The 70789-nt window shown below is 47.6% G+C and overlaps 2 protein-coding genes and 1 long non-coding RNA gene across 5 annotated transcripts; 1 reads left to right on the top strand and 2 right to left on the bottom strand.

The window, feature by feature from the left end:
• Positions 1 to 8987: 8987 nt before the first annotated feature.
• Positions 8988 to 10439, bottom strand: LOC148823299 (uncharacterized). Its single transcript, XR_016093715.1, has 2 exons — positions 10377 to 10439; positions 8988 to 9301 (listed from the first exon to the last, which is right to left on the bottom strand). It is a non-coding gene; the product is annotated as an uncharacterized LOC148823299 (long non-coding RNA).
• A 27792-nt stretch (positions 10440 to 38231) lies between these two features.
• On the top strand, positions 38232 to 41969 carry znf648 (zinc finger protein 648). Its single transcript, XM_088927977.1, has 2 exons — positions 38232 to 38399; positions 40352 to 41969. Exon 2 carries the CDS (start codon positions 40432 to 40434, stop codon positions 41683 to 41685), a length of 1254 nt encoding a protein of 417 aa, XP_088784103.1. The 5' UTR covers positions 38232 to 38399; positions 40352 to 40431; the 3' UTR covers positions 41686 to 41969.
• Positions 41970 to 43369: 1400 nt separating this feature from the next.
• On the bottom strand, positions 43370 to 67941 carry sec16b (SEC16 homolog B, endoplasmic reticulum export factor). 3 transcript variants are annotated; one of them, XM_088926727.1, is made up of 25 exons: positions 67780 to 67941; positions 65062 to 65472; positions 63913 to 64016; positions 62713 to 62833; positions 62021 to 62126; positions 60736 to 60880; positions 59595 to 59746; positions 57486 to 57547; positions 56664 to 56802; positions 55947 to 56186; positions 55616 to 55713; positions 54662 to 54743; positions 54109 to 54226; positions 53364 to 53475; positions 52308 to 52413; positions 51711 to 51848; positions 50709 to 50822; positions 49709 to 49793; positions 49058 to 49342; positions 48404 to 48432; positions 47854 to 47946; positions 47078 to 47182; positions 46713 to 46812; positions 46093 to 46160; positions 43370 to 45772 (listed from the first exon to the last, which is right to left on the bottom strand). In XM_088926727.1, exons 2-25 carry the CDS (start codon positions 65397 to 65399, stop codon positions 45764 to 45766), a joined length of 2949 nt encoding a protein of 982 aa, XP_088782853.1. In that variant the 5' UTR covers positions 65400 to 65472; positions 67780 to 67941; the 3' UTR covers positions 43370 to 45763. The 3 variants fall into 3 exon arrangements, with proteins under 3 accessions (XP_088782853.1, XP_088782851.1, XP_088782852.1); XM_088926725.1 differs by lacking the exon at positions 67780 to 67941 and adding an exon at positions 66753 to 66852; XM_088926726.1 differs by lacking the exon at positions 67780 to 67941 and adding an exon at positions 66703 to 66751.
• Between the last annotated feature and the right edge of the window lie 2848 nt (positions 67942 to 70789).

Here is a 70789-nt window from a genome sequence, read left to right as displayed (position 1 = left end):
CAGTTACCAAATTATCTGATGCATTTTAATTCTGTACACATTCATTATTCAACTTGCCTTTACTGTGCAGCATCGTAGTTCAGAATGGAGTTGCCATAACTCAATCCTGATGTCCAAAGTTTGTTGTCCCTACCACAACTCAGAAAGTGGGAATTTCCTGTCGACGCGGATGGTGGATTTGTGAAATTTGGTAAACGAAGCGCTATATTCTACAGGTGGGCTTTATTTCACCAAGGCTTTCAATAGAAAACATGTGGCTGGCTTCTGCTGAGCCTGTTTTCTCATGCATACAGAGTTGCAGGTCAAATATAATTGAACTACATTACAAGGACCTTCTAGAGATGCAAAAACCACTTCGGGTGGGAAATAAAGACGGTGTTTGTCTGCTTGTCAGCTCTGCCTTGCAGAAGGGTGATGTGTATAAGAACCCAACAGTCCCACCAGGAAGGGCAGCCCCTGGTGTGCGGCGTGACTCGATTCGTATTCGTCTTCAGGACAGCCCGCGTTGACGCCAGCAAGCTGGATGGAGCTGGTGGGCCGACCAGAGAACGAGGAGACGGAAGGACAGTGGGAGAGCCGCTTCCCAGCTCCCTCATCCTGCAGGAAGAACAAACATAAAAGGTTCCTGAAAGGGAGTAGCATTGAGTCGGCAGCGTTTTGGCTGGATTCGGCTCTCCCAGCTCTTTCAAAGCTGGCGGAAGAAAAACAAGCAGAGCCTGGGCAGATTTGTTAAGAAGTCATGTCTTTCAAACCTTGATCGTCAACGAGAGGCGTGCGGCTTTCTCCTTTTCTGCTCAACGGGCAGGGACAGCGTGGGCCTTCCCAGAACTTTTCGCTTCCTCTGTTTGCTTTTGCACATTTTGCACATTAGACAAGTGGGGGAGACCGCAGTGCGGTCCTGCCATTCGCAGACTGGACCTGCTCCCCACCCTGCACGCCGCTTCCCTGCCCTCTCCTCTCCCTCCCTGAATCCGGTGTCCCGCGGTGCTTTTGACGCCTGGTCGGTGAAAGCCACTCGGGACAGTGCGGCCCGGAGGGCTTGAACTGCAGCCCATTTTGGCATGAATGAGAAACAATGGAGCCTTAAGAGCTGTGCGGGGCACTGCACCCTTCGACACACATTTTAATGAGAACATCCCTGCAGCTGATGCTTTTCACATGCGGTTCGGTGGCAGGGCGGGAGGATTCAGTAAGGCCGTCATTTTTACAATATAAACTGTCAAGGAAGACGTCAACCCGATGAAGTGGCATGTATGGATAAGACTGGAAGATAATTATTTTCTGATTTTTTAATGTCGTTTTTCGACTTTCAGTAAGTCTTGTGTTTCACTCAGCCTCTCCGCTCTGGTACAGACTGTCCCTCTGCGTTTGGCCGTGATCTGCACTCCTGTGTTTGTTGTTGAGTCGCAGTTTTTGACGGAGTAAAACTGCATTTGTGATCAGATGAGAGTGGAAAGAGGGGAAAACAATGTATTTCTCCCTGCTGCCTGTTGTAATCAGTGCTCTGTGAAAATATGGCCCGAAGTTGTGAGGGCTTTCATTTCAACGTGTCTGATTGAGATTGTGAGGCTCCACACACGCCCCCCCCCCCCCGCTTGCGTCAATGAGAGAGGGAAGAGGAACTGGCCCTCTGCGGGCTGAGTTTCTCATGTAAAGCGATTTGCTTTTCAAGGCAGACTAGTGCAGTTTCTAAGTTTAGATTTCTCTTTTAGGTGTGATTCACAGCTGGAAAATTAACAGACAAGTAAGTTATTTTCCCCGAAGAAAATATTAGCATTAAATGCTGCAAACACACCAAATAATGCAAAAACCTAGGCCACAGTAGGTGTGTCAATCCCCTTTCTTGATTTCTTGCTCCAAATGTATGCCTTTCCTTGCCAGCAGGTACTCCCTGTACATAAGTACGTATAATTACATTGCATGTCACAGAACTAAACTGCTGTTTGCGCAAAGGACCAGAATGTACTCTAGACAGGTTTTGGAGGGACATAGCTAACAAGGTGAACTGAGCACACCAGGTGTTTACACCCCCTCCAGGCCTGGGGCAGCAGACAGTGTCTGTTCTCAGCCAAGTGGAGGGAACGGTGGGCTATTTGCAACTCGTCAATCGCACCCTGTGGCCAAGCCGAGCCTTTTAATCCCCCTTACAATCCCTTATTGTTTTTGCTGTTTAAATTGTCCCCCAAACCCAATCAGTCTGAACTTTTCATCTTGATGTGACAGTGAAACACAGACTGGAGGACACATTTGGAAACTGTGTGTCAGTGCATTTAAAACCAAGGAAAGGCAGCGGTTCTTTACGCAAAGACAAGTGGGAGTGTGGAACAAGCAGCTATGTTGTGGAAGCTGATACCCTCGTTTCTTTCAAGAAGTGGCTGGAGGAGGTCATTGGATCAATTGACTACCAAGTATCAAGTGGGCTAGATGGTGCCGAATAGCTGTCTCTTGTCTTTAACCTTCCTAGTGATACCCCTGTCACAAACCTGTGTTCTTCATGAACCGTATCGGTGTACTTTCGTTTCTGGCTGTCTTCTAGCTCTGTTCTTTAACCTGCATGTGCATAATGAGACTGGGTCACGTGACCGTATTGTGTCCCGTGGGCTGTGTCTCAGTAAAACAGAACTTTGATCCTTAAAATAGAAATTAAAGAAAGGGAATAATGATATGGAGGCGATTTCCGATAAAGAATGCAAGCAGAAGCAAAAATCAAAATACAATATTCACATTATTTTTGCAATTTTATTAATATTTCTTTTTTTTTGTATTATTTTTAGATTTTATTCATATGTATTTCTGACTGGTAACTCTTCCCATGTAGGCTGTGTCTACTGCAAAGCAAGTAGGTTTCCTGTTAACGTGATCCACACACGGGATCAACAAGTAACAATGTGTTCCAATGGGAATGCTCATCTGCACCCTGGAGTGTATTCGTTGCATTTCGCGAAGCTGAACTGAGGTCTTCGTACAGAACATTTCAGTTCCTAGATTGTAGTCTGCTCTCAAAGACTAGCTACTTTGATAGCCAGGAATTACTCCCTCTTTGAGACGCGGAAAGGAATATGTCTTTAGCCACAGGCCAGTACTTCAGGACTCTTCTCATGAGAAAGTAATGAGAGGAAGTTCTGGTTTCTAAAGACCTTCATCGGGAAGTAATATTTCTTGCTAGTCCTGCGCTACCAGGGTGAGGACACTGCTTTGTTGACCTCGGATGACTCTGAGTCACCTCCACGCTATGGGAACTCAGTCTTCAAAAACCCACTCGCATACCTTTGGCACTGAAATTCCCTGCCTTGAGAAAAAAAATGAGGACCTGCATCCTGGGTGTGGCAGATTTAACGTAAATAGTTATTTTTAAAGACACTGTTCACCCTATAAATAAACTACAGATGAAAGATGGCAAAAATGGAGAATTGAATATTTGAATGTGTGTGTGTCACACTAATTACATGTGTCTTTAGTGATACATAAATGGTCATCTGTTTATATTCCTTAATGCACATTACTACATAATTGTGAATTGCATATATTAATGTAATATATTTATATTCATGTCATATACAATAGAATGTAGATGAAAGATTTAGGGGCCTCTTGACCCAACTAGCTAGAATGAAGAAACACTCAGACACACAGACAGGCAAGCAAATAGCCAAACCAGTGAGGGAAATACAGTAGGTGACTCTGAACGCACCCATCTGCTGAGCTCTGTCACAGTTCAAAGGTTTGTTCATTTCAGACTCTTGCTGAGTTGTATTTAATGCTCTGATAGATGACATCTGCAGTTGTTCCACGGAAAGGGGGAATTCCCTGCATAAGGAAAAAGACGAGAAAGCAGGAGGAAAACCACAGCGGGCATGAAGCAAGGAGAGCGACGTATTTAAAAGACGCAACACCAGTGTGAAAGTCTTACAAAAGGCCAACGTCCATCAGTGAGCTGACTTCAGGGCTTTCACACAGCGAGTGCTGTACTGTACGTGATCACCTGACGGCTGGAGAAAGAGAAACCAGTATTTCACGCGCTTCGTGAAACCTGTGTAGATCTGCGCCTGACGAACTGTGCTTTGGCTCACTGGGACCTCACTTGCCAGTCAGAAAGCAGGGATGGATTTTGGGAAGAATGACAACAAGTCAGTCTCACACAGCTGTTCCTGATCACCACCATGACGAAATCAGCCCTCTATATATATCGAACTCGCACACCTCCCTTCTCATTCGCGGCGTGTTTGCAGCAGGAGCGCCGCGGCCGTGACCTTTGAGAAGCAGCCCACAGGGCTGTAAGAAGGGACTCGGCCCCGAGCTGGAGTGCAACGACTCCCTCACCTGGTCTCTGCACGCACGGCTTAGTGCTTTTCATAAACCCGGCCGTTATTATTCAACCTCCTTATCCTCCCGCTGGCTCGGTGGAATATTTCCATTGTGAACAACAATACCAGGCGCTCGAGGGGCTCGGCACTGCTTTAAAAGGAGCGTGTGCTCGGTGGAGCCAACCTCTGGAATTTTGGCACAGGCCCGATGTGCCACAAAACAGAATTCCAGGCAGCGCTTTCTACGTATGATATCACACACTCTTCTTATGTAAAATGTTTTCTTAAGTGTTTCCCAGTCGTCTTTGCAGTTTTGTGTATTTTTTTAGGAGGCCAGAAAGCAACAAACACATCTATGTCCAGCTGCTTTCATGGAAGAGGCCTTGGAAGAGTTCAGAGCTCGGTCAGAGCTGAATTTTTGTGTTGAAATAACTCAGTAATTACAACAGTTACAGTTATAATGCTTAATGGGAGGAACTGTAAAAAAAATACAGAACTTGATGTGATAGGGGGTAACCACACGTCCATTTTCAAACGGCTTCTTCCGGGGGAGCCAGTGCCTACCGCAGCAAGCAACGGGCACGAGGCAGGGTACACCCTGGGCAGGACGCTAGTCCGTCGCAGGGCACACACAGACACAAACGCCCACGCTCTTCCCAGAAGCCCACTGACCTGGCAAAACAGCTAACCTCCTCCCCCTGTGCTTCTCACAGGGACTAACATGTTACTCCAATATCCCACTACATCTCTCCCACCTTTTGTAATCACATGACCGTCCTACGGTTCTTAAATCGCTCCGTTAGAAGAGAGGCTTGCTTTTTATATAAAAGCCGCACGCCTATGACACTGAGCGGGGGAATTGTCTTGCAGGCATCGGTCGGCCTGGCGGCCATGTCAAGCACAATCGGAATTCCTGACAGGCCACGCCGAAGCGCATGTGCGTTGAGATGCGTCCGCGTTCACACAGTTTCCCAGGGGGGACGGTGAATTGCATACGAGACCTGACGTAGAATAGGAAATAATCACTTACACTTATAGAGCGCTTTTCTGGACACTCCACTCAAAGCGCTTTACAGGCAATGGGGACTCTCCTCCACCACTACCAGTGTGCAGCCCCACCTGGATGATGCGACATCAGCCAGAGTGCGCACGGTACGGGAATAGGGACATTTTCTTAGGCTATACTATTTGAGAATATTGAGAGACTTTATAAAACGGTCTTTGTGCATCTGTCTTCTTATCTGTTCTTATTTTAGGCCTGTAATGTGCTTTTTATATTTGTATAACTTATATTCCTGTAACGTCTGTGGAGATAATACAGGAAAGGAACTTTATGAAAAGCAATTAGTAGCTCCGAGTTATGAAAGGATTAGTTCCTTACCCGGGCGGTATTCGGTGAACCAAGCCCACTACTCGCACGGCAGCAGTATCGAAGTAGCCTGTTCGTACATCCTCGGAGGAGGAGTCTAAACTTGCATGACGATATCAAAACCACACATTTAATGGGATGTCCGTGGAATGACTTCGCAGTTTTCAGTGAGTTTTGGCCTCATCCACGTCTGCTGTTTAGCGCTGCCGTGGTTGGAAGCCAGTAGTTTTTTGTCAAACGGTGAATGTTTCCAGTTCCGTAGATCACTACAACCTGTGGGTTTAGCTGAAAGATTGTGGGCTCAAATCGTGGGTGAGACACTGATGTCCTCCATTCACACGGATTGCTCCAATATTGAACCCAACCGAATATCAGATCAATGTAAATTGCTTTGGAAAGATAGATAGATAATACTTTATTCATCCCGTAGGGAAATTGATGAAAGCATTAAATAACAAGAAGGATTGAATTATTCTGACAGTTACATTGAAGGCGCATGTTATATTAAAACTGTTATGGTAGTTTCCACTCTCTAATGTAATCAGTAAATAAGAGCGACTACCTGTATTGGTTAAAACCCCTTTAAGGGATCTCAGTAGTAGTGTACAGGGTTTTTTGACATTCTCAATTTTGGTGCATCGTCACACGTTTTCCCAGCCTACACGACACACTTATTTTTCTTGAAATCTCTGTTTAAAGGTAGAGATTTTTATCTACATTAAAACGTTTGGCTATATCCAACGGAACATGGGGTGTTTTCTACATCTCTCTGAAGTAAGCCGAAAACAGACTGGCATTTCCCCGGACTGTGTAACTCTCGGGCATGCTCGTATTCTAGGAAAGACCGGACTCTTTACTGTGGGCAGTGAGTTTGTGTGTTATCACGGTTTTATCTTTGTACGCAACTACTTCACAGATTTTAATAAGACGATATCAAAGGAAGTCAAGTAAGTGCGCAGCTGGTATATTTTAATCAGTTTCTATTTAAAAAGAACAACTTTTTTTTTTAGAAGAAACCCCACTGTCTGACGTCAATTCTGAGGTGAAGCCGGCGGGATTAATGAGTCTCCCAGACGGACGATAATCTCCCTCACAGATGTTTGACTCCTTTTCCATTTTTCAAGCGTAATCATTCCGATAGGTCTGTTTGTGAAAGAGTTCAGAACAGTTTGATATCAGTCGAAAGTACGTGCCTTAAAGAACAGTCATGATTAAGCGGCCAGAGAGCAGCGAGATTTAAGAATTATCAGCCAAATGTCACATGGTAATTCTTGGGACCAGAACCAGTTCAGTCCCGGGGACAGTCCTCTGTGTTCCTGTGACCCTGCCTTCATGTTGACTCGAACATGCAACATTTACCGAACGAAAACGGTGCTAAAAGCCTACCCTTAGCAATGAGATACAATTATACTTTCAGCCTGCTGGAAGAACAAGTTTCGAAGCTGGAAAACATTACATCGCGGGAAATAATGGACCTTCGTGTGTTAATATGTGCCTGGTGTGAGAGTCGATTAGTGCTGCTAGCTTTCAGATCCCTAATTGTATTCTGGATCCCGGGCACATTCTGTGTGGAGTTTGCATGTCGTCTAAAGGGGGGGAGGGTCTCCAGTCCTGGTTTCATTCTACCTCCTAAAAACAAGCCCGTCGGGCTAAGAGACACACATCCAGCGTGTGTCCTACACTTCCAGGATGGGCTCCTGGCTGCTGTGACTCTCACCGTGAAAAAGCAGCTCTTTCATAAGGGCTGAACGTGAACTGTTGACGTCAGAGGTTTGTCACACTCTTGGTATGTGACACCTGTCCGGACATTTTTAACAAACGGAAATGTAGGATTCATGGAGATCGGTAATTTTTTTTGAAGTCATGCTGTTAGAGTCGTACGCAGAGCGCCGTCCCGGGACCCTGTCTGCTCGGGCAAAATTAAAAAAACTATCTTTCTGATGTACCCTGTGCTCTGCAGACACACATACCCTGGGAGCAGCAGGTGTTTGTTCGCCTGAGTGTGTAAATGTTTTCTTCGGGTGCCGACCGAGTCTCTGCGCGCCTGGCCCGCTTGTCTAGCTCGCTTGTGAGCGGGATGGCGCAGGCAGCGCCAGGGACCAGCAGGTATCAGCTGTTCCCTGACAGGGGAATTGCGTGCCCGCCGGTGAAAAGTCCGATGTTGCCTCCCGGCTGCGCTCGGCTCGGTCAAGAGTGTGAATTACCGAAAGAAACACCGCGTGAGGGAGATTTTTTTTTTTGCTTTGACCATTTTAAAAGATTGCGATAAGTCAATTGCACGCGGTCCACTCAACGGGGAATTGAATTTGAAAAACATTTGAAGCTGGAGGAGAATTGTCTAACTTCAATGACACAGATCAGGCGGTGGCAGGGCTAACTCAGGGGAAGGCGAGGTCATCTTCGTCTTCACTCCAGACAGAGAGCCGTGCAGGACGGCGTGTCGTCGCTGTCTTTAATGTATTTTTAAACATGGCAGTTTATATACTGAAACTGAGAAGGCGAGCCGAATGATTTGCTTTTTAAATTTTTTTAAAAAAGGCATTTTTTTATTTTGGAAAATAAATTTGCTTCGCGTTGTAAGAAGAAAGGACTGACAGGTTTTCACGCCTGGGAACTGAGGGGCTGAGGAGTCCTGAGGAGAATTGCTAGCAGGAGTGTGCTTGAGTCGCTCAACCCCAGTGAGTACCATTGTCAGGGCACATCTCCAGGTGTGCTGGGAACTCCCTGGCCACCGCCCATCAGAATCCAGCACGGATAGTGTTCCAGTCCAGCTTAACAACAGCTACACAATTAAACCCTTGATTCACTTAATAGGATTTATTGGAAATGTTGAGCTGTTCTTGGCTCTTGGCCATGTTGGAAAAAGTTGTCTTTTTTAACTATCGCACCTCCCGAGTAAAATAAAGTCTCAAACGTCGGACATGAAAACAAAACAAAAAAAACCTGCAAATTTTTCCAATCAGGCAGCTCGTTGGTTCAATTTAGTCCTCAATTGAGTAATTAGGTTCAGCTGGAATCGAAAGCAGGAGGATTGTGAGCCTCTAGGACCAGGACTAGGGAACTCTGGTCTTGTTTGGAGATAATCTTAGTGTGGGAGCACTGAAGGTTTCCGTTTCCTCTACTGGCGCTGTTTGCACTCATCAGTTACCAGAAATTGCATGATTGCCAATGGAAACTTTTACAAATATACTGTATACATAAACAGTACTCACACGTCTGTTTATCCCAGCTTGATATCATTTGAGCTCCTATCACAGCTGTTTTGGTGAACGTATTTGGTCTGGGGCAAAGAGAATGGAAGAAATTAAAAGCACAGGGATAACTCCAAACAGCCCGTTTCAAGCGGGCTCTGACTTTATTGAAACAGTGTGCCCTTGTTTGTGAACAGCAGCACTGTCCTGAAACAGCAACAGCACCAGCTCTGTCCGTCAGTATCGGTTACCGTTGTCCAGGGCACTTGGCCTCGTTTCCTCCTTGCTCTTGGGCTGCTCGCCCTCGGTGCTCCCTTTGCACAGCCTGTCTTTGTGTCTCCTTGCCTCCCCAGAGAACATGGCTTTCAGGTGATGGCACTCAGTCTCACAGGTGTCTTACTGTGGGAAGAGCTGAGACACCAGGGACTCCATTGTAGCTGCAAGCAAATCAGGACAGAGATAAGGACAGAATTCAATAGGCAGGTGACCCATTTTAAGGTTTCAGAATTCCGGCACGAGAGAATAAACCTCACTTATTCCTTCTCATGGTGTCTGACACAAAACCTGTCTGGACAGGAATGGTACTATACCTGGCCTCTTTTTTGTTGTTGGTCTGGGAGAAAGGTGGCCTGCAACCAAAAAACAGAGCACCCCTTTTTAAAATAGGGTGCCCTGTTTGACTCAGGCCCAGAAAGCTGCGATGGGAAATTAAATTAAAGGATCTGAAATGCATGAGGAGTGCTTGGTTATGCTAAGTGAACTTTAGCAGGGCATGTCTAATATAGTTCAGATGTCTGCAGCGACTAATGGTTTAATCAGAAAACTGTTTTAGTAGAAACAGAACTCTTTACTTTCTTCATCTGAGGCAGACCCACATCATCCTTCTCCTGTTAACCTTGCAGGAACTCTAGTCTGAGAGCAGTGCTGTTTCAGAAGTGCTTACTAAAGCTTCAAAACAAGAATCCCTAGTTCTCCTGTCAGTGACTTGACAGTATCGCAGATCACAGATGTTAGAGAACACCTGCTTGTAATACATTTTGTACGAGCTGGAATGAAGTATTCTTGTTAAAATTCATCACGCTTAAATTGACATTATGGGAACAGGATTCTAACATGATAAGGGCTCTCTCAAAAAAATCCTTATTTAGAATCGGCCGGATGTAGAGTAAGGGATCAATTAAATATATGTAGTCTTAGACATCTTAGACACAATCAAGAGTTATATAGATGTGATATCAGTATCAGCAATTTCCTCAAAGCCTCTATTAGGGTTTTATACTATTGGAACACTCAACGCTGCTACAAGTACAGCTGGGTTTGGGTGAAGAGAAACCAAGCTTACCAGTTGTCAGTCATTAATTCAAATTGTCTGGTATTTAAAAAAAAGTCTGATCACAACAACTTGAGGTAAACGATACCTGCTGTGAGCTTGAAACACAGTGTCTACTATTTCAGTGGAAGATTGCTGTTGAATTGTGTTTTACCTTTAAGAAGGCCCGGGGTGCACCCTACCTTGTGTCTGTCGCTTGCTGGGATAAGCTCCGGCTCTCCTGCAACCCAGTGCTGGATTAAGCAGTCAGAAAAAGCATGCATGGGCACACAAGGAAAAACACTGAGTGAAAAAAGTAGACCAATGGAAAATACCTGAGATCCCTGCAAACCAGTGCGTACAGAATTGATGCACATACAGATTATATAAAGCAACTCTACACGGATGCTTTAGAACTATTGGAAATGGTTCATTTTTAAACTGCACTTTCAAATCTTCAGGTAGGATTTATTATTAGTAAAAAAGAATTAGCCCGGTTCCCGCCCGTGACTGATTAGTGCATGCACAGTCCTGGGTCTGTACCAGTCCCTTCACGTGCTGTAATTGCCCGTAATTCAGTTGCGCAAACATCTCTGCAGGCGTGGAGCGTCGGTCGGAAAGCACATCTAGAGAAAACTGAAATGCCCTTGAGGCGCAATACTGTAGGTGAGTCATACCGAAGGAACGAAAAACAACGTAATAATAGCAGGAGGTTAATGATCTCGGAAACAGGCCCTGCTTCGTCCTGTCTTTTTCATATTTTGAGGCGGTCAATTGTGAAGGGCGATCTCGACAGCTGAGTGCCCTCTCTGTTTCATTGTCTGTTCGTGGTTAAAAGCCTTGAAGCTGCCTGAAGACCACTGTTTTCCTGCTGCTTAAGGTGATCGCGGGGAATTCCTGGGCACAGCATGCTGTAAAAGAAGGAAGAAAGAGGTGTTAAGTGCAAGGCGCTGAGCTTGTGCAGCCATGCTTGGGAATAGTTTATATGTATGTTATTATATATTTCGTCACATATTTTTCCCCCAGGTGTGACAGTTCATTGTCTCCCCCTTCACTGACCTGGGTTTTTAATGAACAGCTGTACCTGCGTACTTGTGCTCTGCACTCCTCTTCATGCGATAACCAGCCACTTCCAAAGAATTCACAGAGCGTCTTTTTCCAGAGGGACATTGGCACAGTCAGATAGCTCATTCAAGTCAAGAAGGCGCCTGATTCACATTGCGGAGTTCATTATTCACAGAGCTGCTTTTTGAGTGAGCGACAACGGTTTTCAGTACCGTCCTTCCTTTCCCTGTGCTGTAAACACAATAAAAACCATACTCATGTTGTGAAACTGCATTTTTGAGCACAGAAGCTACTAACTAACACACAGGCTTGACGAGCCAAAGAGCTGCTTCTCATTCGTAACATTTATTATGTTCTTATGTTGTAGAATAGCCATGATCTGTAATTATTAGAGGATACTTCCTCAGTGTGTAGCGGTCATGTGTAGCAGACGTGAGTGTTCTCTAAGGGTTTAATCGCTGTGGTTGGCCCACCTCAAGGTTTGGACTTTGCATTTGAATTCAGATGACAGCATGGCTGAGCCTGTGGTAGAAGGGGAAGAGGCCACAGTAAACTAGCTCATTCACAACACAGTCACTTGGCATTCCATTAGGTGGGATCTCCCTGGCAAAAGGACTTCTAGCACCAGCCACACATGGGCGTGGCCGGGCCAGGAGAAACCAGGGGTGGGACTGGGGACTGGAATGGACACACCCAGGAGTCATTGCCACTGCTTCGACTCCTATAGAGATATCACCACCATTCTCAGTGTCCAGGTAACGGCCGTTGTCAAATGTGCTGATAACAGATTTCGGCAGCCAGCAGGAGAGAAATGAAGGCAGAGATGCACTGTCTCAGCAAGACATATTCCAGGATTAAACTAACATTTTTCCCCCCAATAAGTAACCTCATCCTAGAATTCCTGCACCTTCCAGAATCTGAACCACTAACAGTAATAATAATAATAATAATAATAATAATAATAATAATAATAATATAGATGATAATATTTGGGGAAATGTCCTTAAATGTCTTGCTAACTGTTACTTATTCGTCAGTCACACCAATCAAGCTCTCTGGATTTAAATTTGAGGTAGGCTGGAATGCCCTTCCTCAAATCTCAGGCTGAGACATACAGTGCAATGAGCAAAGCCAATAGAAATGGAAGTAGGCCAATAGAAAGGAAGGAGCAGATTTCCTCTCTTGAGTAAGTGTAGGCCAGCCCATTCTCCCGGAAAACCGGAGTGATGCAAACAGTCCTGATATCTGATGGTTTGATTTGTCTTTACATGAACTGGCCTCAAAGTGGCCTCAAACAAGCTTGCTCTGTTGGTATTGTTTACAAGAAAGAATTTTCGGTTATGACTGTGTATCTCAGTTGTGATTGTGAGGTTATGTTACTCTGTTATAGTGCTAGAAGAACTTTTCAGAATTGTGTACCCTGCTCTCTACACCCAGCCAGTGCTTTTAACCAGAGAGGTAGTGTTATGCGCTTTGATACTCTATGTGTCATATATTAAAATAACTCAACCATTTCCTTGAAAAAGGGTGTGTATTTTGTTAATCCTCTCAGAAGCACAGTCCAGTTTCAAGACTCCTATAAGCCTCTTACTTCCCACACAATGCTCACATCGAAGGCTCAGCCACAAAGTCAGCGATCAACAATTTTGTACTTGTTTGTGTATAGGGTGGTGGTGACTGTAAATTCTGTTGATTCATAAAACCTAGCAACATAATAGAGGTTACAAACCAGAGGAGGTCATTCTATAATTTGGATGCTGTTAGCTAAGTTTTTTAAGAATCTTATGCAGCTATTTCTTGGAAGAAGCTGGGGTTTTGACTTCAACAACATGAGTAGTTAGTTCCAAACTCCCACCACCTATTGTGTTTTGTGGGTCTCCGGTACTCAGTTTTAAATTTACTATCACATATATTCCACTTGTGTCCTCTGGTTTCTGTTTAAAACGGATTCTGAAGAAGCCCACTGGGTTAACTGTCAGTGACTTTGAGGGTTTTGAGTGCTTGAATCAGGTCTTCTCATGGTCTTCTAGGGCATTGTGCTAGTTTTAACACAACATCTCTTGAATTGAACTCTGTACCTTTAAGTAATATATCATATCCTTCTCTTTTTAATTGCCTCTCCTCATTGTTAATAAAATGAAAAGGAGCACACCACAAGTCTTTTTTATAGGTAGCATTGTCATGCTCAGTGATTCCTGTGTTATGTTTATAGCTTATTGTGTTACCTGTGTTTGTCGACATTTAGGTGTGAAGTCAGTCCCCAAACAAACTACGCTGGGTAAGTTATACGTGTCTCTGTGATAGTGGCATGTTTTTAAAGGTTGACGGTAATGTCATTTTCCGAAAAGAAAGAACTACCAAGACTTAAAACAATGTCTCTGTACTCATGGTGAGCTTGAGCCAGTTTACCATATGGCTTCTCCAGCTACTGAGAGTATTAATGTCACGCTCCCCTCTTTATACTGAGGAGTTTTGTTTTGGACTACAAACTCGACAACCCGGACAATTAAACGACCACAGGGAAAGAATGTCACAAATCAGATGCCTGCAGATCAGCACTCACGTTCGGTGACCTTCGCATCTTTGTGTTACTTATTTTTGCGAGGGATTAAATCACTTTAAGAGCACCATTCCCACAGCAGCACAGTGACGTGAACAAGGTCTTACAGTGTCGTATCAAAAGGCTTTACGGGCTGGTGTGTGAAATTATTCCTTATTGCACAAATGAAAGCTCAGCTAAGCTTCTCTGTCTCTACGGTGTGAGATCCCAAGATTAATAGAGTGAGCTCCGCTCCGGGACAAGCGTTCGCTTGCGTGAGACAGAGATCAGCGTGGCGTCCTTTGCGGCAAGTCTGTTGGTCCGTGACTGGGGGGGTCCTTTCATTTCACCGATGGTTTCTCGGTGGTTTGAAACAGCCGACATGCCCAGCTCTCCCTCTTCATTGCAAACTGGGGCTCGTCCATCACGACACACTCGTTCGCCCTCTGATCCATCCCATCAGCTCAGAGTTCCAGAAGAGTCAGAGGTCACCAGCCTCTGCCCCTGTGAGTTTTGAGCTCCTACAGAACAGGGAGATCAGTGGCTTTACTTTCTATTGCAGGAACTGGGGCTCCTGTCCCCAGAGTGATAAGAGCAAGAGGAGTTGAGACGGCTGTTCAAGCTGTTTGTGAGACAGTCTTTCTTCTGTTGGAGAGCACTGTAGTGTTCAATACACGGTTGTAATGGGTGAAGACTGGTGTTACTGTATTGTGGCTTTGGTTTCGGGTCTACTCTGGTTTATAAAATGGGATGGCTACAAAATACACTTTGGAAAACTGTTTTGTTTTTGCTTTCTTTGACAACCTTCAGCCTGAACCCTCTGCACTTCAAAACTCAGAATTTAAAGTAGTCTGTACTTTCTGTTTTTAATATTTTGTTCCTCCAGTCTTCCTGCAGTCTCTGTTGCGTGAGATTCTCTGATGTTTTCTTCTTGGATTTGCATTTGACTTGCTGACTGCTGCTCAGCAAGAATTGAATTACCGATTTCATCATAAGAACCATACGTAGATAAAACAGAGCTGCCACTCGCAGGCCATCTATCTCATAAAGGGATTCAATATTCCTGCCGGAGGTTGTGTATGCACATGTACCTGAAAGTAAGAATCAGTCAGAAATGATATTTTAAATGCATGAGGGCATTGAAACCATAAAAATGCAAAGGCCTGCTGGAAATTCTTTTGTGAGCCAAGAAGAACAGAACATGCACCCTGTTCTCGCAGTCACAAGATACATTAGGTATTTAATGTGGAAACAATGAGCTTGCTCTGTTGGTATTGTTTATCTGTTGTCAATGGGACCATTCTTCCTTATCTCACAAGAGACCAAACGGCACCCAGTTCATTCACTTTTGTGGCGAAAGGATCCTCACTTTCAATGAAGGACCACTTCTTCTGTGTTGATGATTTAAAACCTCAGCTCAGAGACACGCTCAGCCCCCCCCCCCCCGCCATCTCGTGAATATTGATCTATCTCATCAATGCCACGAGTCATCCGACAGACTGGTCAAGAAGAGTTCCCCCCTAAACTAAAGAGTCAGATAACCTCCATGGCTTTCAAGCTGATACACAAGGTGAAAGAGAGTTTCTTCCTGAGTTGGTACTGCACACTGGTGCTGGTGGAGGGGATACCCCATTACCTGTAAAGCGCTTTGAGTGGAGTGTCCAGAAAAGCGCTATATAAGTGTAAGCAATTATTATTATAATTATTACTCGAAACAAGGACATAGGCGTGATATTTGAGTGGGCAGGCAGCAAGGCTAGTGCCAGATAGAGACTTTCACAGCATCTGTCGTCTCAAAACTCTGGAGCCTAGGAAAGTACAAGTGAACGGTTTGCACTTGATTTTACATGATTTCAGATGCACTGGATTTGAAACCATGTTCATTCTGTGTCAAAACTGCCAAACCGATCGTTGTTATGACGTGCGTGAAGATCAGCCGCAGCCACATTTCAACTGGACCTTAAAACAAAATATTTTTTTAAATATTTCAAATCTGATTATTATTGAAGTGAGCCAGAAGAAAAATCAAAAGAGTTCAGACAAAAGACTTAGTGGAATCCGATACCTGATACCCAGTGATGACACATGAGGTCTACATGCGAAGGGCTTTTTTAAATTGCATTTCACTGGGAAATAACTACATCCAAGAATTAAGTGTAGTGAAAATGTATAGTAAATTTTGGCCAGCCTCCTTCAGTCAGGTTGTGCAAGAATACAGATCTATAGCAGAGCTGGAGAAACAGCTGCATCTTTAGGAATATGTGTATAAAAATAATCATTCAAATTTTAAGACATGTGATGTGGCAATGTACTGTGCTGATTGTGTGGTGCAGAGGTACGCTCTGTGCTAACAGAAAAAGAAATCCAGTGAACACGTCTCTCTGCACATGGCACTGAACACTGGGGAGAATGTTTTGTGGAGTAACAAGGAGGGTATCCTTGCTAGAGCAAGTTCAGACAGGGACATGTCTGCAGCTACTATTTTATGAGTTATGAACGCTAATTTCCTCAACACAAAGCTTTTTATTTTACTGTGACCCAGAATCAGGCTCTGGGAGTGCCTTTTGTGTTATTAATGAGAGCTGCTCTCTTGCAGCATGAGTTAGGAGGCCGGGACAGTTGTCTTGACCAGTGTGTTTGCAGGACAGCAGGAGTCCTCCTCCTCCTCCTCCTCCAAATTAGAGGCTGGGGGGGCAGGCGGAGAGTGGAGAGGAGAAGAGTTGGGATTCTAGATGTAAAGGAAGGTGCGCTCATTGTTCAGCATTGGCGTCACCACAACCTAGGCTCATGCCTTTGTGTAAACGCTGTGGGGTTTTGCTTTGGAACGGGTTAAAATTCAGCCTTTCTTCAGGTTTCGTCGTCTCTCTTCCCCTCCCCGCGGGCAAGCCGGTCTTCCGTCTGAGCGCCAATCTCCACCCTCCCCCGTTCCCAGATGCAGAGCTCCCGCGGAGGGGGCAGCAGCCGGAGTCGGGGGGCCGCTGTTCTCTGCGGAGAGATCCCAAGCTCCTCTCCCGCTGCTGCGCGGGGGCTTCCAGTCACGGCACACATTATATAACGAGGAGAGCCCCGCTCCGGCACTCCCTTCGGATCGGCAGAGCGAAGCATGAGGACTGCCTCATCTCTCTGCCTTCGGAAGGGGGAGATGCACAAACGCACAGAGCCGCCAGTGCCTTGTCAGTTCCTCACATGCCCAAGGCCTTTCCACACTGCCTTTTTCCCCTTTCCGCCTTCTGAACGTGTTTCCAACAGTAGGCAAAGAGCTGCCTTTGAGGTTTACCTCTCTAGCAGAAGGCATTTCTCCTCCTGAGCCAAAATGGAATGGAAGCACACAAGCTGCGTGTCAAATCCCATGTTTCCCACTCCGGCACCTGGGAGCAGACAAAAATGCACAAAGCTCTAAGTTGGGTGCTTGCGATTTTGGGGTCACAAACCAAGCTTCCCATCAGAAAGTGGGTTCTGTCTCGGGGTACCCCTGCGGCAAAACTGGGTGCGTGTTGTGTGTCAAAGATGCACAGCTTAACAGCAAAGATCTGATAAATCAGCAAAGGAAAAAAAAACCACAACAGCAGGTCTTTAGAACTGGCCAGATCTGGACTAAACCAACCCTGCGTCTTTCTTCCTCTCTCCTTAACTCCTCCCTTCGCAAACAGCTCTGTTAGATAACTGCCCTTCTTCCTCCAGGTCCTTTATTCAGTTTTGAATTCAGCCTTTTGTGTAGAGACGGTCCCCTTTTCCTCCCTAGCGCTCTCCAAAGTTACGGACTGGTAACGAATGGGCCTCACTTATTTCTCTTTTTTTCTTATTATCCAACGACCAAGGTGGTGAAACCTCTTTTTCTTGTCATGCATTAAAAAATGTTTTTTTTTCTTCTTGGTCCTTATGCAATCGGACACCCGGGGCTTTGGAGCAGCGACAGCCTGCAGATTCTACACACAGCACAGTGCCGCTGCGTGGATCCTGATTGGTTCCCAGCCTGCCACGGTTGTCAAGTACTTTGGACGCTGATACTTCAGAGAGAAAACAGAGAACAGCTAGCACAGTGCTCACTTTGTTCCTCTGGCGTCAGACGAGCAGGCACTACACACTTCTGCGACAGAAATTCCACTGCCTGCTCCCCAGCTCACATTCGGAAATCATAAACAATTTCTAAATTTGCTTTTCTCGGGCAAGCAGGGATGGTCTGTCAAACCCTGATGAGCTAAAATAATACCCTGAGATTTTTTATATACCCTGCAGGATGAGTGCGGTTATCACCTTTTTAATTAAAGGAGTGATTGTACACGTACTGTATAGCGCCTCTCTTTTCAGAGAATCTCTTTTCAAAGCTGGCCTCCCTCTTGGTGTGTCCGTTTCAAGCAGTTTTGCCTTGCTCACTGCATCAACTAAACCACCGCCGATAGTGCCGTGAGCATGAATGCCATAAAAAAAACTTTCACGCCTGCAGAGAAGTGATGCAGAAATCGCAGTTACTTCAGTTTTTCCGCCTTTTAATATTTTCATGATTACACTTTTTCCCACATCAAGATGCTGGGCCTGGCTGGTACTGGGGTGGGAGACCTCTGAGGAGGACCAGGTGGCTGCTGGAAGTTGTGCTGGTGGACCAGTAGGTGGCGCGCTTCCTCCTGGACAAACCCTTCCCAACCGGCGCTCCAGTGCGCAGACTGTGGGTGCTGTGCTGGAGGAGGTGCTGTGCTTTGGATGAGATGTTAAACTGGGGTTCGGACTGCCTGTTTATCAAAGATTCATTGGCTGCACGCGAGAGTAGGGGTGTACTAACTCTGGTGTCCTGGCTCAGCTCCATAATGGGATTGGACAGTCTGGCCTGCCCCAAGTCCCCTCTTACTTCAGCTGGTGCATCAGTGTCTCTCTCCTCCCCCTGGCCTTCTGGGCAGTGGGGCTGCTGGTGCAGAATGGCCGCTGTGTGTCTCCCAGGTGTGGCTGCACTCCAGTGAAAGGTGAATGGGGGCCTCGTCTATATGCAAAGCAATGCAGGGCCCTTTGGGATGAAAGATCATTTTTAAATGTAAAGAATTTTTAAGGTTGAAATGAAATGTTACGTAGTCCATGAGGCAAAATCACATTTGTGATTGCAGGGTATGTTTTTTCTTTTGCCACATTTGCAGAAGGATAGATTACGAAAGAATCTGAAATGGGGCACAGCCTGAATAATTTTTGTTCATGATATACAGTGTACACAGCTGGTCGGGAACTGGTGGTCGTGGTCTCGCGGTGTCATCTTCAGAAACTGACAGCGTCACATTGTGATTCATTCTTGAATTTTCAACCATGCAGGGTGGGGTTTGAAATTGGGGTTTAGAAACACCTGCAGGACCTTGGATTCTGTCCAGGCGGTTTGTAGAGACCAAGGAAACTCTCACACAGAGGGCCTGCTCAGTCACGGCTTACAGTGGATCTGCTGACCTGCAATCCTGCGTGTAATCCACAATAATTATTCAGGGTATTTGTCTATGAAAATATAATTGGGAGCTCATTTTTGAGAAGGGTTTCTTGAAACGAGGTCCTCCAATCTGAAACTCTTAAAGATCCCCTGTACAGTAGAAAGAGCAGAATCGATGACAATCTGACAGGGCCTGATTAACAAGTGCTGACGGTGAACATTGTTTACATTGTTGGGAAAATTGTTACGATATCTCTACCAGCTTAGCTGGACATTTTAAACTGGTTAGTTAATGCCGAGTCAGCGTGTCTCAAAACCACATGGTTGTAACTTCACTCGTGCTAAATAATGAAAGAGAACTTCAAGGGAAAATGGAAAAATCAGAATGGTTGTCAAAGTTATTGAATCAAATGATAAGGGGTAAGAAGTTAATTTCACGTTGAAAAGCAGAATGGAAAAACAACAGTTCAGGTTTTAAGTCTTCTTCAGCTGTGACACCTCAGACCCCGAGCCAAAATGTCGTGTTTTTTCCTTTCTTTGCAGAGTGGAATGAAACCCTACTTTTTGCAGCCAAAGCACTCTGACGCTGCTCCCTGCTCACACATATCCGGATGACGTTGAGTTACAAGTTCGCGTGACCTTGACCAGAAAGGAGTTTTCCAGTTTAATATGGTCATAAATTTTGGATGTAAGTGGTGCAGTGTGACACAGGATGCATGAGCCACCAGCTCTTACTGGCGCAATCAATGTTGATACTATACACAAAGGCAGGAGCAAGTGAGACCGGGGGAGATGAAAGGGGAGTGCTATAAAACTCACAAAGTGCTGAACATTTCAATACTCCTGGGCACAACGGGCCTAAACTCCCCTCTGAGGAAGCAGGCTAGGTGTAACCAGGAAATGACTGCTTCCTTCACTCTTCGTCCAAGACGGTCAGCATTGTATCCCCTCGCTCAGGGGAGCTGAAGCTGTGTGCAGTGGAAACAGGTTGGCACGGGAACCTGTTCGTGTAAGTTCTCACTTTCATAGAGACGCTGGCCTTTCACCATGACTTGAAAAACAACACCCCAACAGCAAAAGCTGGTGTCACTGAACCCTAATGTGAGAATACAGCCTAGCTGCCAACTCTGGTGATCAACACCTTGCAAAGTCGATCTTTCACAATAATGAACTTTCTGATTCAGCCAGATCCATTTGGTTTTAAGTTACAGGCACTTCGAGCTGGGGAATCTCGCTGAGCCAGATCTTTTAAAAAAAAAACGAACAAGTAATCGACGAAGAAATGTTACCCACACAGGAAGCTTTAACTTCCTTTTCCAGGGCTATGGGCATCTTTACACTGGCTTTGAATTCGGTTCTTCATCTTGCTGTCTTGCTGTGCCCAAACAGAGAACCCTCCTTCTTTGCAGATGCCTGTGTTCATGTCCTACAGCAGCACACGTCTGTTTGCCCACACGTCTGCTTCACGGAGCAGGGATGGACAGGGAATAGCAGGAGGCATGTGGCTGTGTGTCACAATATGACAACACCTCCATCCCAGCAGCTGCTCCTCCTACTCCATTTGTCAACAAAATGACTTTTGTTGCCGAGACGAAGGAGCACGTTAATGCAAGAATTGTTTGTGATGTTCTACAAGATTTAGGCGCCAGGTGGATTCGTTTAATTGCTAAACGAGGACTGGAGGCCTGATTCTGTGGTGGCCCTGCGCTTTCAAAGCCACAGCCCGGGTGGGTCTGAGCCCTACGTCGCTGTCGTTGTGGGCCAGAGGAAATGAGACTGGGAGAAACATGCCACCTGCTTGTCGCACTGTACACTGCAAAGTCCCGTAGCATGTTTTCTACAGGGGGCTTGTTGATGATTGATGTGCTTCCAGAAGGGTATCTGGAGCAGCAAGTGCTAACCACTTACTGGTGCAGATGACCACAATCACATCAGGCATTTACAATTAAGAGAAGTAGGTCAGTCAGATATCCCAGGCATCAGGCTCTGAGGAATAGCATGGCAGCCTTGGCTGGAATATAAAAAAGCTGTACTTTTTAATTTAAGATGAAGACTGCGCATGGGAGACAGAGGAGACATGCTCTCAGCTCAACCACTTGTCCTGACCTGAAACAGTGCCTCATCAGCACTCAGTGACTTTTGAACTAGCTGGCATACAGCAGCAGAGCAGTGCATGTACAGGAAGAGTGGAGCTGTGTTTTCATAGCCCTCAATATAGCTCTCTAAGCTCATGTGGTGCTTGTCTTTTGGAGTGTGTGATACTTCCTGAGTCATGTGGGGGGGGATGCAGGCTGTTGCCTGACTCTGCATTGAGCACAATTTGCTGTGTTTGCATTTTTCTACGCTGTGTGTCATTTTAGACTGACACACTGTCGTGGACATGTGCTTTACTACCCCGATGAGTCAACAGGTTCTGAATCTTTACCAATAGTATAACCGGAGGCTGGCTAACTGATAGGGATTCTCTGCGTCCAGTTTTACCATGCATGCTCTAGTATTCAGAGTGCTTTTTCAATCGCTTCCCAAAAGTGAATGTATGGAACCTGCAAGAGCTGTAAAAAAAACTGTATTAAAACCTTCTTCCAGGTTTGAAGACATAGTAGATGTTGATTGCTTGGTTATGTTTTTTTCATAATTCATGCCAAGAGAAATTTTTGCCATTAAGGAATGTGTTTGATTTTATTAGTCTGTTTAGTGCCCTGACTTTGCCAGAGTCTAATGAATCCACCTCATTTTTGCATCTTCTTGTTTTGCACAAAAGAAAAAAAACAGTTGAGTTGCTCCCTCCTGGTTAAATGCAGACTGAAAAGCGCTTAGTTCAATAAATTCAAGAGATTATTACTCTAGAAGCACAAATCTGCTGGATGAGCAATTGTTTTTGAGGAGAGTTGTTAGTAGTTAAGTACTCCGTTCAGACCTGACGAGAACTGGGCCCAACATGCCTCAACAGGCACAAGAAAGTAACGGCCATTTCCTTAAACTGACTATTGACTGGTTTTGTTAAATGTTCGTTTTGTTCCTGAACACAATGGCACTAGTATTGTTTTACACTAATGTGGATTTAAAGTTTCACAACTCTTACTTTTGTCCAGTAAGCAGATTGCACATGGATTAAACCCAGTAAATGTGAGAAAAAGATTGCAAGGCCTGCATTTTCTAAATGAAACAAACCAGCGAGGGGCCTTTCAGGAAGAAAAGCACTAGCTGCGAACTTCCCAGAAATGTAATATGGGGTATTGTGAGTAAAATACAGAAAGGCTTTCTTTAATGAATTTGTGAAGTTGCAGACCAGACTAATACCTTCTGGTGAGAGAAGTGTTCTTAACAGCATTACACAATTCTCAGTAGAGACACACTAAACCCAAAAAGCTGGCATCCTGGGACAAGAGAGTTATCGAATAAAACTTTAAGCACAATGGACCTTAAAAATGAAAGGGCATCAGGGTAATTGAGAACTAGAGTGTAATTATTACAGAACATCAAGACAAACGCTCCTACTGAAAATGCACTCCAGGCCTGACGGACAAAGAGACCTTGAATACAGGACAGAGTGTTAGTCAGGAGTCTCCCATGTAAATCCTAGAGGTCAGCGCATCACTTTAGCAAAATGCAAATCACAGATTTGTGCGTAGCTCTGCCTAGCTCTTGCTCTTCTGTTCCTCTCCAGTCTGTCAACATCCATCTGAGTCTTTAATGCCTCTCCAAAAACCACACGGTGAATGGACACAAAGCAGGGAAGGGCAATGGACGTCAAAAAGTGAGGCGATTGTTCCTGGAGGTCAGCTTTTGTCTTTTAGGATGCATTTCCATTTAGTCAAGAGGAGCTTCTCTGGATGGGAACATCATATGGCACTGCCAGCTCTAATTCCAGAGAAGACAGAGCCCCTCTGCCACTTAGATTCTCAGAGGGGCTCTTGTGAGCAGCAGCAGGTCTAACAGTGGTGGGACAGCTTCTGAGTGAGCAGCAGTGGCCATTTTTCGTGCGGTACAACAAATCCGAGAAAGACTACCGTGGGATAATATTGGTAGCAGCCTCGGTCGTTTTCCGGGTCGCTGGTGAAAAAGGAAGACGGTCAGTGAGGGCACCTGGCCACCGGGAATCGACCGTGTGAGGCTCTTGCCACTGCTGTCATGTGGAGACCCCTTGCCACGCTATCAGAAAGGGGGATCTCTCACAGCCTCCTAAAGCAAGACTGTGATCTGGATTCGTTCATCAGAGCGTCTCCTCACTTCTCTGCTGGGAATCTCCCAGGCCTTGATATAACAGGGGAGAAGGGAGAAGAGGACTTGCAGACGAGTAGAGGTCAATGGGTGCATAGACCTGCAGCTGTCTGCACTCCCCCCGGCTGCACACTGGCAGAAGCCAAAGGGGACTAAGTGTTGAGTTGGAATAGAGGTGGCCCGACCCCAGCGTCTACTCCAGTGTGCGGCTATTCCTACTGGATCTCTCTCCCGCCCGGCCAGCCTGGCTCTGCCCACTGTCTTCTGTCTGCTCTTCACACCAGCCGAGCCTCTGCTGCCCCACTGAAACAGCTACAGAGCCATCGCCGTAGGAGAGTGGCTGCCATTGCTTGTGTATTTACAGCCTCTCGAGCAGAACACAACGAGCAGAACATTGTCCTCTCAGCTTGTTCTCTTAGCCACAGCCGTTACAGAAACACATTGGTCCGGCTCACTTTTAACACAGGTTTCTTCTGGCTTCACAGGCAAGCTCCAGCACACCAGGTCTGCCTCTCTGCCTCTCTGTCTGGAGACAGGCTGGGAAAAAGACTCGGAGGTCCTGCGGTGGGCAGGCAGATCCCCTCTCTGTACCCCTCTGGGCCGCCAACACCCCCCCCCCCCCCACCAGCCAAGGTCCCCCCAAACAAACAACCAGCCGACACAAACAGCACTGAGCAGGCGGAGCAGGACATGGGGGCAGCAACGAGGGACAGACCACGTAGCTATTAGGCCTCAATAAAACGCCGAGAAAACAGCCTAATGATGGGAAAATTCACACAGCCGTTGCTGTTGCTCTCAGTAACGCCCACCAGTCGCCTGCCTTTTCTTCCCCAGCCGTGCCTCTCCGGGAGTCTTCCATTAGACTGAGGCACATGTCGGATCTGTTGGGCTTGAACACAACCAGGAGGCTTCCAGGATTCCTCTGCTCTGAGATCTGAAGTGCTGTACACCCTAACCTGCATCTGCCCACATAACGGCACCAGCAGAGCGGGGACATCTATCCAGTCCACCGTTACACACTGCACCATGGGTTGTATATATTAAAAAAAAACAACAACTTTACAAGGTGCATGCCTGTCGTGTGACCTGCAACTCCAGGCGATGGTGACGGGTTTGAGGACGGTTCTTCTGTGAACTTCCAACACCCCGAAACTTTCCGCTGGGCTGAGCCTGCTCACCTGGTTGCCATCCCCTCCTCACTGATGTGTTCTTGCTGCGAAAAGGAAGAGTTTTTTTCTGTCTGCTAGAGTTATGTAACACTGCTCTCAAGAAAGTTTAAATGCTGGAGAAAAGTTTGACAGAGATGGTAACCCACAACTGGGGCGGGGGTGGGGAGGGTGCAGTGGCAACTAATGTGACTCAATGAATGGCCGAGAATCCATACAGCATTGTCCTGAAGTGTCCCAGGGATTGCTTTAATTGCTGAGATTTGTACTTCTCTGTTCTTTGCCTGCGTGTACTGGATTTCTGTATTTGCTGAAAGGCAACTTTTCTGCCTACTTGTTGTAAGATAAGTGCCACTGGGAACAACAAATTTACTTGGAACAGTTTGTCAGACTCAGTCTGCAAACAGACTAGAGATCTAGAGCTATTTGCTTTATCTTTTATCAGCACAGCTGACAGGAGATTGAAGGAGGGAGTGTTCTTGGAGAACAAACATATAAAACAGTTGGGCTCTTTACAAAGAGGACAGTCCGAAACGTTCCAGAAGCAAAGAGGGGGTTCGCTTACACTGTCAAATCAAGGAAATCTGCATGCACACCTTGCTCTCAGATTGAGGGTGAGGATGGATGTGCTGCCAGTCAGCTTGTTTGTGACGGTCCAGTTCCCGCTCAGCTGAACCGAAGTGTTCTGTAATGTCACAACACGAGATCGACATGGCGTAATCACATCACCCTGTCCGCTCCAGAGACCTGCTCCAGCTGTACTGGACAATGCAAATGTTGTCCCCCCTGGCCCCTCAGATATAAAGAGGGATTATTCCCCTTCTTGGCAAAGGGACAAATCGCAGAAGTGGACATACAGGGATTCTGTTTATCCTAACCTTGTTAGTGAAGCCCCCTTCCCAGCCTCTGCCTTTCTGTTTTTGAAATACTGTGGGAAAGTCATTAAAATGTAAAGTTTTCCCTTTTCTTTCTATTTAACGGAGTATTTGGATTGGAAGAGTGTACGGTTTCATGATGAACGATCAAAGGCGAGGGAAACCACAGGAGCAACACATTACTAAACATTCTCCCAGCTGTAGACGTGCATACTGATACTCGTTTGTCTTCAGCTCCTGCAGTACACAGTGGCAAATACACAGTATATTACATTTCAACAGGTGTGACCTCACTCAACACTTCTATTTAAACCCCCGAACAAATCTTTCGAAAGAGTTAAATTTGACTCAGCCTTGCAATGATCGGTCTGGATCCTTTAAGTTCTATCCTAGTAGTAAATACATCAGGTTACTTTCTGAGCGTTATTTGTCTGTACCGTAATTGCGGCGATTACTCAATAGGACACCTGTCTCCTCGAATCGATGGCTCTTCTCCCAGAAAAACATTTCACGCAGCGAGAGTGACTCAGGAACTATATCGGAAGACGAACTTCTCAGGAAATTGGTCTTCAAAGTGAGGAGAGAAAAACCCAGGAGCAGTTCATTCTGCCTCCGATGGGAAGCAAAGCTCACTGCCTACAAACACTGCTCGGGATATAAAATGTTTTATACGCATTCTGTCTTGTACATGCTGAACACTTATTAAAGTAAGTGATGTGTGTTTGTGGAAATAAAACTCCCTGACAGAAGGAATGCAGAAATTTCATTAGGCTTCCCAGTGTCTTACAACACAAAGCACTCAACCCCCTCCCTCCTCTTTTCCAATGCAGCACAGTGCTCGACGCTTGCTTGCTCATTTTTAACCGAACACATTCAGTGAATGGCAAGGGGGTTCATATCTACAGCTGCCTCTAGAAATCGGCAGTGCTGAGCAGTCTGGGCTGCTCCTCTCCCCCGGCCTCCGCCTGCTGGCTGAGCTCCTCTCCCCCGACCGCCTGCTGGCTGAGCTCCTCTCCCCCGACCTCCGCCTGCTGGCTGGGCTCCTCTCCCCTGACCTCCGCCTGCTGGCTGGGCTCTGCCCGACACGCGGGTGGCAGTACAGTACAGGCTTGTCTCCAGCGCCGCTCGGGGGCTGGGGCAGCTCAAAGGACAGTGGTGCACATTGCAACCTGCTACTCAATAAATACTCATTCAAGTGCGTATGTAGAGCTGAAGTATGTGTACTTACTGTACAAGCGCTCGTTCCTCCTTAAGACATCACTGACGTAAACTACAACAATAAAAAACAAGGTATAATAAGATGTGGTACTCTGAAAACACGGTACCACGTCTAATGATATCATAGCACGCTCTGCTTTGATTTGCTGCTTTTTTCAGTTATTTTTTTTAATTTTTTCCCATTTTATCAGAGTCTCCCATTGCAAGTGCTGTCGGCTCAGCACGAAGGAGCGACAGCAGACCCGGAAATGTGACCAGAGGGCTCGTCTCTCCGCCCGGGTCATGAAACAGATCTGTTTCAGGTGTCTGGGCTGCCCCCCCGGCTCAGGGGTGCTGCGTGTGTGGCCGTGTAGCCCTGCGGCTCCCAGCCGGCTCCGCTGGATCTAGACCGGAATACACGAAACAGCTGGGAATCCTAGCGTTCTCTCCATCCATCATCAGGAAGTCACCTATTCCTAGGAAGGCAGGTCGGATCCGAGCCCGGAAACAGAGGGCCCGGCTGTAGGGGCAAGCCTGTCTCTGGACGCGAGAGGAAACTGGGGAGCGCCCAGAACTGGGGTGAGCGTGCAAAATCCAGACAGAAGGAGCAACAAGCCCAGAACCTAGAAAATGATGGACCTCCAAAATTGTACCAGGGCTCATCTTTTCATATTTCTGATCATGTGTCCAGAGAGCTAAGAACGTGCCGTTGCATTTCTGCTTCTCCTGTGCTGCAGCCCGCATTCTGAATTGGGGGGAGGGGGAAGATTTGTTTTTTGCAAGCCAGTGAGAACATATAAAACCGATTCTGTGAACAAATAAAATCACACTTCACAGCTGCGGACAGCACAGAGTTGCCCTGTTAGAACCAGAGCTTTTTTTTTTAATTTCACAAAAGAGAGACATTTTTGGCATCGCGTGGGAGTCCGGTGCTCAAGACCAGACCCCTGATCCCTTTGATTATGAATTCAAAGTCATCTGAATCACAGCTATGAACTGAGCCGTAATCTGCCCCTGCCGTGGACAGGACCTGCTGCCATTCTGAGGCGCTGAAAGGAATGTTGCAGCTCGTTACGCCTTGCTGGGCATCAGTGAGTCAATGTGACCACGATATTCAAGTACAGTACAAGAGCACAGCTGAAAGGGATTAAATCAAGACTTGTCGAGCTTGAGGTTTTGCAAGTCATGTAAGGAGGTGAGATGCAATATGATATTCGGTACACAGTGTGTTTGCTCAGTGTTGTGAATGTGCTCTGCTGTGCATGCATTTATTTTTTGTTTTCTCACTGAAGCAGTTCTGCAGCCCAAGTCTCCCCCTGCTGACAGAAAACAAGTACTGCACTTTGTTTACCATCCTGTCCAATCCACCGGCAAGACAATGACGACGGTGATTTGTACAGTACATTCAGTATCTGATCAAATATCACACTGTGTCAATAAGGCCTCCTGCACGCACCACATGGAAAGTGAAATGTTCCTGAAAAGGAAAATTCTGACTCTCCAAGTTGCAAACAGGTCTCACACACTCACACAAGCAACATAACCACAGCCAGGTGGAAAAGTACCACACACTTGCTCACCTCCAATGCACTGCACAAGTGATGTAGGACATGAAATGTATTTTCTTCTTTGCTTTAACTGAAGATACATTCAGAATTCGGCCTAAAGGTTATTTATTGGGATGAAGATCAAATACGTAATCAGGAATAGCATAAACCAAGATGGTTTGTTTTTAAAGAATCAGATTCTCAGAATCTGAAACAGAATCACAATCTCCTTTATTGTCCACCTATGGTGGAATTTTATTTGGCTTTCCCGAGACAACAATAATAACTGTATATACCGAGTACATTTTACAAAATACAATCAATGCAGTGTAAATACCAATAACATACAATAATGCACAAAAAACATTAGGCTCAAGTGTGACATATAAGCAGATATATTAATACAGTGCTCCGAATAATACAGGGCTGGTACATCAGAGTTTAAGAGAGTAATGGCACTTCTAAAAAACGTCTTAAAAGGCATGAGCTAAAATCATATAGAGGGAACACATGACAGCATTACAGATCTGGGATAGACTGCAATCTGTTACCATTTTGCAGAAAAATAGGTTGTGCGTGCCTTCTTCCTTTCCAAAATCAGGGACGATGTTCTATATGACCTGGTAAGTTTCATACAGATTTGTCATCTCCTCCTCAACAGTTATTTGGAAGTCAATAGCATACAGTGGCTGTGCCCGTGTCCTTGCCTGTGTACTGTATACAGTTTCTGTAGCCAAGAGACATTCCCCAAAATGGCCATCACTACTGATCGAAAATGTAAGCGAAATATTTTCAGTGTTTAGCTTCACTGCTCTGGAAAAGCACATCGGTAAGTTTTTTGGAATAAAAAAACACTTCAGTCATTGAATCATTGAATGCCAAGATAAATACTGTAGCTTTCCAGGCAAAAATAATTATTTTTGTAATATCCTTGAAAAACAATCTCTATATGAGTGTTGGTGCACAATTTAACCATCTGTATTTAACACACTTGAGCTTGCTCTGGAAGAAAGATAATGGCAATTGTTTTGTTTTCACTTTTCCAAAGAACTGGGTACAACACTGATGTTGATGCATTTTCTCAATAATGATCGTCATGCATTTTTGCTCCCAAACTCTGAAGGCATTTATACAGAGATAAAAGCAGGACTGCCCAGCAAAGGCAGCAATTCAGCAAGTGTTCAGCTCAGAAAGAGAGAAGCTGTACAGTTGTAAGAAGAAACCTTTGTCGTGATCAATTGGTATTCCAAGACCAGTTTTGAGAATTAGAGTTTTTTTGTAAGGCATTAATCTCCAAATCTAAAACTCCCACTTACTCTGAAAGCTGAGTGCTTTTGTTCTGCAGCTCCCACTGAACCTCAGTCACTGGACCCCTTGGCATTGCTTTACATAGACTTTACATAGACTTTGCAATGACTTTACACAGACTTTATAATGATTTTACATATCTCCGCCATTACCTGACTGGCTAGTGTCTTTTGCATCGAGTGTAAGAAAACAACATTAATAAACTAGTCAGTTTCCCTATAATCAAGCACAGAGGATATTTCTCTGAAATTGAGCCCAGCTGTATTTGCAATCAGTATGCAGAAACTGCATAACATCCATTAGCTTTTATTTTGTAGCACAACGGCCAGAGAGATCTGTGCACCATCTGTTGCTCAAAGCATGAAGAACAAAACAGAATCAGATCCCTCGTTGTTTTAATCACAACGTCCACGAGCTGCGGGACATCCTTCCTAAATGAACTCCGGGTGTTTTTGTTGGTTGCTTTCCCGAGTTCATCGCAGGGGGGTTGCTCCCATCTGATGCATCTCCTCGCGGGAGTATCTCAGGAATGGGCTGCAGTATTGAGAAGGGAGTACCGCACCGACTGGCGAAAGTGCTGAGGAAGTCCTTCAGCCAGGTAAGGCATGTTTCCATGCTCACTCATTCCATTGCTCAAAGACATGCCTGTTAATACACTCTCAATTTGCACAAAGGGCTAACGAAGGGGAAAAGACACATATTTCATCTGCGTCTAATGTTTCTACAAGTGGGCATCTGATTCTGTCCTTCCACTTCTCTCCATACGGTCCACGTGGCCCTGCACAGATACTGTACCGTTCACCCTCAGGGATTTTCACTGATACAAATGATCGCAAGTCCAGAAATGATCCAGTTGGCAATGGATCCTCTGAGAAAATGCTGCCTTCAGCTGCCACAAAGGCTACAAGACGGGTGCTCTGTCGACAAGCTCACGTGCTGGAGCCGGGCACGATCAACAGGGATCGCCTGGCAACCGTGACAGCCCCGCGGGATTCAGGAAGAGCGATAAACCAACCCCGCTTCAATCATCATTCATCTCTTCCTGCATCAGGATTAAAAATGAGGTTTGATTTCCTCCCTCTTACTCTGCCACAGTAAATACCTCATATACCGTGTGTCCTCCGTAAACACAAAGACTTTGTTTAATATGACCTTCATCGGCATAAAAAAGCTCTTAAACAGGTAAAAACAAGAAGGTTAGTGACGCATGACCGCTGTTGACTCTTCATCTTGTCAGCCTGCTGTCCCAATCTTTCTGGGCGATTATTGTCCTCTTCGCTGGTGACTCCAGCTGTTCCCAGGGGCCAGGAGTTCCTACAGCCCTGACAGAAGACTGACCAAGACCAGGAGGGGCAGGAAAACAGCACCAGATCTCAACTGTTTAAGACAGAGCCGATACACCAGAGCTCACAGGGCAGATCCGCAGGACAGGGATTCCCAATCCTGATCCCGGAGACTTGCACACTCCTGGTTTTCACTCCAGCCAAGCTTAATTGCTTAATAGAACCCATAATTGAACTAATAGGTTGCTTGATTAGAACATGTGCACATTTTTATTTCTGCTCAGACATTTGGGAATTAATTTCAATTAGGAAATGCAGCAGTTAAAAGGCAAACCCCAACATGTTTGAGAGTTGTAAAGAATCAAACAATTCAGATTAATCCTATTATTAAGTCTATTAAGGGATCTCTTGTGAGCACTTGACTACAACATAAACCAGCTGGTGTGTTTGCCTCCAACAAAGAGTGTCTGGAATGTGTTTGTACCCTTGTCCTGATCTGAACAATTCTACAACTTTATCCCTGAGTTGTCTTCAAATCTATACTACCTGACTGAGGGACCTTACAGAGACAGGTGTATTTATCCTAAAGTCATGGGAAGGACTATTACTGCATGCAGACAGGCACCATTCAGCTAATTGTGTGACAGGGCATGGTCATTTTGTGCACCTGATGTAATTTAGGTTTGCCCTAGTTTAGGGAGTGAGTGCTGGTGCAATCAATATTTTTTCTTCTTTGTTGTCTACTGACGTTTAACATATTTTATCGATAAAAATAACAAAATGCACCCTTAATATAAAGCATACATAAAATAATTCAATTTGTTATATGTCAGGATTCCTTCCAATGGAATAAAGCATAGGGCCACTAATCAGGGAATCAGAGCTCACCAACTCCTTATTTTTTAATTCACTACATAGTACTATTTTTTTAGTGCACTCACTCTGTAATCAGTGACTGAGCTGGTCAGCCTCTGTCTTCTGAAGGCAGGGGTGTGCGAGGTGTCTAGTCACTTCAGACAGCAGACACTGCTGGCATGCAGGGAGAAAGGTCATGTTTACCCTCGTTGCCCTCACGGTGGATCATGGGACAGACTCCTGCTCTGCTCTTTCTTGAGTTTATCAGTTTTATCACAAGCCAGTTTGACCCTTGCCCTCAGAGAACTGGTGCCATGTTCAAACAAGGTAGCAAATAACCATATTAGTAACTTTCCAGATATAAAACAATAAATATGATTATAGATGTTATAAAGCAGATAAGAGAAAGAGATGTCTAGCATCAGGATATCTTCGAATGATAGCGAATAACAGACCTGTTCCTGTACTATCCTAACCCAGTTTCACTTTTTAACTGATAACTTTTTTTAATGACAGAACATTGCTGCCACTGGTGGCTGTAAAATGGTTTATTCTTTGTTGGAAACTCTTTGCGGTCAGCACACTGGTGCGGTTCTTGGAGCAGTGGTCAGTCCCTGATCAGTCCCTTGCTCTTCACCAGGCAGCATTTCACCCCTGAACTGGGGGAATTACAGCCCAGGTTTAGAATTCCTGTTCCTCGAAACACACAGCCCACATTTAAAAGATGTATTATGGCCTTGGTTTGAGTAAATATAATAGAACAAGTGTGTGTGATGCAGATTTGAGGATCTGGTGATTATTTGTTGGGGGGGGGGGTGGTATTTTTGGCAATCGATGCGTCCAGCAAATCCCTTAATGCACATAGCTGCTGCTGTCCAAAAATGCGGTGTAACAATGAATGAAAGATTAAGTTTCATAACCACAGATCTAATCTCTGAAATTCCCTGTCTCTAAATGATGAAAATAAGCCTCTTGTCCGCTTCCTTTAAACTTCTCCTTTGGCTCACTGTTAGAACATTGCCTCTCTTGGAACATTCCTGAATTCCACTTAGGCAAACACAATCCTTTTCATAAAATGTGCTTAATTTCTAGAATAATTACGGTATGATTGCTTTTTCTGTGCTACAGCTCTGAACACAACTTAAGCACTAACACTCTACACTTGGGTTTCGATGACAGCTTGTTCGAAAACTAGAATTAATAATACAAAGATTCCTATTAGTTCAGGTGGGGAGCTGCGTCAGCATGCGCAGGCTGCAAAGGAACAAGGAACAGGTTTATTCCGTGTTGAAGAGAAGAAAGAAAACACAACGTTTCGGCTGTGGAGCCTTCTTCGGGTGTAAGAAGGATGTTCTTTCTTATGTAATATATTTTTTTAAATGTTTGTATTTTTGGAGAACAGGTGCGGCGTGGTTTAATCGTACTGTTAGTCACTGTACTAGGTTTCAGAGCAAATATGTCTTACCTGTCTGTAACAGAGCAGCTGGATCTGGGGTGTAATGCTAGTTGCAGCCACTACAGGGCGGCATACGAGTCGGCCGCTAGAGTGGACCTGAATTCCTCACGAAGTCGGAAAGAGGAATCGGCTTCAGCTGTCTGCAGGCTGATTTCTGCATATATGCGCTCAACACCCCCTCTAGAGGGGGTTTGTCTTGCTTCTGGGAGGAGTGGTATTCTGGTAAGTTTTGAAGTGAGGTGGTGTGATTAATAAAAACAATTTAAAAAAAGGTTCGGTCTCGGGGTGAGCTGTAGAAATAGGCGACAGAGTAAAGAGAGCTACCGATAAACACCGGTTCGCTGCTGCTGGAAACGGGCTCAGAACCGGTTAGAGACGAGCAGGGAAAGTCGGGAGTAGGTGGTTACGGTTCATACTGGGGTGCAGTAAGTGTCCGGCCTCGGCCCGGTTCCCCCACTTCCCCTCAGAAAACGGGGTGCATGTGCGTGCTTCCGCCCCGAGCTCGCCACCAGGCGAAGGGGACCCGCCGCACTCTCCCACCAAAGGCCTCTTGGTAACGGGGTCCGGGCCGGCGGACAGGGCTTCGAGAGAGGTCATGCAGTAATATCCGAGACACAAGCGTGGTCTGTGTGCTGCTGCTCCCCGCCCCAGCCTCCCAGAGTCCTCCTCTTCACACCTTATGAAACGGGAGTGTTTTTTTTTTGCCTTTTGTAAGCCCTATTAAGCTTAAGGCGCAGTGGGTTGTGCCAGACTATGTGGGTTATATTAGACTGAATACATTGGCAGCCAGAGTGCGTCCGGGGCCCTAACTTTTGTTTTTGCAGCGATGGGAGGACGACGGCCGGAGACGGAGACATGCTGTGTAGCAGCGAGATCGGAGGGGGATGTCCTTTTCGAGCAGGAAACCGGATCGCACGCAAAGAGACTTGTAGGTGATGTCGATGAGTGGGGGCAATTCTGTGATTTTTGGAGTGTGGTATTGATTCTCAGATCTAGTTCATTACCATTCATTACCAAAAAATGTTATGTGGCCCCAATGACCTCTTATTTGCAAGCGTTGTGGTGTAAACATAGTATTTCCTTACTTAGTAACAAAAGACATTGACTTCAGAAGGGGCTGATGGGTCATTTGTGTAAAACTACTTAAGATAACTAGTCTAGCTAAGACTTTGAAGCTACAGATAAGAGGATATACATTTGACCCAATACTTTCTCACAGACCCAGAATAGCTTCCATTGCACAAAGGGAGATAACCAGTCTAGCTCCTTTTCCAATACACACTGTGGATGCTGAGTCCCGTTTCCCAATCAAGAGTGCTGTTTCGTGTGATGAGACAGTTTCTGACTTTTGATGAAGTGCCCCAGGAGCAAATCTCTGATTGGAAGAGAGCCCCTTCAGGTGTTAATTCTTCTCTCATCCAATTGAACAACAAAGAAACAGATGCAAACGCACTGCATTCTGATCTGTCTCATTGCCAGAACCACAAGGTCTGATCGTTTTTGATATAGTTTTTTTTAAACCTAAAACAAATGATTTTGGAGTGGTAAAGATCAGCATTTTCCTTTTCCCTGCTGCTGGATGCGTCTGGGGGTTGGGTTGATTCGGAAGAGGCTTATATTATCAGTCCTCTGGTCGAAGCCTTTGCCCCCTCTGTCTGTCTTTCAGCTGTTCCTACGAGCCTCATGCGCGCGCACAGCCTGTTCCCCCGCACAGCCTCCCGCCAGACAGGGTGCGAGGCTGCCATTTAGCGATGATGTGCAGGTCTGTCTCGCGATGTGGCCTTCAGACGCATCAGGGCCAGGTTTAGATGGTATGCTCTCGGGGGGCTGTCTGTGCAGTTGCAGTTACAGTGAAGGTCAGCCTGGTGATGGTGAGGAATGGACAGGTGTGAAGTATCCACTTGCGCAGACAGAAAGCACATCCAAACCTTCAAGCCAAGCGATGGTGGGTATGAAATGGAATATGCTTGCGTAGCCCTTTCCAGAGTGACACGGCAGGATACTCTGTACAAGTTTGAAGGCAGTCATTGTGAAGGCATTGCAAGAGCAGGAGCTACAGCAGAGTTCCTTTCCAATACACCCCTTGGAGGGTGACGCGGGGCAGCACTGCATCTGAATGTCGATCGCATTGCAAAATGTACCAGTGGCTGGGTGTGTGTGATTCACCACTCTGAAAAGGTGAAACGCCCCAAACTCTGTAGGGTAGTCATTTCTAACTAAACATGTACAATTGGTACTGTTAATTTTGATTAGGACCTACAAGAATAATCTATTCTGTTATCTGGGGGGAAAAAAATTTCACTAGCCTCGGTTTGTCACATTCTAGACATCTGACTCCAAGTAACAAGAAGGCACCACAGTCGAAACGTTGTTTCGTTTCTTCTCTTTTCAGCGTGGAATACATTTTTAATTTGTTCCTTGGCAATTACAGTTATTTCCCCATATACCTGTTAAGTGGGTTCTGTAGTATGGGAGAATTAGGTAGGCCCGATGGAAGAATGATGTTTTGTCTCCACCTAGCGGTGACGGAGGAAATTGTTCTCTAGGCGTGCGGCCAAGCAGACGCAACCCGGACTCCGGCCGGAACCTTCCTACTGCAAAGGAGTAGGCAGAAACTAGATTAGATTGAGTCAGGAGTGCTACATAGGCAGGGGATAGAGGGACTTTCCACTTTATTAATGTTAATCAATATTTTTATACCATTATATTAGCAGTTAATAATTTTCTTAAACTTGAATACTGATAGTTAAATGATCATTTAGACCTATAATGTAATAGTACATTTACTATAAATATATATTCAAGTGTATGAATTTTAGCATAACATGCTCCTCTTTAAACGCACAAAGAAATGCGTGTTTTAATCACGCTATTTCTACAGACCTGCTCCTTGCCAAAAAACACTTAAGCTTGTAAGAAAGGTATAAACGTACATTTTAAACATGCTGATCTCATCTCCTCCACCTCCAGCGACAGATGGTTGAGAAAAATGGTGACCCTTGCCCCCCATTCCCCCAGGGCCCTTTAGGTCCTGAGAAGGGGACCTACAGTACCTACCATTGGATGCAAAAGAAATGATTTTCTGTGGTTCTAGTCTGTATGTTCGCGTGGAGCTCCGGTTCGCTGGGTTAACCAGCGTCTCTAAACCGGCATTGGAGAAAGAACCCATCTTTTTAGCATTGGGCGACTTTAGGATTAAAAATGCACAAAATCACCTGAGTTCAATAAGGTACGATACATTGAGTGGCGGTAATAACTTAGAAAAAGGACACAAGCGTCTACCAGCTGGGCCAAATCAATCTGACAGTCTGCAGTTTCATTCGTGCGGAGTGTCGGTTAATAAGCGCTGCTCTGATTTGGTATCGTTCCTATAAAAGCTGATCCCGCACCACAGAGGCTGAAGAAGTATGCAGACAGAGCCACCTAGTGTAGCGGAATTGTGCTTTTGAGCTGCTAAAAGTTCTGGGCGAGAACTGGAGTTCCCCTCTTTTGAGTATTTTGGTGTGTGTGTGTGTGTCTTTGAGTCGCGTTTCTAATTAAGATTATTTCTGTAATGTAACATTCACCGTCACAAGTTATCGTGGTATCGTGAGCCTACACAGGATCGGCTATACTAACGTTCTGTTGCTTTCGGTCCGTAATGCTATTTTAGCAGGTGTCGCTTGAAGAAGGCTCCACAGCCGAAACTGCGTCTCTTTTCTTTTCCTTTCAACGTGGAATAAAACTTCACCTCTTCCTTCGCAGCCTGCGCACGCCGATGCAGCTCCTTGCTCTGGCTTCTCTTAAGGACCGACAGGTGTCGCTGTCCGCTTGGAGCTCCAGTGCTTCCCTCTGGCGAGCGCAGTCTGTCTACAGACAGGTGAGGACGCGCACAGGTGAGAACCACCACAGCAGCACGTCTGTCCCTGCCACTGGTACAGCACCTGCGCTGCCCACGTCTTATTTAGGCTTTACGGTTACGTTTTGAGCGACCGCAGGATCCTAATCACGTAAATAAGATATTAAGATAATGGATTAATACATTAAGATGTGCACCTTAACTACGAACAAATTCGCTGCGGTCTTATCGGTAAAAGTAGACTGGCAGGCGCACTGACATGTTATTGACGAGGATGGAAAATTGTCGTCCACAGAGTCGAGCAGCTCCAGGACCGACTGGTCTGTTCACGGCGATTAGCGCGACAGAGGCTCTGCACAAGCCCTGAGCTCCTCTCTAAAGAGCACCTGGAGGGTCCAGAGGGCGCCGATGGCGCGGAGGCGCTGGTTTCTTGATAAGTGAGGCATATGGGCTCTTCCGTTACTGCACGCTGAGTTTCACTTGGCGCGGCATCCAGCGGGTTAAACCTCCTCATCCCCGGTGCCAGATCACCCCTGTCGCTCATGTGGCGATCTAGCACATTGTAAAAGTTCGAGCACGTGTACTCGAATGAGTCAGGGATCATCAATTATTAAGAATGACGCTGAAATCAGTTAATCCATATAAATGTACACATTTCTCATTTCTCTAAGAACTATGCATGCACAGAGTGATGATTCTCGTGGTGCTCAGTACGTATTGCATGTCTTCACTGGTTGTGATCTTTCTCCAGTGGGCTGTACCGTATATTCACCTTTCAGTTCCGCAGTGCTAAATATTTTAAAGGCGTGAGCGCGATATTTTGAAAATACATTCATGTATTACTTTAGGACCGACGAGAATGGGTGTTCATCGCATTTTTCATTTGACTGATTTCAAAGTCAGCGTTCCTAGAGGAAATATAACGGCGTTTACATATGGTGTTATCTTAAGAGGTTTTGTGTCCGTCGAAGTTTTTCCTTGCAAAATGAGAACGGAAGACATGACATGAGATGAAGATGAATAAATCGGCGTCCTTCCTCCTGTCCTATGAGCCTCTGTTCGGGTTGTAGAGACAACGCAAACGACTTCTGAAAGGAAGTGAGGCGTCGCATTGTGGTGGCGGGTTATTTTAAATTCATCTCGGTCAAAGCTACCGACAGAGATTTAAAAATGTTTTGTTTCCCCCCCCCCCATCGCGGCACCGCGAATAACGCGATGTGCCGTCGGATTCCAGGGCCTGCGCCGCGGGGAGGGGTCGTCTCGGGTTCGGACATCCGATCCCCTGCGTTCGCGGAGCGTCAGGACGTGTCCAGTGGCCGGATCGTGTGCCCGGGGTGGAGAGTCTTTGACAGCTCTGCCCCGCTCGTCCCTCTCGCAGCGAGCAGCGAGCCCAGTACAGCTCAGCCCGTCACACACGGGCCACCTAGCGCGCAAATACGCCGAGCGAACGTGAAGGCGGCTGAAGACGGAGCGGGCCGGTAGGTTGGCTGTCAAAATGTGACTTGATCGACGCAAAAACAGCAGCTATAGAGCACGCTATCTTAAAATGTCAAACAAGGAAGCGGTTATTGTAAAGGGGAGGTCAAGTCTTTTAGCGCGTAAGACAAGCAAGCGAGCTACTAATATCTTTTTTTTTTAATCAATTAAAGCAGGCCACGCAGCGGAGGGCAGGGGGGCCAGTTAAATTGCTGCTCTATAGACAGTAGTAGCACTCGAGAGAAACTGCAGCCTGCATCACCTGTGGAAAAACACGCAGGGCGTTTGGTCAAACGTGCGAGAACTGGCTGTAGTTACAAAGGTGCCAAAGCGATTAACCTACAGTGTGTATATATAAAGGTACATCTGGAAAAAGCACAGGTAAGCATCAGTAAACTAAAAACGGAAGCTGTAGTCGGGGATTTAAACAGGTAAGACATCCCAGGTCACTTAAACGTTTTTGTTTTGTTTTCTCGATGATCTATTTTCTTCAGTTATTGTATTTTGCTAATGGCGTCGATGAAGGGCTTCAGGAAAGACGAAGTTAAAGGATAAATATACAGGTTTATTCCGTGCTGAAAAGAGAAGAAAGGAAACAACGTTTCCGCTGTGGAGCCTTCTTCGGGTGTCAAGAAGAAGGCTCCACAGCCGAAACGTTGTTTCTTTTCTCCTCTTTTCAGCACGGAATAAACCTGTTACCTGTTCCTTTGCAGCCTACGCCTGCTGACGCAGCTCCCTGCTTGCAGTTCATGATGCTTGCTTGCTTTGTGCGGACGAGCCAGCTCGTACCCTCTCCCTGACTGAGAGCTGGTGTCCGCGTGGGGACCAAGGCTTCCTGGCGAGAAGCCGTGTAGGTAGAAACGACAGCTTTGCAGACGCTCGTTCACCTCAGTCATGTGGCACCCATGCTGCTGCTGGCGATGTTGAGGGTGGTTTTCCAACCCTATAAATCCTGGTCTACACGACTAAAGCCGCTGTTATGCATATAAAATACAACGGTAATGTGAAACGTAATTCAAACCTGCTGATACTTAAGTAACTTTATTAAGAAGTGCTTTAAATGAGTTGACACAGGAAACGTTAGTTAGGGAGTGCATAGTGATAAAGGATCTCATCTTTAAACGATGTTTTGCTGGGGGTAATTTAACTGCGTTTTAAAATACATTCCGACGCCTGGCGTTTTTGGAGACCCGTCAGCAGGCACGGCGAACAGGTGAGGTGTGCTCGGAGTCATCCGATCTGGGTGCAAACAGCCCAGCTTGTCGCTGTTGGCCGTTCAAACGCTATAAACGGAAAGCCTGCGGGTTCTCCGAAACTGACCCGACAATTTCATCCACAGGGTGTGAAAAAGTTTTCATTTTAATAGGCGCAGTGGAAGCATTTGTTCTTTTTTTGCGTAAGAGTACGATTTGTTGCCTCGATTGCAACGCGTTTACCTGTAGTTTACGCAAGAAAGCTGCGATTCGAAGAACATTGACGCTCGAGTACAGGAGGGTAGGTAAGGAATTGGTTAATATACTGAGGTCTTGTGTACAATTACTGTTAGTTCTGGAACTAGCTATAATAATTCAAAAACGGGTTTGGAAAAGCTGCCACTGGCGGCGATGTGTTAGGAATGTAATTATTGTAAAAGTTTATTTGGCTTGAAGGTTTCTCTGGAGGTGTGGTGATGTTTGCAATAAAATAGTCATAACTGTGGGAATATAAACAAAATGTGTTCTAAATTTTGTATACGTTTTGGGTGAATGAGTATTGCATTTAATGGTGCCCTATAAAACAATTAAGTATTTTTTTTATGGTTCTCGCTCTTAATAGCTGCCTTTCTGTTTGAAACGCCAGTATAATTATTTTTTGTAAATTCAGGATAACGCGTAATCAAACATTCGGGTGAAGGAAGGTGCCTGCTTGTTTGTGAAACACGGCATTCGATTTGATGTGTGTTTGAAATGTGCAGGTGTGCTGAAGAAGTGGACAGGCTGCCCAGAGGAGCCCTTTCCTGATTCAGCGGCGTCCAGGAGCTCCTGGAGAAGGAACATGGCCCATCGGACTCAAGGGAGGTGTTTTGGCCTCCGAGGTGACTTGAAGTTTTCCGTCGATTCGGCGTCGGCCTGCAGCCTGCAGGAGGATGACGAGGGCCCCGAGGAAGGTCTCGACCTGCCAGGTGAGACTATCACCTTCATCAATGCCGACGGGGTGGCGGGTGACTACAGTCTTCCCTCGGACCCCGACTCCAGCAGCCCACCGTCCGCGGGGCTCGGCACACGCCTGCAGGGCAGCCTGCACCTCCCGGACACCGAGGACGGGCCGAGCCGGAGCCTGTCTGAGAGGTTCAGCGAGCTCTCGGCCCGGAGCGCCGAGCAGGGTGAGGCCGCCGGGCCCCGCCCGAGCCCCTCGGAGGAGGAGGAGGAGGAGGGTGCGGAAGAAGGAGAGGCCAGCGGCACGGGCCGGGACGGTGCTGCCCTGTCCGGCCGGGAGGGGTCATTCCCCAAGCCGGGCCCCCTGGGCCGGAGGAGGGACGCGGGAGAGCGGCCCCACGCGTGCCCGCAGTGCGGCCGGGCCTTCAAGAAGTCCGGCAACCTGCTGAGCCACATGGAGACGCACCGCGGGCTGAAGCCGCACGCCTGCGAGCTGTGCAGCAAGGCCTACTCGCACCAGGGCACCCTGCAGCAGCACCGGCGCCTGCACACGGGCGAGCGGCCCTACAAGTGCCCCCAGTGCGACAAGGCCTACACCTGGTCCTCCGACTTCCGCAAGCACACGCGCACGCACACGGGCGAGAAGCCCTACGCCTGCGCGGCCTGCGGCAAGGCCTTCGTGCGCTCCTCCGACCTGCGCAAGCACGAGCGCAACATGCACCACAACAACAAGCCCTTCCCCTGCCCGGAGTGCGGCCAGACCTTCAACCGGCCGCTGTCGCTGCTGCGCCACCAGCGCGCCCACATGGGCGAGCGGCCCTTCCGCTGCCCGGACTGCGGCAAGGCCTTCGCCGTGCCCAGCCGCATGGTGGAGCACCAGCGCACGCACCGCGGCGAGCGGCCCTTCACCTGCCCCGTCTGCTCCAAGTCCTTCACCAAGTCCTCCAACCTGCTGGAGCACCAGACGCTGCACTCGGGGCAGCGGCCGCACGCCTGCGCGGACTGCGGCGCGGCCTTCGCCCAGGCGTCCCGGCTGGCGCGCCACCGCCGCACCCACGGCGCCGAGCGCCCCTCCGCCCGCTCCCCAGCGCTCCGAGGCCCCCGGCAGGCGCAGGCCGTGCCCCTGGGGACGGGAGAGCCGCCAGCGCCGTGACCCTCCGAACACCTGTGGCACAAGTGGTGCCCGCGCGTCTCTCCGAGAACCGCCGCTTCCCCCCCCCGAGTGCAGCTGGGCCCGCGGACTTGCGCTGGGGTCCGGTGGCCGGCAACGAGCATTCTGGTCCAGCCAGCTAGAACCGAAGAGATCAACTGCCTCTCCGGACGCTCCTCGCGGAAATGCCTGCCGGTTTCTCCGGGATGAGGCCTGCTCCTGGAAGACGGCAGGTTTCCGAACAGAAACACAGCCTCGGAAGTGGGGAAAATAAATCTGAACTTGGAACCTGCAGGAAGTTTCCGTGGCTGTTTGTGTGCTGTTACATCTGTCGCAGGCGGCAGTGCGTTGTCATCATTGCCTGGTGGGCGTAGTCTAATCTCTTTACACCTTTTTTGCATTCAGAAAGAACTAAAAAAAATTAGTTCTCAAGCACCCACTGAGATTTCACATTCAAGCTCCAAGAGTTAGTGGCCAATACGAATACAGTTAAAGTTGTGGAGACTGCATCAGAAAGTGGGATCCCTGCCGTGTTTTTGGCGATTATCGCATCTTTTGTAACCTGTAGCCATCACAGCCTGCGCTAAAACATTTTATACAGAGTGAGGGTCAGCACAAACAGGTAGGTGACACTTGCTGCATTTTAAACCTCAGCTGGGTCTGCTTTACACTCACTTGCCATCCTTTATAAAAGTACACGGTGTCCAGCCAGTTAAAGGCCAGCACTCAATTTCAATTTGCAAGAGTACGAACACAGTAACAGAATCAATGCAAGCTTACAGGAGCGCACTGTGCTGCCCTGCCTCTCTTTTTCATTCCCCAACTTGTCAATTCCCTGAGCTTGTGACTCGAATCCAACACCCCTTACGAGCGTCAACTGTTCAGATGGGCATCTGCATTTGGAATCCGTTTACTTGGTTATGCATTGGTACTAATGTGTTTATCTTGCCATAGATCTGTGACCTGGTATCCCGAACCCTTAACGGAAGGATTCAGTTATGAGAGCTTTCTGCCGTGTCCTGTAACGAAGAGTGAGAGAGAAGCAGAGCATGACTGAAACTGAGGGAGCTCAGGGCGAGTGCCAGTGTGGATTCATTGCAGTGAGTTGCTAAAACTGCAGCGGTACCATTGTTTCCATCTGCAGGAAGGTTCTCCAGGTTGAAGTCATGCGAAGGAGTTTGGTTTTTCTTCCACGATTGGAGAATCGTACATAGTTTACTTAGGGACTCGCTGCAGATGGTGGTACTAGATGCCCTTCTTTGTGACTTGGTTGGCCATTTCTGAAACAGAGGGGTGTACGACTGTGACTAGCTGGTCACAGGAAGTAAGTGAGGTTGGCAGTTTCACCGAGTTCCCTCACCAGTTGAAACCGCAGCCTGCGCAGTGTGACTTGGGACAGTGTGGAAAGCGCCCCAGGTGAGACAGCGATTTCTGTAGTAAAAGCAAGTTATTTAAATTGTCTCAATGGCTTCATCTTTGGAAAAAGTAGAAGTGACTCCAGAGGTAAAGTCAGTTCAGACTCTCCTGCTTCAGGCAGTTGTTTAGTAGCCCAGAGGTGGAAGTTTGCAGTATGTCTGATGTATTTATGGAGGAGTAAAAAAAACATGTATACAGTTTGAGAAATTTGCAAAACTAAACTACTTAATTGCTCGAACATTATTTCTGTTTGAGAACACAAAACATTCACTTTTATTGTATAAAACAGTAGTTTATAGCATATATGACATTATACTGTAATATTGGTTGAATAATTTAATCAAAAGAACAATAATTAGAAAAGCTATTGAATCCAACATTTCATTAAGAAACAGAGTCCGGAGAGATTTTTTTGAAAAAAAAACATTTGTAAGTTTTAAGCTAAATTTGCCTGAAACTGAACGCTCTGAGCTTTCACACAACCTTAAACAGGAGTACAGGACAAGAACAGTGTTTTCCCCTGCACTGCCAGACAGTGAGAACTGGAGCTTGGAACAGAGGCTACGAGAAGCCATGATTCAAGTAGCTGGTGGAGCGAATCTGGTGGGGTGCTAATACAGTAAGGTTGGAGAGTGGAATCCAGCAGAGATCACAATAAAATCAAGCTGCTGTCGTTCGTCTCGCACAACAGGTCCTCACTGTCCTGCCCGCGTCAACAGTGCTCAATTAGTCTCGGCTTACAGATGTTAGATGTTCTGCCAGAAGCTGTCCCTGCCGAATGGTTGGCAGTGTTTGGCACAATGGGTGTGAAATAGCATCTCACCTGCCAAACAGTCTTGTAATATTCAGATTATGGCAACTGGCATAGTATAGCTGTTAAAAGGGAACATTACCCTTTTTTTCAAACACGCAAAATTCTTGTGATCCTCCCCCATTGAACTGCACAAACTCAGTTGTTGTTCCTGCCTTGTAGTAGTAATAATAAAAAATTGCATCTCTATTAGTGATTTTCATCCTGAAGAATTCCAGAGTGGTTTTCACAACCCACTTTGGTACAGCCCCACCAGCGTGTCATGTGGCAGCCATTCTGCACCAGCAGGTAGGACATTTTCTGAATAAAAATCTCAGCAACTGGATGAAGGTGGAACGTGGAGGGGGGCATGTTGTATTAGCACAGAGTGGAACTTAATCAGGACACCAGCATTAATACCCCCTCTCTTACAGTGCCCTGGTCACTTTCAAATTAAACAGACCTTTGTTTAATGTATGTTTAAGTAGATAGATTTCTGTCACTGATTAAAGATCCACCTGTTAAAGTAAGAAGTGAGTAGGATAATTCTAGCAACAAATCAATATTGGAGAATACATTAAAAAAATCAAAGGATAAATTAAGGAGTTTTACAGTAGTTTTCCACTGTGAGCTGGGGGCTGTCAGAGGAACTGTCTGTGGAGGAAGAGGAGGAGGCAGCTGACTCCTGCTAATGGGGACACATCTGCACAGAGCTGGAGGAGAGCCCACCTGTCGCCGGCTCTGCCAGCCCAGAAAAAAAACTTGGCTTGTGCAGGACAGGCATCTGCAGAGTAATGGTAAAAGGAGATTTGCTAATGAGTAACAATTCTGGAGTAATTAAAAGCTGCTGCTGCTGCTGCAGTGGGGCCAATTTTCTAGAAAAAAATGACAACTGCTTTTCTTCTATCTTCAGTTGAGGCCGGTGTATTTATGTAAGGTAACAAGATTTTTTGCTATCAAATTATAGCAAAAACTAAAAGACAAAACTGCATTTTATTCATCTGTAAAAATATCTACAACAGAGAATAAGTTCAAGCTAAAATGGGGAAAACTGATTTTTTTTTTACCCTACACCCTTGAGCCTTTGTTAGTTTTGTTTTTCATTAAGCATTTCAACTGCATCCTACTGAAGCCCACAGACTATTCACCTGTTGCTCAGACACATCAGGCATGAGTTAATTGGTTCACTCAGACTGGAATTATAAACAGACACTTGGGAAACGTGCCTCTTCTCCAGGTTTGTGCTTCTTGATAAAAAAGGATAAATACAAAATAAGTCAGTTCAGAGAGGTGTGTAATAAAAATGGCTTTTCCTCCACCTCTTATTTCACTTAGCGTAGACAGAGGAGCTCAAGAAATCGCTGAGACGACTGCCTACGGAATGATGTTCATCAGCAAGTATCTGAATAAACTGGTAACATTAGCTGAAGGAAGTGCCATGGCTGCTGTGACTGCACTGAGAGAGTGAAACACCACCAGGCTGCAGTTCATCCCATGAGTGTGCTGAACAGAGCAGGGAGCGGTGAACAAGCCAGGAGAGGAGCCTCACGCTGATCCAGGAGCAGGGTAGCAGACAAGGGTACGGGCACCAGCGTGCAAGGCTCCAGATTTAACCTGAGCCCCCCTCTTACTGCGTCGGTAGCATAAAGGCTAAAAAACCAGGCCCAGGACTCTGCGGTGCTCAACAAGGCTTCCAGATCCACATGAGAACTAAAGGGTTTTCCGAGTTCCAGAGCTGAGGCACAGACGGGGTTTCAAATGAGTTCTTCTGTTCTGTGGCAAGATCCGATTCCAGCTGTGGCTATTAAAATAATTCCTGACACCTGTAGTTGTGTTGAACCCAGGTAATCCAGTCCCGCTGAACAAATTTTAAGGTCAAGGTCCCTGAAAGAAAAGAAAACAAGGTATTTTTTTAGTTCATGAAATTAAAATTAGATTTCATTAACAATTACTTGCATAATACTCATTTATGCTGCGCGGTGGGCCAGGTGCGGCAGTGAGACAGTCTTTTATACCACCACTGCCATGAATGATCCTGGCATCATGATTTGGCTGTCAGGTAATGACAACAGGAAGTGACTCAAGGTACGATTAGTAATGCCTGTTGATTTCGCTGCTTCAGGCACTAGCCAGCTCTTGCGGGAAAGGCTGCGGAGAGTACAAGGGTGAGGAAGAGCCACTCCTCTTTCTGCAGCGTTGCCTACCTGAGACAGAGCCGTGAACCCTCCCTCTGTAGGCTGAGGCCTCCCCTCCTGCACCGTGTCCTGTCTCCCTGCACAGTGCGCACACACAAAGCACAGAGACGGATTACCAATCACCGCGTTCTGCAGCATTGCGAATCATCCAAACACGAGCTTAACATTCATTCATTCATTCATTCTTCATGTGTGGTGAGCGTCTCTGCAGCCCCAAACCCCATCCCGGTAGCACAGGTTACAGGACAAGTGGGCACAGGACACCCTGGACAGGACAGCAGTCCATCACAGGACATGCACACACCCTGGACGGGACAGGAGTCCATCACAGGTCTCACACACACACACACCATGGACGGGACAGGAGTCCATCACAGAGCACAAGGCTTGACCTGGATTACCTATATCTATACTTAGACCAATACCTTGATTACCTTTCTATTCAATTACCCCAAAAAAGATTCAGCCCCCTCAACAAGCAGAATTTTCTTCTCAGCCCAGTAATTAATCTGGCTTCTTGCTTCTATACTGCCTCTAGTGGTAGGAACAAGGCAGTCAATGCCTGGATAAGGGGCATGCTCTGGGAAGCCTCTTGGGGGCAGCGTGACTCAGCTGCTCGTGCTCCTTACCCGCTTGTCTCGAGAAGGGGTTGACTCCTGCAGAGGCCGGGGGAGGGAACGCTGCTCCAGATCCTCCTGGGGGGGGCGCTGTCAGAGGGGCTGAGGCATCCTGGTGAAATAAGAACCTGCAGTCTGACTCTGGTCGGCCAGGGGAGGGGATGGAGGGGAGGGGCAGATTCACAGGGAAATTGGGTTTGTTTGAAATTGGATTTATCCAAAGTCTACAGCAATAACTCGCACGACCCACGGTGTCCAACAAGCGACTCTGGAGGGCCTGAATCAGCCTCACGTCAGAGCTCGCCTCGGAGAGCCACATGGTGTTGTGCAAGTCTGAGTTCAGAGGGCTGGAGGAGCAGGGCGGACAGGCGCTGTACCTCTCCAGCCGCGTCGGCACCTCGATCTCCCTTCACCTGCGCAGCTGGCTCCACACGCGATGTGGGTTTGGACTTGAACCAACTGAACCACCCACGTTTAGAGCTCTTGGAAAACAAAAAGAAAAAAAAAGGGAGAAATACTTCACTGTGCATCCAAATGCTGCTGACAGGGACTGAGTTAACTTTTGACTCTGGCACTAGACAAACATTCTTCCCCAAGACAACAAATCTAATCCCACAATCCCCCCACCTGCCAGAGTGAGAACAGCTCCCAATCCTACTGGGAGAGGGAACTCAGTTGAACTGGCAGCCCAGTATGTGATCTCCTGGCACAGCCTGAGGAACAGTGAGCCTCTGTCAGTAATGTTCGGTGTGTCGTTTGTTGTATGTAAATGTCCAGCGATACATTTGTACTATAAATGTATGTTGATGTTGTACTGATTGTATATGCTTTTGTCGACACTGTAATTTACCAGTCATGCCCATAAAGCTGTTTGAATTTGCGAGTTTGAAATGTAATAGAATCCCCCGTCTTTTCAGTCGCTTTCTTCAAAGAAGTTGGCTAGGGAAGTAGGAGGCGGTAAAACGAGGGACTCGGATGGTGAAGTGTTTTTCCTCCTCCTATCGAACATCTCAAAAACGTATCCAAGCTCCAACTCCAGTTTCTTAAGGAAGGGCCTAGGTTCTGGTGTGGAAAGACGCCGGGCTCACAGCGCTAAGATGTGAGCAACCCAAGAGGCAGGGGCAGAGAGCTGGGGCTCAGTGACGTCACCCACCTTTCCCGGCCCGGAGCTGCTCTGCTCCTGTGAGGCGGGGCGCGGATCCACCTCTCCCGGCAGCACCGGGACGCCACCCCCTCGTGCGTCGCCCTCAGACAGAGGAGACACTCAATTACAACTCTGCCACCACAGAAACCCCACCTACGTGCAGGTCTTCACTACAATCCTACTGCAAAGGACACAGCACGTCTTTTACTCTCATTTTCTGTGTCCAGAGTTTTTACAGTACACAGTGCTGATCATTGCTCCTTCTTTCCATACGTCGGACAATATCATTCCCCCAAAGCAATGCTCACCAGCTGTGGAGTAAAGAGTATCGAGCAGGTGTAGGCTAGAACTTGCAGGGTTATAGTACACGCCAAGGTAACTAACTGCAAGAAACAGGACAGGAGGTTGTTGTTTTTTTTTAAATCTTAAGGATTTCAAATATCATGTCCCAGTGCAGCGTCTGCTCTAGTATCAAATCTCGCACATGTGCAGGAAAACCCGAGCCTCACTTGGCCTGTGAGTCGCAGGGGCTGTAATGGGAACCAGCTGGAATACTTACAGCTCCATCCCCCCGCCGCCGTTCGCAACCTGTAAGGAGAAACAGGATTGACTATCAGCACAAAGGACAGCAGCTGTGAGGCTCACGCCAAGAGAGAAGACAGACTTTATTCTCCCCTGCTGCAAAAACATTCCAGCTCCTTTTCAATTCGGTGTACCTTTCACTTTTCAGTCACAAATCTAAAACCACCTGCAGATTCAGTGCAGCCCCTTATAAAACTCTGCAAGTCCATTTTCTTTAAATCCAAATTCATTTTATTATTATATAAAATAGGTAGATTATAGATCATTTTTTTCCGTGTCCACATTCCTTTATAAACCCTCACTGCCCCCCGATGAGTTCTGCTGCCCGCAGGCCTGTGCACTAGAGCTCAGACCGGCTCCGTCACCCCAGCGAAGCTGTCAGTTGAGACCCAGCAGACGTCAGCTGCGTCTGTGCAATCAAGCACTGCAGCAGCTGGCTGAGGATCTGTCTCAGTCCCATCTAAGGCACCGGGGTGGGTCAATGCAAGATAACCAAAACAATTAACAAAAAAAACTGCACCCAGCTTGTATATGTACTGTTGGTATTTTAGAATTGACAACCACTTGTTAGGGTGTCATTTGTGTCTATGAGAGGCACAGGGATCCCATCACCACCCTGTGCGATCCTTACCGTCAGTGAGTTGCCCAGGATTGCTGGAATCCAGCTGGGTATCCTGTGGATTGGTGGCGTCTTGGACACGGCAGTGGTAATTCTGGCCTCCGGGCAGAGGGGGCGCTGCAGGCTCCCTGTGTGCATGTTCTGCAGCCGCCTGGGGAGGAGTCCAGGCGTGGCTGGAGTGCTGCTCCGCATCCTTAGGGGGTTCGTACTGAGGGAGCAGCTCAGCTGGACTGTGCTCGTGTGCCTCGGCCGTCATCAATCCCGGCAGGAGCTCCAGGTCACACCCGTCACGGTTCGCTGGAAACAAATCATTAGCCCTGGATGTGTCAAAGAGACAACTCTGAAGATCTCCTTTATTCTTTCTCACCAGTTTTCTAAAACAAACTCCCTGCATGGGACATTCTTCAACAGCAGACAATTGTAGAGAGATCAGATGTGATCCTTTGTGATTTAGTTAACCTTGCAGCTGCCAGCTGTCATTTCTTTTCATACAGGAAGCGGAAAACCTTGCCTTTTCCCAACAGTGGTCTCCTTCATGTTGTCCACAAGACACTCAAGTCTGCCCCCTCGTGGCTGCCAAGTGAAAAGGCATCTCATTCTCCCACTAGAAAAGACACGTGCTGTTGTAAGATGGCTTCAGACTGTCGGTGCACATCGGTTTACCTGTGTCGATCCCATTATCTTCCCATGCGCTAGTGGTTTCATCAGCAGGTGGTTGATACTTGTCACAGTCACCATAGCTCCCCATCTAAATAAATACATTTGTTTTAGTGCAACATGTCAAACAAAGTAAAACATTTTATCTCTATTTTCAATCAGTAATGACGCATTTTCATAAACCCTTGAATATAAACCCATAACATTATACAACTGCTGTGATACCCCTGTAGCAGTTTTACAGTTTTACAGCTGTGAACTGGCAAGACAACAGGCATGTCAACAGTCGTTATATAGCCATGCTGTTTGCACTTGCTGTTGAAAGAGTCCTGCAAGCTCAGCGCCCTCACGACTGCCTTCCTGTTGCTTTGCCACAAAGCTCCCTTTTCATGACACTATCAGCAGCCCGGTGCCCCTGCTGACGTAATTCACCCGGAAAAGCATCCCGAGGAATAAGAGCTGCCTGTTACGAAAGAGAAGCTCTGATTTCATGTTAGCACCCAGAAAGGTCCCGTGTGTCAGTGGTGTCTTCAGTCTTCAGTAAAGAAAACCAGAAAGAGGGACAGAGAGGCCATAGATTCAGGGGGTCATGAACTCATGAAGAAACCTAGGAGAGGGGGTGCCGACATTGAGTGCACACCAGGAAAACACCTCAAGGAATTAGTGTTCGGCTCAAGTTTTGCGTAAGCACGTGCAGTACCATTCATGTTTCATACCTTGCACCCACACTGGCGATCATGCGCCCCCTCACCTGCTTGCTTAGGTACCCCTATGTCCCCCGATATTTATGCACCCCCCTCTCCCAGGAAGTGTAGAGAGCCCCCACTGGAATTCCTACAAGCCAGCTCCCTGGGGCAGAGATTTAGACTAAAAGCAAAGCATGTGGTCCCCGAAACGTGCAGAACTGAGACGATCCCTCTGTTTCAGCACGGCAGACCCCAGTGTGGCCCGTGTGTTGTGAAGGCTGTCCCCAGTGTGGCCCGTGTGTTGTGAAGGGGTCTCTCACCTGCTGGAGACCATATCTGTGCCGCAGCTCCACCAGCCACCTGGGGTCCTCAGTGAGCTGCTCTGTTCCTCCAGCATGAAACTGAGGACCTGACGCCTTCAGCCTGTCTGCCAGCTGCAGGTACACAACAGAACAGTGTGGTGCAATGAGGTGCAGTGAAGCGCAGTGAGGTGTGTTGTGATGCAGAGAGGTGCAGTGTGGTGCAGTGAGGCGCAGTGTGGTGCGTTGTGATGCAGTGAGGTGCAGGGTCGTGCAGTGAGGCGCAGTGAGGTGTGTTGTGATGCAGTGAGGTGCAGGGTCGTGCAGTGAGGCGCAGTGTGGTGTGTTGTGATGCAGTGAGGTGCAGGGTCGTGCAGTGAGGCGCAGTGAGGTGTGTTGTGATGCAGTGAGGTGCAGGGTCGTGCAGTGAGGCGCAGTGTGGTGTGTTGTGATGCAGTGAGGTGCAGGGTCGTGCAGTGAGGCGCAGTGAGGTGTGTTGTGATGCAGTGAGGTGCAGTGAGGCGCAGTGAGGTGTGTTGTGATGCAGTGAGGTGCAGGGTCGTGCAGTGAGGCACAGTGAGGTGTGTTGTGATGCAGTGAGGCGCAGTGAGGCGCAGTGAGGTGTGTTGTGATGCAGAGAGGTGCAGTGAGGCGCAGTGAGGCGCAGTGAGGTGTGTTGTGATGCAGTGAGGTGCAGGGTCGTGCAGTGAGGCGCAGTGAGGCGTGTTGTGATGCAGTGAGGTGCAGTGTGGTGCAGTGAGGCGCAGTGAGGTGTGTTGTGATGCAGTGAGGTGTGTTGTGATGCAGTGAGGTGCAGTGTGGTGCAGTGAGGTGCAGTGTGGTGCAGTGAGGCGTGTTGTGATGCAGTGAGGTGTATTGTGATGCAGTGAGGCGCAGTGAGGCGCAGTGAGGCGCAGTGAGGCGCAGTGTGGTGTGTTGTGATGCAGTGAGGTGCAGTGTGGTGCAGTGAGGCGCAGTGAGGTGTGTTGTGATGCAGTGAGGTGCAGGGTCGTGCAGTGGTACCTTAATGACTTCTTCCACCAACACAACATGGAGGGTCTCCTGCCTGAGCAGTGCCTTCCCTATCACTTCGCAGTAGTGGAATGCCTGAGGAGCCAGCCCGCAGTCCAGCAGGCGGCACGCATAAAGAAATTTGTAAACCTGAGCACACAGACAAATGAGACAGAACAGAGGTTCATTCACAATTTAATCAGCATTTCAATCTTCTGGGACCAGAGAGATCTGCAGGTCTCTGTTACTCCCCAGTAAGGCAGCTTGAAAATATGACCAAGTGCTGGTTACTCTGTTTTGGGACAGATGTCCACATTTTTTATTAAATTTTTTGGCAACAAGAAGACAATAAAGAAGAAAATAAATAAATGTATGCGAATGTACATCTTCCAAGCGTCTGTGCATTTCAAAGCGGGCTACAGGAGATGGAAGGCACAAGCACTGGTTCGTGCACGCTCACAGAAGCGTACCTTGTGCAGGGCTGAGAGGAAGGGCTGATGGGATGGGCTGCTGGCAAGGGTCAGTCATCACCAGCCACACTGGAGCCCTGCCAGGGCCACACAACACTTTAAACTGTACACAAGACCGCGGCGCAGGCGAGCAGGGTACCTGGAAGGGTGAGATGAAGCCGGAGGGGTCGCCCAGCAGCCGGGAGTACTCCAGCACTTCGGTGCTCTGGATGGCTGAGCTCCTGGCGAACTGCAGGAAGGGCAGGCTGTGAAAAGAGAGGGAGCTTGCATACCCAGGATCCAGCACCTTGAGCGGGACAGAGCTGGAGGGGCTGCCGGCGTCCCTCCGGAACACGTTTTGTGTCGAGCGTTCGAGAAGACCCGAAATCCGAAACGACAGAGACCGAAACAAAAGCCTCGAGACAGAAACGGGGCTGAGACGCCAGTGCGGGGGGATCCCACTGTAGAACAGTACAGGATGCCCTCCGCCTCTGCAGGCTGTGCTCGGACCCGGTCTCCATGGTGCGCACCAGTCCCGCCCACCGCGGGGAACCCGGAACGAGGCTCTGATCTGCGAACGCCTCCCTCCGGTCTCTCCACCCAGCCGGGCGCTTGGGTGCGCGTTTTGCACACGAGGTGCACGCGCGATCTCCGCGCCCTCTCGGGTACATTCAGTCTCTGGATTCAAGGTACGCATCATACAAATTTACTATTAATTGTGTTCTGTTACTTTCGTATGTCACATTATGATTCGTGATGACGAAGTAGTCATTTTGAAGGGAGAAATCGGTAAGCGACGTTCGCCATCGTTGAGTGGGAATCTAACCCCCGGACTCCCACAGGCTCCAGTGTTCACAGGCCCCGGTTTGACCGGACCGTCCCGGCAAGGGCAACCTGTGCTTTTCCACAAGGACGGCGTCTGGGCCGCCCGGGAGTGAAGGCGCTCAGGAGAGCGCGGGTGGACTGAGATCTCCGAACCCTCGGCTGCAGCTCCGCAAGCTTGCGATCACCCAGGAGACCACGGGGTGGCGCTGCGGCGCCGAGAGTCGCGAGAACCCAGGCCGACTAATCCCTCCCTCATTTGTGCGCCACTGCGTCACAGTCGGCTAGTGACAAGACCCAGACTTGAGGGCCCCCACAATTACAAACCGCACTGCACTGCGAGCCGTCACATGACGGAGCAATAGGACATAGATCTCCGCTCCGCAGGGCTTACCAGTGGTTACTACCCAGAAGGACCAGTTTCTCCGATTTCACCGTGTAGACCCCAAAGGGAACTTGGGCCATGAGGTAGCAGAAATGGGCAGCGTGCATCAGTCCTCTTGCAGCTGGGGGAGGTGAACACAAAGCGAAGAGCGTGATCCCTGAAGCCCTTTGACTGCTCACTGTTAGACGTTGCACAATCTTCCCACCCGATTTGATGCAAAACATTAAGGTCTTTCACTTCACAGAAGATTAAGGTGAAAGACCTTGTCCCACTCTCAGTAAAATACCATTTTTAAATTAAATAATTTTAATTTATTTAGAACAATAAATTGAACAATATTGTTCTTGCAGAGCAACCAGCTACATTTTCAAGGATGGGGGTTTTATCTCATTTCACATCGGGGATCACCTTCAGCGTGTGCCTCACACGTGGGTTTTTCAAGACACAGAGGTTTATTTTGATGCCTTTCTTACAATGATTGGTTGCTATGGCAACTACCCATGCTTCCAAAAATGACTTCCGAGGAGACCTTTCTAAACCGATCTACGGGAATTGCCTTGGGGGGGCTATTTCACTGTTGTGCAGTATTTCTTTCCACCAGTGTTTGTGAATCATAACATCTCCCTAACTCTTGTTTACTCTAAAGGCCCCTCTCTGGCGGTCATTCAACTGAGTTGAAGGCTCAGTGAGACTAGAGCCCAACTAGAGCAGCCGTCAAACTCGAGACGCCAAGGAATCGGTTGCTGGCTCCTACCCAGCGTGTCCCCCATGGTAGTGACCGCCTGGCGATGCAGTGTGGGGTCCCCAGGGGGGTTGGAGAGTATAACCGCCAGGTGTGGTCTCCAGTCACCCCACCGCTCACTCCCACAGCACTAAGACGACAGGGACAGAGGAGAAATGAAGAAGACTCCAGACCTGGAGCTCAACTCCCTGCAAACGTCTGTGGCTCAGAGCTCGTAAACCACAGCAGCCAACTCCCAGCGTCCCCCAGTCTCCCCACGCGTTTTAACGGTCACGTGCCAAACCAGACGAAACTACTACGTGCAAAAGGACGAAATGAATACGATCAGAGCTTTCCATTTTGCTTTATAGAATGAATATCTGCTAAATTAAAAAACTGTACAAAATCTATCAAATTGTACATTTAGGTCTTTTACCTTACACACCTACTTCTCTTCAAGGACTAAGAAATTCATTTTAATAACACGTTCCATGTGTGGAAGACAGAAGTCCAAACATTCATTACAAGACTGTAAGACCTCTGGCCGGTCGGACTGCTCGCAGTTACCAGGAGAAGGGTTATGTACCGTGGACACTGCAGGGGTCCGTCTGGACAGCAGCTGAAATAGAGTCTGCAGGGGATCGTTCACAGCCAGACTCCCCGTGAACCTGACATGCACAGGCAGGCAGAGAGGGCACAACAACAGGGTGATAAATATCAGAAGAGCAGAAGCCTTTGAAAGGTGAGATCACTTACAGCTAAACGGCTAAATTACACCAATATGAGAACAAGAAGGAGGTAATGAGATACTACACAATTGCAACAGGCTGCACGATGTTTACAGGGAAAACAGACCTTCGAACAGATGAGACGTGGCCAGGTCACCACTTTACACCAGCAGACCACACAGCCCTGGGAATCCCCTCCCCACCACCTGACAGCCGTGCGTGACATCCTGTACAACAGCACCAGGGCTGATGCTCTCCACTGCTGTGGCTGAACATCTGGATAGTGTTCTGCTTCTGGGTGTTCGTGCCGACAAACAATTCCATCCATTATCAAGTTAATCCGCTCGTCAGCTGAACTACGAGCTCGAGAATTAAGAAAGCAAGACCTAAGCAGTGCAATTCTGCACGTGCAGTTGACTCTTTATTGTAGACGAGCGTCTCGGCCCCTTTTGATGTGCAGGCCTCTCTACTGCAAGGTTACAACGGTATTTCTGCTGGTCTTGGTTATACAGGGCTTCAGTGGGATGAAGGATCATAAGGAACACGTGATGAAGCATGCCACTGCATTCCTATGATGCAGTGCAGCGAACCACAGTGGAGCAGTTGAAACCATGGCAACCACGGCCAAGCTGGGGGTGTGAGCGTGACGTACTGTGGTAAACCTAGCAGCAGGAGGCGCCCACTGGGGGTGCTGGCAGAATGAGGGAACGTGGTAGGGACCTGTCCTGGCTGGATACAAAATGTCGACACTCGCTTCTAAGACAAGGACTGCATTTCAGTACACACGCTCGTGGCGCCGGCTGGTCAGTTACCTGTTCAACACGGTGGTGTACGACCTGTTGTCCATTTTGCTGGCCAGGAGCAGGGCATGTCCCCACAGGCCGCTGGCCATCGCCGCCTCCAGGGCCTCCTAAAGGGTGTGAGAGAGGCTCAGCCGGCTGCGCCTGTACAGAATCCACAGGCCCCCCCAGAGCCGCCCAGGTCAACAGCCAGCCCAACGACCACCTCCGGCAGCACCCGGCCGACAGAGCGCCTGACACGGTGCCTCCAACACGGTGCAAGAACAGGGCCCGTTCTCCCAGTCAGGGGGAAGCTCAGGACGGGCTCTCAGTCCCCCTGAGGACACACGCTCGGGGGTCTTACCTTCCTCTGTCCGCGGAGGAGCAGCCCAGTGTATTTCTGCAGCGCCTGCTCGCGGGACTCCGCGCCCCGCACGGGCTCGCCGGTCAGCAGGTCCGCGGCGTCGCTCGGGGGGGCGGGGGGGGGCCCCTCGCTCAGGTCGATCAGGCTGTCAGAGCCCGGCCCGCCCGCGACACCGGCACACCGCCCCGGAGCCCTGCTATCCTTCAGCAGCAGCTCAGCGATATCCGAGCCCACGATTCGCTGGGGACGGAGAGGAACGGCGGTGTTTCAAACAGTATTGCTGAAGCGCCTATTTTTTTCCAGCACACAGGGCCGTCTTTCCCATACGTGCACGTGGACTGTGTTGATGGTACGGGGGGGGGGAAACGATTATCCTTAATCAAAGCGCAGATGTCTTTCTTGGTTATCTCACACACAGGCGAGTGTATTACAGCAAACTGGGGAAGAACAAGCTGTGGTCCTTGCTTCTGTTGCAGAGGAATACTGGACAGACAGGATATTAAAGATGATGCAGCCAGGCGCAGTTCCAGGCATCGGATAAGCTGACTAAAGCTGAAATAAAATGCACCGCTGTCTCAGTGTTGAGCACAAAGTAAGCTACAAAGGTCCCTGTCATTGATTAAAAATACTGTATAATTATCCATATACTGACCAACAGCGTATGTTGTACTTTCCAATTGCACTAGCATTCTGCAACGGGCAATATGCAGTACTTACCCCATTCTGTCTGCAGAGCAATACTAGCAGGTTCCACAGGAGGGCAGCAGAGGTCTGGTCTTGCAGAGCTTTGTCTTTCAAGCAGGTGTCTGCTCTGTTCTGGGCAAACGTGATAGCATCCACCTTGTGCAGGTCTTCCCTGTAAATGCAGGATATGCTCTTGGCCAGGCTGGTCGTGCACAGAGCGGCTGTGTAACAATATACAGCAGGAGCAGATGGATGTGCTCCACTGTCACCACACGCCTCAACCAGCCACATCAAAAGGGGGAGTTTTATTTACAGAAAAATATGGCAGTGCAGTAGAAAGGTCAGTCAGGTTCAGGAGCAACCTTGCTGTGCTCTCTCCTTTCTTGGCAAGACCTGTGCTCCCATGACGGCCCCTCTGAAGAGGGCCCACGGCGTGGTGCACAATTAAGAACAAACCTGGCTTTTTATGAGCGAGTGCGGGCTGGGGTGAGGCAGCGTTATCGTTTCTTCTCTGCCTGCGTCTTGCCGATCTCCCCTTACAAAGGGCAAGGCAGCAGGGAGCCCCGGGCCGGGCCGGGGCTGGACTTCAGCTAGCAGCGCTCCCGTTCGAACCACGCCAGGTTTACATGCAGTCAGAGAGCAGATTAGACCGAGACTACGTCATCATACAAGCCTCCGTGTTAACGCGTGCCATGTGTACAACCTGCAGGACAACGAGAGGAAGCAACTCGAGCACAACACTTCCACACGCCAAAGTGAAACAAAAAATGGAGAAGAAACTACAAGCACTACGACACCTGAGCGGTGCACAGGTGAACACGGACAGGTGCCCGCGGATGCGGAGAGCGTCGCTACCTGGCAAGCGGCCCGGGGAAGAGTCTCGCTTCCTGCTGCTCCGGGGTGTCCATGAGGATGACCTGCGGAGGCGAAGCCAGGTGCTCGTTAATGCGCGACCGATCTCTCTCGCCTCCTGCAGGCAGACACCTCCGTCACCCCGCCACCCTTCCAGCCTCACGGCAAAGGCGCAGCCTGTTACCGTCCCGGTCCTTGTATGCGCTTGGGGATCGGCAGGGAGCGAGATGATGCAGGCTTGCCTTCTGCTGGACTCAAAAGCCCCAGGTGACATTCCGGGGAGAAGTGTAAGTCTTAGCACACAGGCGCTACTGTACACGCAGCGCTTTGCTAAAGTATTCACACCCCTGCCCAGGTTTTCACCTTTTTTTTTGCTAAAGCAGGATCTCACAACACTTTGAAGTAGCAATTAATTTACTGTATGTTACAAGCACAACCTATTCCACACACGCAAAGCACAAATGCAACAAGAAAGAAATGCATGGGGAATTAGTGTGAATATTAAAAAAGTGTCATGACTGCATTAGTAGTCAAACACTGTGCTGGGCCAAACCTAAATTCATTGAGTGCTCGGCGCGTGTCCCTAATAGAGAGAGGAGAAATGCACTGTTCACAGCTGTTGGGTGCTCAGGTGTGAGGGAGAGAGAGTAAGGTGACAGGAGGAGAAAGGACAGAGCAGGAGACGATGGACACACAGGTGAGAAACTGCCCACACTAGAGGGCTGAAGCTGGCCCCCTTACACCTGCCCATCGAGAGGCTGTGCTCCACTAAGCCCATCCTTGATCTTCATGCAGGTGTAATCTCCAAATAAGCCATAAAATATTAAGTTTATAAAACGTGTGTCCACTGATTTTATTTTTAATCACACGACAGAAAAGGTCTGGATATTTCTGCAAGGCCCAGCACAACGCCAGAGTGCGAGTGAGGGGCGCTTGCAGGTTTAGAATCCAGCCGTTGGTAAATCAGATCTCAAGCGTCTGAAGCAGAGGAACAGTTTCGGCGATGAGGTCACCATGAACCGAACTCACAGGTTGCACAACAGTGCGCTGCAGCCAAGCAGACCCGAGACGGGAACAGACAGGATCTGCTCAGGTACGATCCGCACACCTCAGATCCTGCTGGCACGCTTAGTCTTTACAGAGCTGATCTGAGCATGCCAGGCTGCAGCCGCGCTGCAATACAGACTCCTGAGGCTAGTGCTGCTCTCAGACACCACACTAACAGACCCAGTGGGTTTTCCGGATCTCCCGCAGGGCAACAAGTCATAACAAACCACAAGATCGAGTTTTAAACAGGAGACAAAACGAAATGCAGCTTTGTTTTCACAAATAAGATGAGACAGGACTTTGCCACTGTAAATACCGTGGTCAAAAAAGAAAAGCAAAGTCACAGCAGCGGGAAGATGAAGTCCGAAGATTGCGTTAGCAGCTCCCCCAGGGAAGTGAGAGGCGTGATGTGCCGTGACAGTGCCAGTGTGGACTGTCAGGAACTGAAGAGGACTGATGGGGGACGGCCTTTACATTGCAGTGTTGCTCAACACTCAGCACGTTTTCTCAGAAATGAGGAGACGTCCGATAGTACGGTGCGCTCCCAAAAGCCGGTTAAATTCTAGAGGAGGCTCCCGGTCTGAACTTACACATCCGCTTCTACCCTTTCTAATCCAGAAATGGTTAAACCACGGTTTCAAGAAAATGAGAATTCTACCCCGGAAATATCTGTCAATACGGTTACCCATTAAATACATACTGTGCAGGCTAGTGGGAGATGCCACAGTCAGATTCTGAAGCCCTACAGACCTGACGACAGGCCCGTCAGAGTGGAAAAGCTCTAAAAAATGGAGTAGAGCCAAGAGCATATCACGGTCCTTGAAGTAACTGTTTAAGCATGTTTTAGCTAATTTGTCTGCTTGTTCTCAACAGTGGCGGCTTGACAGCGTCACTGTGAAACACTCCAGGACCTCCATGCGCCCTCATTCACACTGAGTCCTGGCACCATGTGACTTACCAGTTAACCACCACTGTGAATAAAGAAACTAACATCTAGGCCTTTCGATTGATTGATTGGTTGATTAGATAGCGAGGGAGCCCAGCTGGAAACGAAGGCAGACGTACCTCCAGACTGTGGATCTCCACCAGCGCCGGCTCCCCCTGGGTGGGCAGACTGGGGCTGACCCGGACCAGCTGGCCCGCGGGCCCAAATCCGGCCCGCACGTGAGGGAGAGAGAACTTCAGGGGGGCGGAGAGCTGGGGGACATCTGCGCCGTCTGACAGGGGATGGAAGGGAGAGAGTGACAACGTTGAAGCACCCCGAGAGAAACGGTTCATTCCCTCCACACCGGGCAGCTCAGAGAAGACGGGAGCTGCTCTCAGTTTCATAAGGCTCTAGTGACATGTTGCAGTCGGGGTAACAGAGTGTTTATAGGACGCCCACAGATTTGCCCACACTCGCTGTCAAGCATGGCGCCCCAGAGCTCCCACAAGAGAGGGGACCCTGTGTTAGTGGGAGCAAGTCAAAGTCTTGCAGGGAGACATCGGAGGAACTGCTGTGAGGCATACGTGTTGGTAACAAAATCCAAGCATCCAAATCCTCTGTGCCATGTAAAATCTATTGAAGCAGTTTGCAATCATATTGCAACAAAACAAGATGATTGAAATGAAAGGGCTCACTGTTTTGAATACATACAGTTCAATGAAAATCTGAGCAGATCAATCCACCTGCGACAGGTAACAGACTGACATAGTTTCTGGCTCAGTTCAGGAATGCGTTTACGAAAAACACGTACACGCATACAGTACAATCTGCATATTTCTCTTTAATAGATCGTCTCTAAAAATGTACTTATTCAACTTCGGAAAAATTTGACATGACAAAGATTTGGATAATTAAACATAAATGAACTGATAAAAGCGGAAAAGTTCAAGAGTGCATCAGAGTATCACAGACAGGTAACTGCGATTTGTGATTTTAGCCTGTTGCTCCGATTTCGGTCTGAAGCAATCGGGTGGTGGGCCGGGTAGAGTCACCCCAACTCCCTGGCACGTCACTCCGATGTTTACAGATAAACTGGGGTGCCCCACACTCCACAGCAGCACTGAGCAACTGGAAAAAGATTTCATTTTGCGAGAGAGATGCAGCCTCGTGAAAAATTATGGGTAGTTTTATTTTCACTCACCTGAGTCTACCTGGGCCCACCCGAGTCTACCTGGGACCAACTGAGCCCACCCGAGTCTACCTGAGCCCACCCGAGCTCACCTGTGTGCGAGTCGCCCCAGAGGGAGCGTGGGAGCAGGTCGCTGTGCTCGGTGCCATCGGCGATGTACTGGCTCAGCTCGTAGCCACTCGACGACAAGCCCAAGGCCCTTGATCGCGCCAGACTCCCCGACCCGCCGGGAGAGAACTGAGGAAGAAGGAGAGAGGTGGAGCTTGAGGGACTGTCCCACAAGGAACTCGACCTCTTCGGTACTGAACCGAGAAGACTACAGGAGGACAAGATCAGCCCAGCGGACTTCTCCAGCAGGAACACAAGCCACACGGCACCAGGGAAACTACGAGGAGGTGAGAACCGTGAACACCAAAGGGGAGCTTCTTTACACAAAGGGTGAAAGGCGTGTATGGAACAACCTACCTAGCTGCGCTGTTAAAGCCCATACCCTGGTTTCTTTCAAGGAAATAAAAATAACAATAATTCCTTACACTTACAGAGCACTTTTCTGGACACTCCACTCAAAGAGCTTGACAGGCCATGGGGATCCCCTCCACCCCCACCAGCGTGCCGCCCCACCTGGATGATGCGCCAGTCCGCTCCACACATACCAGCTCTCAGTGGGGAGGAGAGCAGTTCAGAGATGGGGATTATTAGGAGTCCATGACTGGTAAAGGCCAGGGGGAACTTTGGCCAGGACGCCGGGGTTACACCCCTACTCTTTTCGAGAGACGCCCTGGGAATTTTAATGACCACAGGGAGTCAGGACCTCGGTTTTACGTCTCATCTGAAGGACGGCGCCTGTTTACAGTCTAGTGTCCCCGTCTCTATACTGGGGCTTCAGGACCCACACAGACCGCAGGGTGAGCGCCCCCTACTGGCACCACTAACACCTCTTCCAGCAGCAGCCTCAGCTTTCCCAGGAGTCTCCCCTCCAGGTCCTGACCAGGCTCACGCCTGCTGATTGGCTGGATGAGAGTCTTGGATCAATTAGCTGTTAACCACCGAACAGGCATGATGGGCCAAAGGGCTTCTCTCATTTGTGACCTTTCTTCTGTTATTAGTCAACACCCGTTTAGAGCTGGCAGATCTGTTTATAATGGCTTCCGATCAACTCAGGGTTTCCTAAGGTAGACCGAAAGGCAAAACAGGAATGACTCAGCAATAACCTTTCCCTCAGATGCACTGAACATGTAAACAACACATCATGCAGGCCCAGGTGTGAGCTGGGAACACAAGTGTGGACTTGTGTGCCAAGCCTGCAAGTGTTGGGCCGTTTTTTTTTTTTGTGGCATTTGGCATTACTTTTTATCATCTGGTCTACTTGAGCTTCACCTCTCCAAAACGCTCTCTGTTCTCCTGGACAACGTCTCCGTTGGGATGGTGTGGGTTCCCCGGAGTGCTGTAGTCTTGCTGGGGATTTCTGTAGCGCTGGTCATAGCTGGAAGGAACACGGAGTGAGAAGACTGGTTTCAAGCCCCGGCAGAGAGGAACTCGCGCGGCAGGCTCAACCGGCTGGAGCCAAGCACCCAGCAGCGATCTGCGAAGCCATGAACAATCCGACAGTCCAGTGCCCTGTGTTAATACCACCCAACCTGCCGTGCTTTTGTAAATCCAAGAACACAAATCACTGCCATTCTGGGCTGTTGATTTCCTTTTTTTTCCCCCCCTACAAAAAGTTTTTATTAAAAAATGCCATTGGTTCAAAAGACAAGCATCCCTTGAATTTTTTTTTTCAGTATTCTAAGCAAAATGTTACGGTTTTGCAAGAATGAATTATTTAAGATTTCCAAACAGTGTCCAAGGAATAGCAAACCGATATCGGACTCAACAGTACTTCTCTCCAGACCACATTCTGCTCCTGTCGTGCGCACTAGGGCCATTCATCCCTGTGTGTCCTATGTGCCGAGAATCCTGCAGTAAAGTCTCAAGAACCAAAGAGACGGAGCGAAGCACGGGCTACTCATTCCAGGGAGCACATGGGCCGGAACAGGCTGCCGGGGTCCGGTCTGCAGGGCCCCACTGACCTGTTGGTGGGCGGCTCTGGGAAAGAGGGGCTGCTCCAGTCCGGCTCGTGCCTCCAGCCCTGGCCTGGGCTCTGCCTCCAGGGGTCCTGTGGAGGGACGCTGGGAGCCCATCTGTCAGCCTCTGGACAGAATCACAGGGTTTGAAACACGCTGACTTTTCTTGACTTTATTAGCACATCCTTGCATATATATATTTAAGAAAAACACGTCATCAACACAAGCTGCTTTTCAGCTAAACCTTTTCTTTTTTTTTTTGCATTCGATGGTTTAAAAGTTCAAGCTCCTCTCTCGTGCCCCCGGTTCACGCCGTGTCTCGCCCCAGTGACCGAGCCCCCCCCCTCCGCTCGCCGCCCTTGAGCCGAAACATCACATCACAGGCCTCTCGAGGGGCGCTGTTCACCCCCCCCCCCCCCCAAGAAAAGGCAACACGGCCCTTCTGCATTAAAGCTCCAGCTAGGTGACTAAACAAAATGCTAATATAATATTACTGCAAAGTGACAAAGGCGATATGCTCCGTCCTGTAGAGGGTGGTGGTGACCCAGAGGCTGACCCAGCACACACAAGGAGGGGTTATGGCTGGGACAGGATTCCTGGGACTGCAGAAACTAGGGAAGACCCATATGGACAGGGGAACACGCAAACTCCACACAGACGTTTATCCCACCTCCTTAACCTGAGAGCAGAACCTAAGATCTGGGGGGCTGCACTACAAACCACTACACGTCCACGTTGTCTGGCAATCCATGCATGTACTGAAGGTAACACATCAACATGGCTTTCACCGTAAGAGATACGACAGCTGGAGAAAATGTCCTGCACTTTCCATGCTTCTCAAGGCACACAGAGGCTTCTCTGTTAAACCACCACCTTCTTAGACAAAGACAACACACTCTTACCACCCTTCAGTGAACTGCATCTGAAACCCGTAGCTTTAAAACCACAGTGAGACAGAAGACCAGGGTGTAAGATGCAGAGCGTGTGTGAGAAATTCTCTGAAGTGGGGTATTCATAAACAAGCAGCAGTTTCACGAAAATGTTGAGTTAAAATCTAAGCCACAACAGCTCACATGCTTTATGAAGACAAGACTGTACTTTCACAAGAACCATTAAAGATGTTTGCCATTGAGAACTCAAAAGGAGGAGCAAGCCGGCTAAGAATGGGAAAGCCTTCTTGCACAGACAGGCAGATGAGTTTACTACCTGTGTGCGGGTGGTACCACTGGTGATAGCCATGATCATAGTAGCCGAAATCACCCCTGGGGGCCCAGGGCAGGGAGCTGTAAGGAGGGTAGTCATAGACCTGCCTAAAAGACAAGAGGCAGTCGCACACTTCAATGCATGAACTCTGGGAAACAGACTGGGAAACAGTGTGGAATACTGAGTAGGCTGCTGGTTGCCTGAACCCCAGCTAGAGGGCATTACTGCACCCAGCAAACCCAACTGCACAAACCGGCACCAAAACGTGTTCAGAAAATGAACCAGAGGTTGCAACAACGATCATGTCACTTTGAAGAAAATACTCAGCCAAATAAATTCTTGATAAAGACAAGTTATTTAACTGTGCTTAATGGTGAACTGCTGCTTTATTAATTTGCATGCATTAAAGAAACACGCCAAACAGCAGGCCATCTAGGGCCACTCTGCCACAGAGAGATCTGCTCCCCCTGCCTGGGGAGCTCTGATCAAGGCTTCCTGACTGCAGCTCCCTTCTTGTGCACAGGAGAGGCAGAAACAATGGGCGAGAGCCGTTCTGAGATTCGAACTGTCTTGAGCTCGCTCCCTCTCTGTGACAGTGTCACACGACACCAGTGAGAGGCGATGACGTCTTAGACCACAAGACTAAAGACTCTTGTTTCGGGGAACAAATAAAAGACGTCTTCGAGCAAATTGTCCGCAACTGCCCGGAGTGCTTTGTTAGCACTTTGTTATTGCAGCTATGCGGGGCTGAAGCCAAGCAAGGTGAATGCACCTACACAGGAACTCTAAATTTAGCTCCTCCGGAACATTCTGTACCCAGCTGGCCTCCAGAGGCTGAACATGTTCTGAACTGATATCAGGTCAGGGTGTGGAGAGAGTACCCAGGTGCTGGCGACTTCTGGAAGGAGGCCAGAAGCTGCACTCACACCTCACCAGGTAACCTGCAGGGTTTTTTATTCCTAACAGTATCTACCTCTTTCAATGGAGTGCATGCAGCTTTTATTTGCAGTAACAGTAGCAGCAACAGCTCTATCAGCTGTAAGATATAGTAATAGCAGCGAGCCAACATTTTCAGGTTTCGCGTCTTTCATGATATCAGCTATTTCATGTTTCAGAAATCTCTAAACCAGCAGAAAGCCCTTAGCCTGCGACCTGTCGGGCGGCCTCTCTGTGCTGTAGGAGCCCCTGGGAATGGGGGTGCTGCAGTATCCAGGGGCGATGGCGGCTCTGGGCAGGGGGCTGCTGGCATGGCGTCCGGCCCGGTGGTCCTGCATGGGCCAGTGTTTCCCCCTAGGGTCCGGCTGTGGGTAGCGCTCGTCACCGTAGCGACCGGGTGCGTAGGCGTCGCCGTAACGACCAGGCCTGTCCCCGTAGCCGCCCTCCCTGTCGCTGGGCCTCTCCGGGTAGCCCGTCCTGGGAGCGGGCCTGTGCGGGTAGTGCTGCGGGGCCCGCGGGCCAGAACCGGCTCTCTGGCAGCCGCCGCGGTCCATCCTCGTCCCGCGAGCGCCTAGCGCCTCCCTGGGGGCATGTACGCGTCACACCACGGGCCAAATTCCAACTTGCCTGGACCGAAAAAAGGAAGAAAAGAAAAAAACACATTCCACTAGGGTTTTTATGCACACCGTTCACAAAAACATCCGCAGTCCCAGCGCGGAAAGCAGGTGCCGCTGTGCGTATTCCTGCTAGAGCTAGCCAGCACCTCACTCGGACTGCTGGCTCACCACAGCCCAGGGTCCCAGTACTCGCCCACTCGCGACCTTCCCAGTTCCCATTCGTATGACTCATCTATTCACCTTCTTCTTTCTCCTTCCCTTTGGTGTCGACTGTGTGGGGCAGGTTGTGAACAGGACAGATTTAGACCGATGCCTTAAACTGCACGCTTTAAAGCAACCAAAGGCAAAGACTCCGTGCAAGGGTTCGAAACACTCTGCAAGGCGCTGCAAGTAGGCAGATGGCGCCACCCCCCGTACTGTCACAGGGGGACTGATTTACTCCAACAACTGGGGTTTCACATGTGGCGGAAAGAGGAAGCAAAACTGAAAGAATTTCTGGGTGTGTCTTTGAGAGGAAAAAAGTCTCGGGGGCTCCGACTCCCCGACACCACGCACACGCCCTGGGCCTGTAGTTCAATGCACGATCATTCTCACTTAAGCTTCATTTCACGTGTAAAGATGGCATGCGTCACTGGCCTGCGCACAGTAAAAATAAAAACTGGTACAAGACCAAAAACTTTCTGGGAGGTTCCCAAAAGTTTTGATTCACAGCAGTCTGGCTTTTTGAAATAAATAAAAAAAGCCAATGAAATATTAATCTTGTTTGCAATCTCTAATTCTTCAACATTTTGTGTTTGAAGAATGTCAGCTTGATTAGACTGGGGTGAGAACAGAGAGGCACAGCTGTAGGCTGACCTGTTTTACCCACAGACTGAAACAAGCGTTCCTTAGAAATCCCCATTTCATCGTTTTTCTCATTTGAAAAGTGAACTGAAAGACATCTGTAGCTAATGAGCAAGTCTATATTTATCTACTTCACCATCTTCTGAGGTTAACGAACTCCAAAAGTGGTTTCAGAAATGTAAATGTTTGCTTTCATGGGAAAAAGCTAACAAATCCTTTTCTGGAAAACCATAATCAATTGTAGAATAAGTAAAGACCAGCAACGCGTCTCTCTCGGTTTTGATTAGTTTGACTTCACGAGGTTGTATGCAGTTGCTTATTTAAACTAATATGCCAGTTAACATCTTTAAAAAGCACAAATTGCATTACAGTTAAACACAAAAAAAAGAAACCCTACTGAATTTCTGCATGCAGGAGGAGAAAACCAGGGTATTCGCTCAGACTTACGAGGTTTCTTCACAGTCTCTGGCCCGAAGGAGAGTGAACAGTCTTTCGCCCTGCTGTCAAAGTACACCTTCCACATCAGCCTTCTCCGAACCACAGCACAGCAGCAAGCCTGACCCCTCTCAGGGCTGGGCCTCTGCAAGCATGGGCAAAGTGCAGGCCGTTGAAACAGCGGCCTGCTCCCTGCCTTCAGGAATTAATCAATAGAGCCCTTAGTTTAACAACCCCTGAATAACAGGCAATTCCTGAAGGGCTTGTCATCCATGGGTAGCTCTCCAGTAGCTTCAACGTGGCAGTGCATCTACACCACATGGCAGTGCATTTCGAAACGTTTAAAACCAAAAGCAGGAGGTGCTTCCTTACACAGAGGGTGGTGGGAGTGTGGAACAAGCCGCTCAGCCATGCTGGTGGAGCCCGATACCCTGGACCGAGCACCGTAGAATTTATCCATAATGTACGTATGATTTAAAATCTGCACTTTTTTTTTTTACAGATCCTAACATTCTGTTTGTAGGAATGGGTGTTTCCCCACATGGTCTAGAACAAAAAAAACGATGCATCTACATAAACAGCTGAGTCTTTTTAGACTAAGAGGTGAACGCTTTGAGCCCAGTGTTTTCCACAGGAGTGCGTTCTTGTGACCTGCATGTACTGCGATACTGTACACACACTAACAAACGCCATTTGATGTCATCTGACTGCTGTTTGGTCAGTCTCGAATCTTGTGTAAGTATTTATGGAATTCCTTTGGAGCATTTTTAGGACTTTTGCTCAAAGGCATTATTTTTCCTGCAGGTTTAGGTGGATGGACTGCTGTGCAGATTCTCTCCTCGCACTCCACTTGTACTCCATCATTAGGATTACAGTTTTACTTGAATTTTTTTTTTTTGCCCTGAAACACTTAGTAACACCAAATCTTCATTGTTTAAAAATAACAGAAGTGTAATTTTAGCTTACACTTAAAACAGAAAACAATAGAAAATAACCTTGTTTTATAGGCAGGCGAACGCTGTCTTAAATTTGACATTACCTGTAAGGCCCCAGCCTGAAACACTTGAGACGTCAGCCGAAAACGAACCGATTTCGCATTTCGATGATCTGTCTGTGAAGAGGAGAGAGGTTAGGATCAAATTGCTCTCAAACTTTCCGTTCACATCAGACCAAGCGAGTAACGAGTCACAGAAAAGGGCAATCGCGGTTTCCTTACAATACCTACTGCAATATTTAAAAAAAAAACGTGTTCTCCGGAATACACAAAAAGTATAGTAATAAACATGGCCGATTCTGACAGACTGAATATTTGCTTGGCAATTCGCCTTGCGAAAATCACCGAAAGTATGACATTTGAACAGGCTCTGTAGTTTATTCTCGTAAGGGTCAATTCAATCTACGATTTTAAAAGCATAATCGTGCCTCTTAGCATCTCTGCGTGTTTACAATAAAGCCGTTCAGATCAATAAAATATGCTTCCCTTCTTAAAAGGCAATAAAAAAAACTCTTAATACATAATCCACGCGTATACATAGATAACTTCATATTGTATTACATACGAGGTCAACTGCACCTCGTCTCTGAAACAAATATAAGGCCAACAAGGGGCAGTGGTTAAAAAAAAAAAACCTCACCTTCAGCAAGACCGCACCTGTCCGTTATCTGACAAAAATCACACCGGATTGCAGCAAAACTACTTGGGGGGGAAAAAAAAGTCGCTCTTCTTAAGAACTGGGAAAAAAAAAAGCTAAAACGTTATTGCAAACAAAAATTATAACCCGGTCGATGTACTCACATTTTAAATTCTTTCTGAATTCTTTTGTGACGTTGAAGAGCTTCTTTTCTGTTTTTTTTTTTATTAATTAGATGGCAAATTTAATTATCATTCCGTTCATCTCCCGTAGACTTTCTCCGAAAGCGTCTCTGCCACGTAGGACGGAACCATTCTTTCCCAGCCGAGATTTCTCGGGGAATTTCATTGTGTACCCGAAAATCAAAACGGCACTGGCTGCCCACCATGTGGAGAAGGGACTAAAGACATTAGTCAACTTTATTTTATCTGAAAGTGGATTGCCCGATTCACTCATTTTCTAAAACCGATTATCATTCACATCTGTCATGCGTTTTGAAATTTGCTGGGTTCTGTGTGGGTATGCTTTAATAATTCAGCCCGCTAGCTGGCGATTACCAGTTTGTGATGGATAAAATAACGCAAGGCAAAGTTTTGAATGTACCTCTGTGTTGTAATTTATATATCATTGTAACCGAGAGCGTACACATGACACAGGTGAGCTGTTCTCACTGAACACGCTAAGACTCACACTTCGAGAGTGGAGACTTGATTGTAAATGTAAACCAATTATTGAGCCTAATTAATAACTAATTGATCAAATAGGAATATGGCTGAGTAATAGGTAAATGGAGCTAAAAGAGGCAAAGGCATCACGCTGTTGTAATGGTTAGCATGGCTGTCTCTAAAGCCCAAGGTTCAGTTCCTGGGGTGATATCTGAGGTAGTAATTTGAGGCAGTGCTCATATCCAACGCCAGTGATGTACCAAGTGTTCATTTAGTTGCCTAAATTATTCCTTGTTTCTTTCAGAGTTAAAATTAAATGAAGCTCCAAGCGCTTAAGATGAGGAGACCTAACTCGCTGACAGCAGAGACGTGTTACTATCTTGTAGATGTTGCTGCTCAAAACGATTCAGGACTCCTTGTCTGAATCGGTGAAGAGAGATGCTGATCCGGCTGCTGTGTGGAGAGAAGGATTTGTGGAAAAACATTCCCTCAACAAACAAATTGAAGTGCACCTTGTCAAAGTCATGTATAACAGTAACTGGGCACACCATGATATACTGTAGATGGCCTGTATATCTTCAGTACAATACGGAAGTTCAAAAGTGTCTGTGTCTGGTTGTGGTGTTTGTGGTCCCACTTTCCAATCACTTTTTTATGATTTCCAAAAGCATCTGATTCGACTGCTTTTGGAAAAAATAAACTAAAATTCAGCGATCAAGAAATATCTTCTGTGTAGGCATTCAAACTTTTTCTTCTGTATTTAGAAAACCAGAATATGAAACGTCCGATGTGCTAATTTAGTTTCAGTGTTTTCCTAGGTTAGTAATTAAGATGAATTAAGAGTTCAAGCTCCTTTCACTATCCCAAGATTAAAAATGAATAAACAAAAAAACGGTACTGAAAAATCTTCCACAAACCAGTTAGGGCAAATTTAAGGTAAAAGATCCAGTTAAATAAGGAGTACATTAAATTTCAAATGCAGGTAGAAAGAAACATTAAAAAGCCAGAGAGAGATGGAAAGGAATATTGCAGTGGAGGCTAAAATAAATAAAGTTTCTTTCAGCCCTACAACTATAAAAAAAACATACCTCATGATTTTGGGAAACTTCTAAACAATGAGAGGGGAATGACTGACGTATTAAATTAATTTCTCAGTCAGGTGTTCACTGAGGAAGAACTCGACCACACGCCTCAGGCAACAGAAGGAATACGTTCTGTATTCAATGCCATTCACATAAAAGAAGAAGGCAGAAGAGTTGCAGGTCAGTGAAAATAAATTTCCAGGGCCCGATGGCGAAACAAGATGTTATTCATAATTAACAGTCCTTAACACACCTCTTGCAACAATTGCTGAAGAAGCGAACTGGAGAATTGTTATTGAAATGTATTTCCACACAAATGGTGCTCACACAAACAGTGACAGGACAGGAGTAGGGCACTGGCGCCCAGGGTTCTGGACTGGAAGGATGTTTGTTCAAATTCCAGGGGAGAGCCTGCTGTTGCACCCCTGAGCGAAGTACTGCACCCATATAAATGTACAAATGGGCAGAAATATAGTTTGCTCTAAAGAAGATTTTCAGTCAAATACTGTAAATATAAAACCGCACCATGTAATTACAGACCAATAAGTGTGACTTGTATTACATTAAAAAAATATTCTTGGAGCTAAACTAGAGGATCACCTGTATGGAGACAGACAACATTGACAACATTTCCTTGGCCATGCTTTCCTATAGTTCTGTGCCATAACTCT

The sequence above is a fragment of the Atractosteus spatula genome, chromosome 11 (genome assembly GCF_055471065.1).
Source record: "Atractosteus spatula isolate fAtrSpa1 chromosome 11, fAtrSpa1.hap1, whole genome shotgun sequence".
NCBI classification, from domain to species: Eukaryota; Metazoa; Chordata; class Actinopteri; order Semionotiformes; family Lepisosteidae; genus Atractosteus; species Atractosteus spatula.
This window is presented reverse-complemented; position numbering and strand designations above follow the sequence as displayed.

Coding starts and splice junctions, on each gene's coding strand:
- znf648 (XM_088927977.1), top strand. CDS start 40,432: ATGGCCCATCGGACTCAAGGGAGGTGTTTTGGCCTCCGAGGTGACTTG.
- sec16b (XM_088926727.1), bottom strand. CDS start 65,399: ATGGACCGCGGCGGCTGCCAGAGAGCCGGTTCTGGCCCGCGGGCCCCG. Junction 56,187..56,663: donor TGCTCTGCAGACAGAATGGG/GTAAGTACTGCA, acceptor CTCCGTCCCCAG/CGAATCGTGGGCTCGGATAT. Junction 53,476..54,108: donor TACCATGGGGGACACGCTGG/GTAGGAGCCAGC, acceptor CACCTCCCCCAG/CTGCAAGAGGACTGATGCAC.